The 72,089-nt window shown below is 40.8% G+C and overlaps 1 protein-coding gene across 4 annotated transcripts; it reads right to left on the bottom strand.

The window, feature by feature from the left end:
- Positions 1 to 11,522: 11,522 nt before the first annotated feature.
- Positions 11,523 to 45,772, bottom strand: AZIN1 (antizyme inhibitor 1). Of its 4 annotated transcripts, none has more exons than XM_046641933.1 (13): positions 45,431 to 45,772; positions 41,072 to 41,209; positions 32,802 to 32,959; positions 26,503 to 26,700; positions 23,728 to 23,901; positions 23,092 to 23,264; positions 20,989 to 21,123; positions 19,208 to 19,289; positions 18,721 to 18,795; positions 18,042 to 18,204; positions 15,034 to 15,149; positions 14,066 to 14,280; positions 11,523 to 13,832 (listed from the first exon to the last, which is right to left on the bottom strand). In XM_046641933.1, the coding sequence occupies exons 4-13, from the start codon at positions 26,602 to 26,604 to the stop codon at positions 13,721 to 13,723; spliced, it is 1,347 nt and encodes a 448-aa protein (XP_046497889.1). In that variant the 5' UTR covers positions 26,605 to 26,700; positions 32,802 to 32,959; positions 41,072 to 41,209; positions 45,431 to 45,772; the 3' UTR covers positions 11,523 to 13,720. The 4 variants fall into 4 exon arrangements, with proteins under 4 accessions (XP_046497889.1, XP_046497888.1, XP_046497887.1 ...); XM_046641932.1 differs by having other exon boundaries at positions 32,814 to 32,959; XM_046641931.1 differs by lacking the exon at positions 32,802 to 32,959.
- Positions 45,773 to 72,089: the final 26,317 nt, after the last annotated feature.

Here is a 72,089-nt window from a genome sequence, read left to right as displayed (position 1 = left end):
GGGCCACCGCCCCTGCCGGCGCTCCGCGGGCGCGGGGCGGGCCGAGGGGAGGCTGGCTGGGGAAGCCGCGAGGCCGCGCCTCCCGAGAGGCGCGCGGGCCGGTGTTGCTGGGGAGAAAAGCGCCCCCGCGGCCCCGCCTGGAGGCCCTCTTCTCCAGGGCGCAGCGCACTCTGCTGGGGCGACCTCGGAACTGCAGGGAGACCCCACCCGCACCTACAGCGACGACCCGACGCCCCGACGCCCCGACGCCGGAGGCCGAGAGCTCGGGTCTGGGCCGTAGAAATTCCTGGTTAATTAAAGATCATTATTCCCCCCTTTTTTTTAATTAATTCAAAAATGAGTCCTGAGCATAGCAGGGAAATTTGGGAATGTGGAGAACCAAAAAAAAAAAAAAAACCACTCATAATGCCTGTATCCAGAAAGCAACGCTTAGAATTTTAGTGCCTGCCCTTTCAGCGCTTCGTATCTGCAAATCTATCTGTGTATGCATTCTTTGTAGAATAAAAAATACGATAGTGTCGGCCCTGTGAATGCAGAGGCCTTGTTTTGTCACTGCTCTATGCTCAGTGTCTAGGACACTGTCAGGCAGTGTTCTAGGTGCTCAAAACCATTTGTTGTTTGTACCCACAAGGGATCATGCTTTACACCATGAGGATCAAGGTTTTTAGCACGCTTAACTTTTCTTTTATGATCCCCGACCCCACAGACATATGTAAGAGGTTGATGGCAAAATGGTCCACTAGCCCTCTAAGCTAGAATCTGAAGCCCAGATTTTGGAATTCAGAATTATTCACAGTACACATATAAGGTAACAGCCCGCCCCTCACACACACACACTGGGGTCTGGACAGCACCCTGTAATCAAACACACCACATTCCTCCAGCAAAATGCATGACCATTCACACCAACTAGGATAAATAAACACTACAAGCAGCTTCACCTAAGTTCAGTCAGGTTTTGAGGTCCAATGAGTTTTCACCAAACAAAAAAGACTCTGGGTTTCCAGAGTGTTTTGAATTTTGAATTTGAAGAGACTGTGGACCTGCACTAACTTCTGGGCACACCCAAGGGTTCCATGATGTGAGGGAGTCCCAGCTGTGAACTCAGGCTTTCCCGTTTGCCCCAGTCTCCTACACACTCCGGTGCATGATAACTCCAGGAACCTGAAGAGCTGACTGATTACATGTGATCAAATGTGGGGCATTGGGGTGTGAAGGGGTAGGATTTGGTTGGGTTAGACTTTGGGATGTGCTCATACCTCCTTCTCTACTCCCAGCCACCACCTGCAAACCAATAGACTCCAGCACTTGTGTGGTTGCCCCTGTTTCTTCCTGGATTCACTTCCAGGGCTACACTTGTCCCAGTGGTCCCCACCGGGGAATTTTGAAAGAGTGCAACGAAACTTCTCCAAAACACCCCACCACCCAGGGTGCTACTGTGACCAAAAGGGCACTACTGTCACTTCTGAAGAAGGGTCTTGGAACTAAGACAGTCATTCAACTAAGAGTCCTGAGTTGTGCTGTTACCATTCGCAGCCTCTGTGCTGGGCCTCTCTCAGAGCTTCAGACTGAATATCCAGCCTCCTACTGACATCCCCACTTGATTCCCACCCCAAATTCACCTCAAGTGCAACAAGTCCAAGAACACAGTCACGAACCTTCTCTCAAAACCTGGTCCTATGTATGACCCATGGCAGTGCTCGAGGCTGTCATCTACCCAGTTACACAAGCTAGAAACTCAGAGGCATCTTCTGCCTCCTTCTCCTCCATCCTTCTACTCCTCACAAGGCTTGCCCATTTACCTCAGAAACAGCCCTCCAGCCCTTCCCTGCTCTCCACCTCCACTGCCACCATCTGGTCCCAGTGCAAGAGCCTAACCAGCCCCCTCTTCAACTCTGCCTACTCAGGTCGTTTCTCCACAATGAAGCCACACAAATCTCTTTGAAACACAAACTCAATTATGTCATACAAACCGCAGGGCCACCAGGAGCAGCTGCCCAGGTTTATGGCCTCACCTAGGATTCTGCAGCTCATGACCTACAAAATTGTTTGACAGCTCTGAAACACACCCCACCCCCAGCTATAAAAAGAATAATGCCTCCCCCATCTGTCTCAGGATAAAAATGACAATCCATTAAAAGGCTTGCAGAGCCCTGCCTGGTCTGGCTCTGTCCTGCACACTTGTGTTATGAGTCTCTATGCTCCAGGCACACTAGCCTCTTTCTCAGGTCCTTGAATTTCCATCCCATGGCCGTTGCACATGCTGTGCCCCTTGCATGGAACATTCTCCCTCCATCTCTTCACCTGGTTAACTCTGGCTCTTCATTCACATCTCACTGCAACTATCATTTTACCAGGAAGCTTCCTGATCAAACCCAATGCCCCATCATATGCACCACATGCTACTCCTTCAGAGCTGTGACTCTTCCTTAGTCTTACAGATATTTGTTGATTCCATCCCTGCCTGTCTCCCTCAGGACACTATCGTGTCTGGCTTGCCCATCATGGTGTTCCCAGAACCTGGCCCAGTGCCAGACATGAAGTCGGTGCTTGAAAAATATATGTTCAGTGAATGTGTGAATGAACGAATGATGAGTACTCTGCCCCGTTTGCTTGCCTCTGAGGTCTTGTGTGGAACTCTGCTTACCCACTCAGGACAAGCCCTGGAGGAGAACCAGAATCATAGAAAGGAGGGGGTGTTTGTGAGCTCATTTATCCATCCAACAAAGAGCATCTGTTATGTGCCAGGCTCTGGGGATGTGAAAAAGATGCAGCTCTTATCCTCAGAAGTTACTGAAAAACAGCAGGCAGAGAAACCAGTTGACTGCCTTCAAGACCTTAATTTCCTTTTTTTTCTTCTCCCCAAAGCCCCCCAGTACATAGTTGTATATTCTAGTTGTAGTTCCTACTAGTTGCGGCATGTGGGATGCCACCTCAGCGTGGCTTGATGAGCGGTGCCGTGTCCGTGCCCAGGATCCGAACCAGTGAAACCCTGGGCCGCGAAAGCAGAGTGCGTGAACTTAACCACTCGGCCACCGGGCTGGCCCCAAGAACTTAACTTTTAAACCACAAAAACAACTGCATGGATTTAACAAAGCCACAGCCACACAGGGAACTTTCCCCCACAGATAAAAAGGTCGCTTCTTTGAGCCTGAATCAATCAGCAAAAGTCCCCTTTCCCCCAATCACCTGGTCCTAACTAGTCCCTGCTTTGCTAGTAGCCTCAACCATCTGACCCTTCCAAAAGCCCGGCCTAACCATCTCAGATTGAGATGTCCTGAAGGCTTGCCTCGTATGTTGGTTCCTCGGACACATCGAGCTAAGTAAACTTGGCTTTGTGTGGTCATAGGCATGTCCTTGGTGGGCCTGACACTTCAACTTCAAGAAGTTCAAAACCCACCTGGAAAAAGCCACACTCAAAGTTTATGGGCCCAGCACGCTTCCGCTGCGCTACTCTGCTATCTCAAGACTCAAAGTTTAACAGCCACATCCCTTCAGCATCCAGGTCTTCTAGCCTTTGGTTACATTGTCTCACACCCAGGAACACTAGTTCCTCTTGGACTCAGAGCTACGGAAGTTGTCATGGTAACTGGAAACCTGTACTTTGGCATTTGCAGAGGCAAAGGCTGTTGCTAATAGGGATGGGTGTATGGTGGAGGGGATGGAAAACGAGGCAGGAATCCCCTCTTCCTCCTGGCTCCTCCCCGCCTCGAAACTCACTGTAGCAATGCAAAGGACTGAGAGGCGGGGCACTTGTGATGTTCAGAACCATGATAGAAAATAAGAATTTATTACATGAAATCAGCTGAGTACACCAGGAAACAGCTGCTGCAACTTTCAAGGCACTATGAGCAAAGGTAATCCACGCCTGCCATCTAGTGGGCAGATCTGCCATTGCCGCCCCACCCCTGAGCTCTGAGCTGCAGGCTTGGAGAGATGTCTGAGATTGTCCACCAACAGCGAGGCCAGCCAACCGCGTCTGGGCCCTTGTCAGAGAAAGCATTTTGAGCTTAATTGTCCCTGGCGCTGTGCTTTTGCACTATAGAAAGAAAGCCTCACTCATATTCTATGGATGCTTTGAATTTTGTTTAAAAACTTTTAGTTTGGGGGCCAGCCTGGTGGCATAGTGTTTACGTTCCTGCACTCTGCTTCCGCAGCCTGGGGCTTGCCAGTTTGGATCCCAGGCACAGACATATGCACCTCTTGTTAAGCTATGCTGTGGCAGGCGTCCCACATATAAATTAGAGGAAGATGGGCACCGATGTTAGCTCAGGGCCAGTCTTCCTCAGCAAAAAGAGGAGGATTGGCAGCAGTTAGCTCAGGGCTAATCTTCCTCAAAAAACAAAACATTTTTTTAATTTGAATCAAATGTGTTTCACTTTAACCACGGCTGCTAGGAACCTCAGAGCTAAAATGAAGTCAAGGTTTTTCAGGACCTTATCATGATCACTTTTGTACTAACCTCACCTCTGTTTTATCTCATTTTTAAAGTTTTTCCACTTTGCTATTTTTCTTATCTAGTTTCTATCTTATGTGAGATATTTCAAAGAATTTTTGAAAGAAGGTAGAATCATCAGGAATTCCACACAGTCTCCATAACCTTCCACAACATCTTATTCAGGAGTCTCAGGAGCGAGAGGGTTCAGAGCCCCAGGAGGCATCAAGCTAAGATTCTGTGAGCAGGAACCCGGGAGACACCATGGCTAACACATAGTGAATCTTTACTATACGCCGGGCACTTTTCTAAGCACTTGAAAGGCAAAAACTCATTGAATTCTTACAATCCTAATTTTTTATAGGTGAGGAAATAAAACTCAGAGTTTGGGGGCAATTTGTCACACAGTAATAACTAATACGCACTGTTTGTGGAAGAGGTGATTGCGGCTCAGAGAAGTTAAATAATTTGTCCAAGGTCACACAGCTAGTAAATGGTAGAACTGGAGTCAGGATGCCTCAAGTCCATATTCTTAACCACTAGGTTCTACTGCTGCTGTGTGAGCTATGAGTCAGGCATCAGCTGAGGACAGAGCAGGGAAAAGAAACTCTGTTTTCAGGGTCACAGGCTGGAAGAGGAGCCAGGGTTCTGTGTGGCACAGAATCACCCATGGTTGCTTAGTATGTGATTGGGTTTGTGTGGATATTATACAGTTGCTGACTCCAGCCCAGCCCAGCGTCCTGGATAAGGGATATAGGGGACCTAAAGGGTCAGAGGACTGACTATGCTAGCCCTAAAGCTCGAGTCGGGGCTGGTCTGTCTCTCAGATGGAATCTAGAAGTCAGTGGAAAGGCTCTAGCTGGCCCCCTGGAATGGAAGTGCCACGTGGGCAGGGATTTGGGGCTGTTCTGTTTACTGCTGTCCCAGTGCTAGAATAGTGCCTGGCCTCTAAACATCAAAGAGTACTTGTTAAAGAGTAAACAATGAAATGAACCGGTGACTGATACACTGCACTCTCCCTCGAGCTTTGCTGTGCAGGAGTTAAGCTGTCTGAGAGGTGCTGAGGGATCTCAGGGGATAACCAGCAAGTCGGGGCCTTCTGTGTGAGGGCTGAGAAGGGCCTAGAAAGCACAGATCCCAGGCAGGACCGTGAAGGGAGATTTTCAAGCAGAATAGTGATTCAAGCAGACTGGCTTCAGCAGCTCACTGCAGCCGTAAGGATGGTGGCCCGAGGGGAGACCCTGGCAGCAGAGAGACCAGTTAGAAACCATTAAAACGATCCAGGTGAGAGACAGGAGGGGGTCAAATTGGCAAGGTTCTAGAACCAGGCATGGTCCCTGGCCTGCCTCTTGCCCCACTGGGGCTTGAGTCAGTTTGGTGCCGCAGATCTTCTGGATCATGCAGTGTGGGCGGTCAGCAGGCTGGAGCTGGGAGAGATGAGTCGGGTGCAAAGAAATGGATGATGGCCTTCTGAGCTGCACGTCTCGGGGCTGAGTTATGGGAAGAGAGATTAAAATGTTGAGAACCAAAAGGGGACACTCAGGCTGAAGAACCTAGTTCTTGGACATGTTCTCATGCCCTCAGTTGCCCTCTGGGCCAGGCCTTAGGGGACTGAACCCAGGGTTCCCTCTCCCCTAGAGAACCATCTGGAAGGTTGCAGAGTAGTCACATCCCTTTGGGAGGTACATTTGAATCTAGCATTTCCAGGCATTGTAGGTGTACCTGAGGGCTCGTCCGAGGGGTGAACTGACTTCAGATGGTCTCCCTGGATTTTCTCTTCCAGTGTCACGGTGCACCTGCAATACCTGAAGGCCGTTCACTGCACTATTGGAGAAAAATGGTTTAAAATTATTGGAAGCGGCAGAAGCAAAATGCTGGGCAGTCAGCGTTAATGGTGAAGTCAAACTTTCCCCATAGGGAGAAAGAGGATTGTAATGTTAGAATGAAAAGAGGTGTCTAGAAGGCAGTGCCACAGAATTTTAAAAGCAGTTGTCCCTGTTGGAGAACTTTCAGACGATTTTTAAAAAACTGGCTTCTTTATACTTTTCTGTATTAATGGAATTTTTATAATTTCAAAGAATTTTATAATAACAGTAAAAAAACAAAGATTCCTTAACTTTGTAGAAAAAGGAAAGATAAACAAAAGCAAGCAGGAAAGCTTGAAAATGTGAAATGGAAGAAAGGGAGGGAACAGAAGGAGCAACCACTGAGAAGGGGAGGAAGGGGACAGGCAGGGGCCTAGGCAGTCAGGTCAGGGGTCAAATGTCAAGATAGTGCCCTGTTCTGAATGGTCACAAAGATACATGTTGTTATGGGTTGTGTCCCCCAAAATTCACATGTTCAAGTCCTAACCCCTAGTACCGCAGAACATGACCTTATTTGGAGATAGGATCATCGCAGATGTAATTAAAGTTAACATGAGGTCATTAGGGTGGGCCCTAATCCAATATGACTGGTGTCCTTATAGAGAGAGGAGACACATACATTCTCCCGAATGCCATGTAATCATGAAGATGGCCCTTTCCAAACCAAGGAGAGAGGAATGGGACAGATCCTTCCCTCACAGCCCTCAGAAGGAACTAACTCTTACAATGCCTTATCTTGGACTTCTGGCGTCCAGAACTGGGAAACAACACACTTCTGTTATTTAAGCCCCTCAGTTGGTGGCACATTGTTACAGCAGCCCTAGCAAACTAGCACACGTCTTAGCAGGAACTGTGGTTCTGACCTTCTTAAATAGACGCTAAACATGATATACAGTCTTTTTCTTTTAGTGACTGAATACTGTGGTGCTCCACCAAGATTCTCTGTAGGGCTCATGGACCCAGCCCCCAGCACCAGGAATAGCAGCTGCTGAAGGCTCACAACTTAAGGCTGGGCTTTTAGTTCCAATGTGTGTGTCCGTAGTTTTTGCTTTCCTTTGCTCAACTGCCATCAGATTGCTGTCATTTGAGAGTGGGGATGCTGATAGTGAAGGCTTGAATGTAATCTTTCATTACTGATACACTTTTCAACTTTGGTCTGGACAGGGTGATAGAAGTCAGTTCCATCACAATGTTTTGAAACTGCTTTGTTACAAGGCGATTTTTTTAGGTATCAATGATAACATACTGTGAACTTCATGATTCCTAATATATGATTTTCAACTTCTAGAAATGCTAGTGAAAACAGAAAGCTGCACTCAATTGAATCAAACTGCTTAGGAATACACAAAACACACATTGCCCAAATATCTACCAGCTAACCTCAGTTCACCAAGTGTGTTATGAGCCACATCCATTCACAACCAGTGTTACAACTTTGCAATTTCAGATAACCTTCCCTCCCACCACTTCACAATAACTCACAAGCTGCAACCCTTCTACTTTCACAAACTGTCAGTCTTTTTCAAGGTAAAGTGCTACAGTGATTGTAGTATCTACGTATTTCTTAACTATTTAACATTGTGTAAAACTGTACTGCCATTTTAAATCAGTTATTATCAATACTGTAATGTTGCACTGACAAAGTTCGACTGTACTGTTCCTCACTCCATTTTTCCCATCAGCCTTGTGCAATTTCACGGTGTAAAGATTTCTAGGAAAGCATTTGCCAAGTTACAGCAAAACTGACTGCATAAGTAAAGGGAGGGGACGGTAGCATCATGCCACTTGGGAAGTAGTTTTTTCCTCCTTGACATGAACTTCTCACATGTTCAGCTCTACACTCATGACCTTCCCTGACCTTTTCATCAGTCTAAAATACTCTAACTCCAGTGCTTATTGGGGCAACATGCAGGTAAGAATAGCTGAATCCATTTTTAACAAATATTTTTAAGTGACGCCTTTCTTTTGAGAAGCACCGAAGTTCTCCTCCCTCTCACAGCAAGCTCTCTGAGTGTGGTGTTTACAGTCTTGGAGAACTAGAAAAGGAGGAAACCAAACTTTGAAAATGCTCTCAGTTCCTTTATTTCTGTTGCGAATTTAACAGTAAAGGAGAATATTTTAAGAGGGTAGGTTTAAGTCATAGACAAGTAAAGCAGAGGGGCATTACTGAGCAGTAAAACATATAAGGAAATTGCCTTAGATGCATTAAGACTGGTTTCTAGCAACAAAAGCTAAGAGTATGTGTGACTAAGTATTGCATAAGTTACAACTTAAAAGCATCCCAATAAGCTTAAAAAGAACAATTTTAGATAAATGCAGAAATTAACATCCAATTCCTGTATGTCTCTATGGTAAACGATTGCTGGCATAGGTGTACTAACAATCCACAAAAGTATAAAACTTTAGAGTGGATTCAAGTCAAATGTTAAAATGCTCTCATGAGCTATTCTTGTAGCCTTGTACAGGACCTTTACCTTTTTGTATTTTAGATACCAGAATACCTTGAAAATACCTCTCAAATTTAGTCCCATGAAGCAGATCAGAATAGTTCAAATGGCTTCTCCAAATCTAAAAGGCCTGTTAATTTTACACCTATGTTTATGCATGTGATATATACTGAGAGGCACATTAACAATGGTGGACTGCAAATGCATCTATTCTTGTTGCTCCCTGAACTAAAAGGACATTTATAAAGGGAAAAACAAGGATGGAGAGAATTAGAAGAGAACATGAAAAAGCAGAAGCTGGAAAGTAGGCAGGTTAGTAAATTACTTAGCAGCTGAGGGAAATGGAATTCCAATTAGTGGGGAAAACAAAAAACTCAAATTCTAAAAGGTGCGGGAATTGGCAGCAGTCACAACCTCTGGAGGTAGGGGCAAAATAAATACTGTCTGCAAGTCTAAATTCAAACCCCAGATCCTTTTTCATATGCCAAACAGCTGGGTGAGAGCCCTCTCTCATTCCACAAGACTGGAGATTTGTTCTCTGGAGAGGGTAAATGGGCCTCTGGAATGGTTGACACTCGGCACCACTGAGGGCAGGGGTGCTCTACTGTACACTGAATACAGGAGCCCAACATTTGACCCGACTGACTTGGCTTCCAGAATGCTGGCAGATGGCCCATCACCCCTCAGGCAGGAGACATGAAGAGCATTCACTAAGAATCAGGAGACTTCAAAATAACAACATTCAGAGGTTCCCCAATGAACCCACCACAACAGATCACGTTGTTTCAGTTGATAAACTGCACTCACACACACAAGAGCTTAGGTCTTTTGTCCTCCACTCAGACACAAAGTTACTAGGTATCTGAGGAATGCCTCTAATCATGAAATATACAGACTAATTCAAAAACAGAAGACGACAACTTAGAGAAAACAGGCTATCTAAAATTGGGGAGAGAATGTGGAAGTGGGAACTTCCAAAAAAACTACCATTTTCAGAGATAAAAGAAATTGTACCCTTAGCTTGGAAAGTAAAACTTGCAGAAATAGAAAATAGAAGACTTGCAATATGGAGCTGAGAAAATCTCCCAGAAAGGACAGCAATTTGACAAACAGAAAATATATGGGTTAATCAAGGAAATCCAGAGAATTAAAATTCCTTCCTCTGCATACTCCTGGCTAACATTGAGTGGTGACAAGGTGGTGTGCACAGGCACACTCCAGATGAAGTCTGGCACCATTATTTAGGAAAAGCTTTAACTGGAATTTGGGACTTATCCCCCTAGGAGTTTACCATAAGATCTTTCTGCACTCTTACGCAACCCCTTTTTTCAACACCAATGCACAACCATTCATTGATTAGTCAACTGCAGATTCCTAACTTCTCAATTTCCCATAATTGATCCAGTGCTAATCTTCTCACTAGGCCATCAACTGCAAAGGGTTTTGACAAGCATAAACAGCATTACGGTAGAATCAGAGCTTGAAAGACCAGCTGAAGTCCATACTATAGGTCAAAGAATTCAGGAATAACACAACACTCAAAAGGAGCAGGTTGGGTAGAACGAGCCTTCTTTTCACTGCCATTAAAAAAGTTTGCCCAGTCCCAGTTTCCAACAGATAAAACCCAAATCTTTCAACTGTGTAATACTCAAGTCAGAGTGCCTTGAGCCTGGGGTGGTTTTGTGTTCCCCTATCTATACTCCTTTCTGGGTGAAGATATGTACTATGATTAAGATGACACGTGGCACCCACAATCTGTATTAAGGAAAAACAAAATTCTTCAGTACATTTAAGAGTAGGAACTGCTACTTTTTAGAAAACTTGTCAGGTTAGCTTTAACTTGCCCAAGTAGATGGCTGCACAATACTAGAATTTCTACAAACTTAAACCCTTTTCCTATTTCTATACTTTCCCCTCCTCCGAAACAGCAACAGAAAGAGCTGGGGGTAAAAAACCCAATGCAAACCATCTCTGGCTCAAACCTGATTCCAGTCCCAAGAGAAGGAAAAAGCTCCAGAAATCACAGAAGTAACTTACTTTTGCTCTCAAAATGCGGCCACCTTAAAGCTGGTAGCTCATCACTTTAAGTAGGTAGAGATCAGCCTCCAGCAAATGCCAGTCTAGACCAGAACTAGTTTCTATGTCTAGCTTCTAGGCCAGGTTTATTCCCATTAGAAAAGGCTGCATCTGCAAAATACTCACACCATACTTCTATTCTGTCTTCAGCATGCATGCGACAGGAATTAGAGAATTTGTAGGATTTTTCACAACTTGAATGTGGAAGACTACTAGGTAACTTTTTTCCTGATTTCGTACTTTGAAGCCAATTAATTCTTTACTACATTGTTGGTCAAGCTGCTAATAACTACAGTGAGGAAATAGAGAGTAACTCCCTGAGACAAGGGACAAAAACAGAGATTGAACAATGTGGCTTTTTTAAACCAATATCTGTAGTGAATGGTATCAGTACCCATGTTTACTTGGAATATGTAGCTTAATTTATATAGATTTCATCTGGTCTAAGTTTAAAGTTGTTAGGGGGCTGGCGAATTAATGTATCTAGAAAATGTGGTCCTAAAAATATCTCAGTGTTCATATATATAGTATTGAACTTCATCAAAACCTTCATTGTCCCATATGCAATACCCAGCATTTTACCAGATTCAATGTTATTTTGTAATAAAGCAAAATTCTGAAAGAATGCTTCAAAGTTAACATACACAAGGGTGATACGTAAAATTTCAACTCTTTCACAATTGAAGCCAAGGTAAAACGTAAGGAGGAATAAAAACATTTTATCTGTGTATTCAGAACCACACACACGTTACCTTTACAGTTCAATTTACTATATAGAAATCATTTGGGTTTTATATTTTCAGTTAAATTCTGAACTGAGATAACATCGTAAAAAAAAAAAGATCATTACATTAATTCAGTACTTTTTTAGCATACCAAATTGAAATACATTAAGTTCAAACTTCAGATTTATGGCAAACAGTCTTCAAATACAATACAGACGTTTCTTAAAGTTACCATATCATTCACATGTGGTATTTGCAACTCTGAGCTGTTATACATGGAATAGCTCTCCTATGAATACGGCAAAATTGACATGCCATGAAGCTCCAAGTTGTATAGTCAAGCCAAGGACTCAAAGTCATACTATCTTTTAAAAAGTCTGGCATTTCTGTACCACAAAGCACAACATATAAAGAAGGTTGGGAACGATTCCTCCTCCTTATTACAGTTAAAAAAAGTTGCATGGTAGCTTGAAATTTTGCATAAAACCCCATATTATACCTTGGAAAAGTCCAAGGGTAATTAGATGACAACGGATTTAGGGGTCCTAAATTTTTTTTTTAAGTAGAACCCACGAAATTCAAATGGGCATTAATCAAATCAAAAAATATTAAGCACCTACTGGTTTAAGATTGAAATTTATTAGAGATTCATGATCAATTTCTTTCCACCTTGAAATCAAGGTGTAAAAACCAGCTATTAAGTGCATTCCAAACTCATCCTATGTAGCACAGGTAGAATTTTCTGTCCATTGGCACCAAAGTGAAGTCACATTTCCTCTTAGGAGACAGAAATTCCACATCTGAACATAGAATAAGTTAGGAAAAATGACCCCTGTTATTTTATTACTTGTGATTCTGAGATCTAGGATTACTAATATACTAGCAGTGAACAATGCAAATTCCTGGCAACAACTGTCAGGTGAGTGATGCTAACTCCCTTCCCTCAATCACCATAAAATTTTAGTATTAAAAGTAATTTACTAAGCTGAACAAATGAGAAATAACAAGAAACTAGTAGCTAAAACAAAACAAACTCCTAAAGTTTGAAATCATTGCAATTGAGAAACTGAAAATAGGTGTGCTTCACCTCAACTCCTCACAACTCTGAATTTAAATAACATCCGTGCAAAAGAGCATCAGGTTTCTGGATACAGATGTAGCCCTTCTTTAAGTTTTAGTGTGCTGCAGAGTTTTCTGCAATTTTATTTCCCTCTCTCCAATTTTATTCCAAGTATTTAATAGAATCTTCCATTTCAGCCAAAAGATTTGTGATTCAAAAATTTACTAAGGTACTCTATGCATTCTATCTATACAGAAACATCTACTAATGATTACAATTGGTTTATGCAGGATTACCATTTTTGGTGTTAAACATCATACTTACTGCACATCAACTCTCCATAATGAATCTGAACTTCACAATGATTTACCAAACATTTTACTTAAATTACTAATTAAATAACTGAAAAATGTACTGAGCCAAACTAAATGTAAATGAGCAATAAAGGAAAATAACCTTCAAACAGTCCATATACACATCTATTTCAAAACTACCTTTGCTAGCTAGCCCCTTTCCCAAAGTTTTAGCCTGAAAAAACAGTAAAATCTACACAAAATTTTATTGCAATCATACAAGGGTTACATTAGGTCAAATACAACAAATACTATGATGCAATTTTACATTTATTAAACTACAGTTCAAAGCACAAATTTACACATTCTAAATACACTAAACGTATCTAAGGAAGTCACACTGGTCTTTCACTGACATCTGATATATCTGGGTGAAAGACATTAACTTTACAAGACTTTTTAACACGAATCCTTAGTATAAAAACTGTGTACTTGTATGTAAACGGTTTAATGGGGAACCCAATTAATGGGCTTCCATCTCCACTAAGTCATCCATTTTGTTGCATATTTTATTTTAAACGCTTAAGGGGATAGGACAAACTGGTAAGTTTAAATCTGGATACATTATCTAAATCTCCCAATTTCACCCAGTAAATTATAGATAAAAGCTGATTTCGTCTGGTCCCAAATAGCTATTACTAATAGTTTTGTTTCCAAGAGAATTAACAGAATAAGATTGTTCGAATTTTTTCCACATTGGAATGTAGACCAGACAAGCTTAACCTGCAACTTCAGATCTAAAGAAGCGTTAATGCCTGTTTAAGCTTCAGTGGAAAAGCTGTCTTCTTGGCTCAGCTGAATGCAAGAAGGCACAAAGAAATAGTTCTTCATCATTGTGTCTGAAGTAATCCCAGCATCTTGCATCTCATACCTACATAAAAAGAAAAAAATAAGCATAATTCTAAATTTAAGCAAAAAGACCACACAACAAAAATAACCAATGGACAATGAAACAGGACTATGAAATCTAGTTTTTTAGGAATGCTTAAAAGATCATTTTATTATTACTTCTAAGTGATGCATTCATCACAGAATTAAAATTAGCAAACATTTCATGTCACCTCAAATACCCAGTCTGCTTTAAAAACACCAACACCACCTTACCAATCACTAAATGACATCATGTAATAAACAGCTGGCCTCTGAAAATCATTAAAAGCAGATGGTTCATGGAAAGAATCCGCTCCCATGTTATCAAAGATAAGCCAATCTCCCACATTCAGCTCAGGAAGAAGACAGTTTTCCACAATTTGATCAAGCTCATCACAGGATGGACCCCAAAGGCTGCTTGTAAACAGAGGCTCATCTTCCTTGTATTTCTGTAGGAAAGGAAAGGTGTTTTTTTAAACTTAAGTTTTTACTCATGCAGGTACTGAATTTCAGGGTGGATAAGAGCCTTTTTCAGTATCTCAGATCCAACGTGCCCATGGAAGAAAGGCCTAGAGCTAGGGGTAATGGTGCTCTTCATCTAAGGCAACAGCAGACTACAGGGACTCAGCCAGAGGAATGGAAATCCTCCAAAAAGGGCAATATTCAGAAACCTAAAATATGTCTCCAAAACTTGGGATGCACCTTGGGGCCAGTCCAGTGGCGTAGGGGTTAAGATGGCATGCTGTGCTTTGGCAGCCCAGGTTTCTTGGTTTCAGAGCCTGGGTGCAGACCCACACACCTCTCATCAAGCTATGCTGTGGCAGCAACCCACATACACAAAATAGAGAAGACTAGCACAGATGTTAGCTCAGCGCCAATCTTCCTCACCAAAAAACATAAATAAAAAATTAAAAAATTGGGATGGATCTTAAAAATAACAGCTCAGTTTAGGGGCCGGCCTGGTGGTGCAGCAGTTAAGTTTGCACGTTCTGCTTTGGCAGCCTGGGGTTCAACAAGTTGGGATCCCAGGTGCAGACCTACAGACCACTTGTCAAGCCATATTGTGGCAGGCGCCCCACACATAAAGTAGAGGAAGATGGGCACGGATATTAGGCTCAAGGCTAATGTGGCTCAAAAAAAAAACAGTTCAGTTTATAAAATGCCAAATAAGCAGTTTTGACATTATTTGTAATAAAACTTGCCTTGTGAACCTCTGGAAAGGTATTTAAGTCCTCAGACAGTTTACTTGCAAAAGAACCATAAACACCATCGTTCATGTAATACATGAAGGCTGGCTCATCACTTCCGGTTTTTTCTACTGAAATAGGAAAAGTGAAGATGAATTTATTGTAAAATGTCTAAAGGGCATATCAAATAGGTTGAATATCTATAGAACTGACTTGTAATTTTCACATTTCTCAAAATACTTAACTTTAAAAAACGCTGATATATGACATCCCTTAAAACAAATCTGTTAGCCTAAAAAACTGAACACATACTTCACAAAGAAAGATAACCAAGGACTACATGAAAAAAGCGTTCTGGGGCCAGCCTGGTGGCGCAGTGGTTAGGTTCACCGGTTTGGATCTGGGGTGCGGACCTGTGCACCACTTACCAAGCCATGCTGTGGCAAGCATCCCATGTATAAAATGGAGGAAGATGGGCATAGATGTTAGTTCAGGGTAAATCTTCCTCAAATAAGAAAAAAAACATGTTCTACATCATTTGTCACCAGATAAATGCAAATTAAAACTACAATGAGTTACCACCACCACACACCTACAGAGTGGATAAACTTTAAAAGACAATACAAAAAAAATCAGTGAAGGTACGGAGCAACCAGAACTTGCACGTATATATTGCCAGTGGAAGGGTAAAATGGTAATGCCACTTTGAAAACACCTCTCTACGATCCAGCAATTCTGTTCTTAGTTATTTACTCAAAAGAAATTTAAAAATAGTCCACAAGACTTGTATAAGAAGGTTCCTAATAGTTATACTTATAATAGCCCAAAACTGGAAACCAAATTTTCAGCAGCAAGAGAATGGATAACTGCACATTCATTCAGAGTGGAATATTAAGCAATAAACATGAAACAAAATAGTTCAATCAGACACTGTAGTGAGCCATCTTAAAAGAATATATGCTTTACGATTCCATTTATATGAAGTTCAAGGGCAGCCCAGACTAATCTAAAGTGGAGAAATAATCAGAAGAGTGACGGGCAAGGGAACAAAATTGGGAAAAAAACTCTAAGATACAAAAATTTTTTATATTTTGATAACGGATGTTGGTGTATACCTTCATTAACTCATCAAATCATATACTTAAGATTGTGCTCACTGTATATAAATTTATGTTAAAAAAAAAATCCTGAAAAGACACTGAACTCTAGTTAAATGCTTTGCTTTTCTGCAGTGGCATAGGTTAGCTATTGTGGAAACACCTTCTGTGTATTCTAGGTTTAAGCAAATTGTGTGTTTGTGTATGGATCCATACACACTTATATTAAGGATGAAGTGAGTCAGGTTTCTCACTGCTAGGAAAGGGAGAAAAACAGAACACACCCTGTGGTATACCACACTCATGGCTTTTGATGTATAGATATGTGAGTGTATCTATACACACACACATTTCCTAGTTCTCTTCAGTGAGAAAACCTGGAGGCAATGACACATTAGTAGTGAGCACAACCCAATGCTCATTTTTTGGCTTTTAAAATACCACTCTCCATTAATACAAACTAGAGCTGCTTGCAATGCCTGATTCCAGGAAAGGAAGGAAAAGGATAACATGAGCTTGGAACATCTTGATGCACCAGAAAGTAAAGAAGTGCCCAGGTAATAACGTGGGCATGTCAAAAGAACCTAAATTTGGGACAGTAAATAATGAAAATAGTTTATATAACCTACTGAATAAGTACCTAGGAGTCTAAATTTACATAAAAAATAAGAGGGAAGGGAAAACCATTCTTCAGACTGAATAATGGAGTCAGAAATTCATTAACAGATGCTAAAACTAACAGGGTGAAAATACGATAAGAGAGGTTATTTACATGGTCTCAAATTATCTTTCCACTTCATAATGGAGAAAGCTATCTGACACCACGTTAACCAAGTGATCAAAATATTAGAACAGACTGCCTCCTAATATGATGCATAGAATATCATTTCATGCCAACAATGCATAACCTGAGGCAGTATCAGACAAACACAAACTGAAACACATTCTACAAAACCTCTACTCTTCAAAAATGTCAAAGTAAAGAAATACAAAGCAATACTGAGGAACTTTCTGTAGTTTAAAAGAGACATGACAATTAAATGAAATGTGCAGCACTGGAATGGATTCTAACTAAGGAAAAACAAAAAGCTTTTATAAAGCACAATACTGGGAAAAACGACAATTTTCTTATGAACTGTGGATGACAGTATTGTACCAAGTCATCTTTTATAACATTGTTACATCCTTGTTTTAGGGAAATATAATTTAGGGTACAGTACCTCAACCTGCTCTCACAAGGTTAAAAAAAATATGCCTATGCATAAATAGACTACTAAGCAATTGGGGCAAAATGAAAAGAGTGAATCTGGGTAACGAGTATATGGAGGTTCCTTAGATTCTTCTTGCAGCTCTTCAAGTTTAAGAAATTAAACTTGGAAGAAAAAAAAAAACTCTTGTTACTCTTGCTTATTTAAGGAAAAAGACTATAGGAAGAAATAAGTCTCCTTAATGTAGAACAGTACTTCCCACACATTTTTAAAGTGTTATTTGTTGGCAAGACAGACCATCTAGCGCCTTTTTGTTGGTGTGACTCAAGATGCATTAAAAGGACTGTTGGCCCTTGTTATATAATCAAGTATAGCACAGATTCTCCCTGTGACCCACCTGACTAAAAGGAACACGACAGAGACATCACAATAAAACACTGGCTCCCAACAAGGGAAGAGAATCACTCGGAGGTAGTTTATCTAAGATACGCCTATATAAATCAGCACCAAGAGAGCTGGATTCAGAAAGTCATAGAGTGAGACCTTGACTATGGCATTTAGCAAAGCTGCCTAAAGGTGACTGAAGACCATCCACAACTTTATAATCCATAAAATGTCCTACAGTATATTTGCACTTCAATAATAGCTGATAAATTCATCTTCAAACTAATTAGAATTATCTACTAACAGAAACAAAACCATAAACTTCGTAACTTACCTCCAGAGCATAATTTATCATTTTCAACAACTTTCTTTGCAATGATATTAACTGCAAGTGTAAATGCAGAAGACACATAGTAGCTTCCAGGTTCTGAAATTATCTTAATGCCAGATTCTTCAGGAAAGTAGATATCCAACAAAGGGCTGATAACATGATTAACCTATGGATTTAAAATCCCACATTATGGTTTCAATATTGGATTAGATAACTCAGTATTAAGAGACCAATATAGCTTTTAAGTTTTCTAGGAAAATTAAGTAGTTCCAATTATAGATCACGAAGCTTAGCTATTTAGCAATTTAGCAGGCTTTCAAATCATCAAAGTTTATTTTGTAACTAGCAGAATGGCACTAATTAAAAAAATGTGCATCTGGATAAAACAGCTTAAGCTGATGAATTCATCTGTGCCATGCAGTACTCCATAAGAGCAGAAACACAACTGAAATATAAGGTTTTTTGTGATAAAAGTTATGCTATAAAGTTCAAAGAATTTTATCAAACTTTTCAAAGTCAGTTAGGTCTTCTCATTGCCTATTCATTTCTTAGAATTAAATTTTAAACATGTTACAGGGCTTTAGTTTCTGTTGTTGTAAAAACCCTAGTCTACACATCAACCATTTCGGGAGCAAAGAATGAGAGATTATTGCAGTATGTCCATCCACTGAACAAAGCTTACCTCTTCCAATTGAAATTCAGTTCCTGTGAAGCCTCCTCCAATGTCTAACATGTTCATTGTGAAGCCAAATTCTCCCTAGAGATGAAAAAAATATTTTAAATGCTTTTTGCAAACTGTAATTGATATAATTATAGACATTTCAAAAATCCCCTCCCAGGGAGGTAAATAATATCTGTTCTAACAACCGTTAGTACAATTAAGTTTTTTGGTTCCTACTAACAAAAGGCAAATTAATTCAATTTTACGTATACAGTCTTCCTGATGCTGTCTGTACTGTCTTTAGAGATGCAAGTAAACTATTTCATTCTTTCATTTGCTGCCACTTAAAAAAATCTAACTGTATAAAACTCTGCTTATATTATAAAAAGTGAGGTGTGTGTTAATACTAAGTATAATGGCAGTACTTCAGAGGTAGAATAACAATGAATCTTAGTCTTAAATAACAACCTGGCTTAAAATATCAAAATAATTTAAGGAAAAAACTTACAGCCATGTCAAACACACATCGAGCATCAGACAGAGCATGTACATATGCTTGAGATTCTTTGCAAGCACTTGAAACATGAAATCTGAAACAAACAGAGTAATAAAATTTAAAGCAACAAGCTTTAGAGGCTCTTCCCACAATGCCTTTTAATTCTCATTCATCATCAATAAGTATTCACATTAACCTTACCAAGTATTTAAAGTATTAGAAACACTAGCCTCTCATTATCCCAGTTACAATATCAGCCTTTTAGAAAAGGCAATGTTTGGAAAATACTGTTAATTTTATAAACAATTTTTTTAATAATTTACTTTTTTTGAGGAAGATTAGCCCTGAGCTAACATCCGTGCCTATCCTGCTCTATTTTATATGTGGGACGCCTGCCGCAGCATGGCTGGATAACAAGCAGTGTGTAGGTCCACACCCAGCATGCAAACCAGTGAACCCTGGGCTGCCAAAGGAGAGCGCACAAACTTAACCACAACACCACTGGGCCAGCCCTTAATTTTATAAACAATTTTTAACAATGAGTTACCAGTCATGTTTCATAGCTATCAGATAGGGGCATGCTTTTATATATATATGAGGTAAAGTAGCAAGGGTCATAAACTCTCTAATTTGAATGTACAATTTTATCTGACCAAATATAAAAACGTGTCTATTGTGATGAACATTAATTCAGCTGAGGAGCATTGACACTTGTTGCTTTTTTACTTATTAGTGATACTTAAAGTTTCAGAATAGAATACTTAAATTTTATCGAAATATTACATTTTCTGTACCCTGACTGTAGCTGTGGCTATACAAATCTTTCAAAATTCATAGAAGTATACACATAAAATTTTCCTGTATGTTAACTTAAAAATTTAGTTGAAATATAAAAACTCTCAAAAATATGTCAATATTGTCAACTAAGGAAGAATTAAATTTAACAGCAGTGATCCTTTATCCATCTTTATGAACAATTTAAAAAGCAAGATCCTGCACTGTAGTGAAACCAGCAATGGACTGGCCACTCAAATTTTTTTTTTTTTTTTTTTTAAGATTTTATTTTTTCCTTTTTCTCCCCAATGCCCCCCGGTACATAGTTGTGTATTCTTCATTGTGGGTTCTTCTAGTTGTGGCATGTAGGACGCTGCCTCAGCGTGGTCTGATGAGCAGTGCCATGTCCGCGCCCAGGATTCGAACCAACGAAACACTGGGCCGCCTGCAGCGGAGCGCGCGAACTTAACCACTCGGCCACGGGGCCAGCCCCAGTGGCCACTCAAAATTTGCAGCTTTTGTGCTCCAGATTTGACTCAGATCACAACTCTGAGGCCATGACCAAATCATTTAATTTCCCAGGTCTCTGTTTCCTCACACATAAAATCAAGAGGGTAAAACAAAGTCTACTGATGTATTGAAGTAGCCTTGAGAGATTAAGTAGAAGATGAAAAAGTGTTAGGATGGGAAAAAGAAAAAATGAAACGGCACCTATAACAGCTCAGAAGTTGAATGCCATTTTGGTTTTCATTAGAAATCTAGTAAATCCCCTCCACTCAATGGGAGATAAATTACTACCAATAATTATTATTTACTATTTTCTCTCCTTTTTGGTGGAGGGGGAAGGTATAGGTACAAAATAGTATGAAGAAGGATAAAACCATAGTTAGTTCTTTTTCCCAAAGAAGAAAAATTGAAAATTGAACCTAATAAGAGTCTATGTAAATGAAATCTTAAATCGATAATCAGAAAAAAAAAAAGACCATCACCATAAAATGAAATTTAAAACAGATACTCACTTAACCCCAATAATTTGGACATCAAGTTCCTTAGCACATTCCAAGAGATGCCTACAGTTCTTCAGGGTAGTGCCAAACTTCATGTTACCCTCTTCACCTCCAATATTATCTTCTGTTGCAATATGTAGTAAGACCCTAAGAGAAGGGGAAGATGATTGGGGCAGAGTTGGTTTACATCATCATCAGCACATGTGAAGCCTGAAGATTGTAGGAAGTGTGTTGATTATGTTGCCAGTGCTCCCAAATCCAACGACGGATGAATCAAGTGAACCTAATGAAAAACCATCCTGCATAGAGAAAAAACTAGCAATTAGGGCCTAAAGCATGAAGCTTACAAGGATGGGAATTTGGAAAATGCAGAAAGTTAAGACTGTTGTAGCAGCAAGAGTCGGTTGGGCTCTGTAATGAAAGACGACATTACTTTCAAATGAAGTCCATCAATCCATAAATCCACCTTAAAAGACTAAATTGAATAGCAATGCCATCATTGTCTTTCAATAAAAAATATCAGGGCTTTAAATGTTTCAAATTCCTAAATTGTTCTAGCTAAATAACATTCCACCACTTATTCTGAAAATTTCTATTAATTTCGTACTTCTAACAGAAAAACTTGGGAAGCTTTGCATTATTTTTTGTCTAAATAGCAGCCTTTTAGACTACCGATTCAAATCTATTTGGTGATTCCTTCCAAACCACAATAACCAAGACAAACGAACAAGACCTTTGTCAGGAGATCTTTAAGTAATCATAAACCACTAAGAACTGCAAATATACAAATGCTGTTTGTAAAACCATTTCCCCAAGAAGTCCCAATAAATGACTGATGATCAGGGGGGCAAACCTGATAAAAGCAAAATTATTCTATGTATGGGTAGAATCAGCTCTATCAAGAGTGTACTCTTCAGTTTAAAATTTAATACAATAAACACTCCAAATCAGGGCTTGTTTTCAGAAGGTCATAGAAGATTTTTTAGAGAGACAAGTGGTTCCTTAGAATTCCCCCAAGAATGCCTTTATCCAAACAAAGGTTGTCAGGGTAATCAATCCTGTCAGGATATCTTTCTAAGAATACCATTAAAGTCATTAAGAAAATTATACATATACAAGGAAAATATGGCTATGATACATATTTTCAGGAACACAATAATTCATTAAAAGCAAGCAAACAAGTACTAATTTAGTACTTGTTTAGTACTAAACAAGTACAAGTACTAAAGTACTAATACAATATACTTTTAGTATACTCCGAAGTCCTCTTGACATACCAGTTCACGACATTAATTCTGCCCTAAAATGTTTTGCTTTTAAAAAGTAAACTTCAGGGGCTGGCCCCGTGGCCGAGTGGTTAAGTTCGTGCGCTCCGCTTCAGGTAGCCCAGTGTTTCGTTGGTTCGAATCCTGGGCGCGGACATGGCACTGCTCATCAAACCACGCCGAGGCAGCATCCGACATGCCACAACTAGAAGGACCCACAATGAAGAATATACAACTATGTACCACGGGGCTTTGGGGAGAAAAAGGAAAAATCAAAATCTTAAAAAAAACAAAAAAAAGCAAACTTTAAAAAAAAAAATCTTGGGATGCACGCAGGTGCAAGTGACAAAAACATTAAACTTTCTGTTCCAAGTGCGGGCCTTAAAAAAGAAAACCCTCAAATCTACAGACTAGGCTCCTAAGACACTGTCAGTAAGGAGGAGCGTTTCTAGAACTATCGCCAAGGGCAGATTAAAACTTCAGCTAACTAGGGAAAAAAGATGACCAAAACATATCCTGTTTCCAACATGACAAATAGCCAGTAGGCTTAATGTAATTATAATATGCCTGTGGCCCTAATTTGATTAGCCCACTAACCAAATTTTATTCCTTGAATCAAAGATTATAAATTCATATCCCCAACAGCCCTATCTCATCCCAACTTCACATGAAGGATTAGAAGTAGGCAGCCAATAAAATGCTGTTAGCATTTTTCCTATAGGAACTTAAGTTAAAATAATTACAAGACACATCACTGCTCTACATAAATGCTCCTTTTTCCCAGGCTAAAGACAAACCCAGACCCTAAGCAGTAAGATGATAATCCCATGTACTTAAGTTTTATACTTACTTGGCATTTGGGTGATTACGTGCAATTTTCTTCAATTCAACTTCATTGTCACATGTCATGATATTCACTCCAACTTTTGCTGCATACTTTATTTGAGACACTTGTTTGCAAGGACTTATGTAAATGATGTTTTCTGGAGATACACCCAATTCTTGCACTAAAGCCATTTCACTCTATAAAAAGAGATTTTAAACAGTGTCATCTAAAAGGCAAAATTTCTATTACTTTTCAATTACTACCCTTATACTTTCATTTTTTTTGGTTAAATTCAAATTATATGTTAAATTAGGATTACACAATGTCACAGTTCATCTTCTGGCAATGCTTAACTACACTAGTCTGTTAAAAACCTTTAAAAATATATAATTACCATTAGAGAAATCTGTTTATTATTTTGCTGTCATCAGAAGTAACTTGGTCTAGCTAGCCCTAGCCTAAGAAACTTTCCTTTCACTGGTACACTTGAAAAATTCATAAATTTCCAATATTAGACTGCAAATTTAAACAGGAATTTAAAAACCCATCCAAAACCCAAGCTTCCTTGCAATTTTTTTTGCCTACTGCTGTAGATAATCAAAAGTTAAAATGAATTTTAAAATGTTGCAGTTTAGTGACAAAATAATGAAAAATACTTACCTTAGTGGAACAAGCAAATCCAGTTCCAAGAGCTGCCAAAATCTCAAGTACAGCTGGAGCGGAGTTGCACTTTACCGTGTAGAATGGCTTTATCTGAGCCACTATATTCTGCCACTGACTGTGTTTCTTCACAATCTTTCCAAGATCTCCCACAAAAAATGCATTTTTCCCTGTCTATTACGGTTATGAAAGAGAGAAACATGAGCTATTGAAAAGAGTATCATAAGTAGAAAACAACTCCCTTTTCCTCCACAAATGAGCCAAGATATACATTTATATACACTTCTACATTTAAGGCTTCTTAAGGTAACTAAGCTAGACTGAGCAAACAACAAAGAAGAATCTAAACACATTTGTTCTTTCTTTTTAAATATGACTTTTTGCTGTATTACGCTGGCATGTAAAATATCCTCTACTTTGATTTTTTTTTAAATAACATCAATTACAATGACTTTCTATCTCAGAACTGCCTGAGAGTTTTACTTTTTTGGCAGTTGAGAGGAAGAAGACCACTTATTTCCTCCATGCTTTCCCCCACTATTTAAAACAGGCCTACTCTGGAAGTCCAGGATCTAATTTTCTAACATAGTGAGTAGAATTAGGAATGCTGAACAAAACAAGTTGCATATCTTCATTATAAATTAGACCTCAAGACAAGATGATAAAACAAGAAAGCAACTACACTGGCAAGTTTTTTTTTTTTTTTTTTGAGGAAGATTAGCCCTGAGCTTCTGCTGCCAATCCTCCTCTTTTTGCTGAGGAAGACTGGCCCTGAGCTAACATCCATGCCCATCCTCCTCTACTTTATATGTGGGATGCCTACCACAGCATGGCTTGCCAAGCGGTACCATGTCTGCACCTGGGATCTGAACTGGTGAACCCCGGGCCACCGAAGTGGAACGTGCGCACTTAACCACTGTGCCACCAGGCCAGCCCCGGCAACCCATTTTTAATGAGACAAAGTTGGTGGTTTGTGTGCAGAGATGGCAAAATCAAAATAAAAAATACAGAAGCCTAGTAGATAAACCCTAGTAAGGCTGTGCTGCCTTCCAAGGTCAGAAAACTAATTTTGATTAGAGATCTGGGAAAGATCTGCAATGATTTTAAAGTTGTGGCTACTCTAGGGGTAGAGCGATGATATGTCAGCCAGACCATAAATTACTCCACATTAGAACACAGACAAATAATCTTATTTAAAGTATACAGCATCCAAATATTGTTTAAAAAGCCATGAAGACACTACTATTGTTTTCTACTCTTTAGTCCACATTATTTGAAAATGCACATTATTGGGACTGGCCCAAGTTTGCGTGCTCTGCTTTGGTGGCCCAGGGTTTCACTGGTTCGGATCCCAGGCGTGGACATGGCACCGCTCGTCAGGCCATGCTGAGGCGGTGTCCCACACGCCACAAATACAAGGACCCAGAATTTAAAAATATACAACTATGTACTGGGGGGATTTGGGGAGAAAAGCAGAAAAAAAAAACACGGGCAACAGTTGTTTGCTCAGGTGCCAATCTTAAACTAAAAAAAAAGAAAAGAAAAGAAAATGTACATTGTTGGAACACACTGACCAGGAAACAGACATGATTGGAAATTATAGGTTATGTGTGATAGATATAAGACATTGTACTGAAGTTATTCCATCCTTACAAGACATGCCATCCCTAATGTTCTGGAGAAATTTTATCTTTAAAGTGAAAAAAAGTAAGGCAATTATGGGTACCAGCCAGAGAACCGGGATTAAAAGATAAAAAAGGTATTCAAGTTGTAATCACCCTTGAGCCATACAATTAGATAAGACTGCTAGGAAAGAACAGGATTGAGGGCTAACCCTCACTAAATGTTACTAAACTTGGGATAAGTTAGATTGTGGGTGAAAAATGGATGAAAGGAATATTTCAAAGATCATATCTGACCCAGAAAGAGTGCTGCGAAAGTGACTAAGAGAAAGGTCACCATACTTTCAGTAGGAGTTCCTAGTGACATGAGTCGAGTCTAGAATGGCTTGGCTGTAAAATAGACTGAATAGTATGATAAGTATTACTTTTTCCCCCCCAAGAATTTTGATGGCAGAAGACGACGGAAATAAACGGATTTTGCTGGGGTGAGGAGAGACACCTGTAAAGATCAAGAGAAAAGAAGTTTTTCTGGTATCCTGTTACTGAACATCAGTAACATGAAAATAATTCTTCAATAAATCTGGGGAATATGGGAAATTAGCTCCAAAAAAGAAACGAATTCTGTCAGTGAGGCAATAAACAAAAATAATTTTATCACTAAGTACAAAACAAAAATACATGATCTTAAACTAACAGTGAATATGATTCTATATGAGTTGATACTTGTCGGTGGACAGTAAAGCATTCAGTATAAATTAACAAATTCTTAGTCGACATACACAGATTATTTGAAATACAGATTAAATTCCATCAAAACATATAGGTGAGAAAAATGAGTAAGCAGCCATGTGCTGAAAGGAGGATAGCTGGTAATGTATCAAGAAAACAGAATATACAAGAACCAGGTAGCTACAAGGTACAGCAGAGAAAGGGCTATCAGGAAGTTTTTGTTTGTTTGTTTTAAATGTGGGCTAGAAAGAAAATGTCATCACTATACAAGAGAAATGGGGCTTGTCGAGTTAACCTGAAAAGTAAACATCTGAACAAAGTATTTTTATCAGATTAACATCTTGAAGATAAACAAAGCACTGATGTTTTAGAATTCAGAAATTTATAAGTACTGTATTTGAGAAATGTGACATGGCACACTTACCAGGGTATGTTCACAAACATAGTTATCAATAACATTTCCAAGGTTTGTTCCTTCATCCAACAGGCCAACGGAGTAGTTTGCATCGTCAATAAATCCTTTCATCTCAGCCGTATTCCACAAAGCCGAAAGTCATAAACCAGGAAAAACAAGAGACGGGCCACCAAGCCTTATGTCTGGGTCCTTAGAATATGCAACAAACTGTCAAATAGAAGTTATTTTAAAGGCTGTATTATTATTTCAACTGATAATGTATGAGTTGTCAATGACAGTGTGCTAAGTGCCTAATTTAGTGAGGAATCTAACACACTTTCAGAAACACTGGATCACTAATATCCTTTAGTGCCCATTTTAAAGTGAATAAATGTATATTTTATACATTTATAAAACAAGCTCAATAGGACAATTTCTTGAGAAGGTAACCGACATATGTGCATAATTTACTACAAGTCAATATGGTCACCTTATGTACAGAGTTGCAGACCCAGTCGGTATTATTCATCTTGTTTTGTGCTTCTTCCATAACATATACAGTTTTACTCATTGCAATTAAGAAAGCTAATGAAATAATTTTCTGCAGCCAGGAAATTAAAATAGTAGTGTGACTTTCAACACATTGCCAGCCACATTAATACAGCAGTCTACCAGGTAACTGCAGATAAAGATCTTCTAAATAAAATTCTAGAATAGGTGAAACCTAAGTAATAGAAATGGGTGGGGATGGAGGGTGACTTTAGGGGACAACCTGTAGCTTTGATACAGACTGCTTAGGTCTCACCCTCAAGCTAAAATGGTACTAGTTACATTAAGTTAGCAATGCAAGTCTCCTATGAGGTGAGTTGATTTTGTGAAAACGTTATCCGACTAGAAATCAGAAGACCTGGTCCTGGCTATGTCATTTAATTCCTGTTCGATCCTAGGTCAACTTCAGTTGACTATCTTGACTACTTCCTTAAAAAGATGTTGTAAAAAAATACATATGTATATATAGCAAATGAACAAAAACACTTGTTTAAGTGTTGGCTCAGAAGAGAGGTAAAATTAAGTTGCCCATTGCTAGAAACACAAAAATGCCATCATAATTTGGAACTAGGTATAAGCTAGGTACCTATACACCCTAAACCATTTACTAAGAATTCTGATTTTTAAAAAGGCATCAGACTAAATACAACCTCTCCCTAATCAACGAAATAAACCTTTCCTCTACTCATTTTACCCACTCTCCTCTGGGGCAGCACATACTGACTTAAAGGTTATCTTCTTTGCTGAATTCATTGGTCCTTAGGTTACTTCAGGCAAGGATTTCTTTTAACACAAACAAAAAAAAGTCCTCCAGACAGGATACTACTCATTGTCTGGTACTGATTTCTGGCTGTCACATTAATGACAAGCAAAGACCAGCTCTTGGCAACCTATTTTAAAACCTGCACAGCCTTCTCTGCGTCCTTGATTTCCCCCTTTCCCCTCTCCCTCCCCCTGCTCTATGCTAGAGTTCATCTTGGGTGATGGCCCTCTCCCAAAAAGTATACTCCATTTCAATGGTTCCCAACGTATCAGCTTTTTGGTTGCACCAAAACAAACTCATCAATAAGCTGCAATATTAGTCAAATATCATGAAATACAAACAATACTTAGTTTACTTTTAAAACACTACCGGCTTCATTTCCAAGAAGTCAACTACATTCAGCTCAGCTCAAATCTCTTTCATGCAATGGTAGAAACTGAAATGTTGAGGATATTTTTATTTTACCAAAAGAGTTAACTTAGGCATATCTGCATGAGACCTAATACTTATGCAGTAAACTCAAGTAGACATTTTAGGCCTGAGGATATATATTTATTTTAAGCAATATAACCCCAGCTGGAACATTAATTTTAGGGGGATATTCAACTACACGTTAAGGTAAATAGAAAAGATAAAGACTCATTCAAAAAGATCAATGCAAAAGTAAGTCTAAGAAAGTTCGGTAGGAACTTTCTGTTAAGTTTAGCATCACAAATCTTTTTGGCAATACAGTTTTCATTTATTCTATTAATGATAAAAAATATTTAATCAAGGGGGCAGCCCAGTTGCACAGTGGTTAAGTTCGTCAAACTCCGCTTCAGTGGCCTAGGTTTGGATCCCGGGTGCAGACATACACTGCTCATCAAGCCAAGATGTGGCAGCAATCCACATACAAAAAATAGAGGAAGATGGGCACAGATGTTAGCTCAGGGCCAAAAAAAAAAAACAGGGGGGATGGGGAGATTGGCAACAGGTGTTAGCTAAGGGCCAATCTTCCTCATCACCTCCCCCCCAAAAACTTAATCAAGACTTTTAGCCTAGTATTTCAGCTCATGAGACTCCTAAAGTATATCCTACTATGTACACAGTATTTACTTGGAATCTTGGGTTATCCACTATGGAACACCACAGGCAACTGATACCAAATGCAAAAACTCTAGATTTTAAATCAGGACAAAATAAATCTCAATTTCCTACAGCTATAGTGCTTACAGCAAGGGTAATTTTCCTCTAATATCATGGATCCTCTGTACTTATAAAACATCAGGCCCATTCGATCCAGTCTTACCTGCTGAATGCCCACATTCTTCAGAGCTTTCTATAGAGTAGTTAGGTTATACGGATAAGGCTATTTTTTCCAACTATTTTCAAACTACATAATCTATAGGTTCAACTCTCACTGGCTGCTAAACTAGCTCAAATCCAAAAGCAAACATTTTTTTATAGCACTGTGCCGGGCACTGCTCTAAGTACCTCATCTATCTAATATTAACTTCTAATCCCTAAAAGCACAATAGTGGTATTATTCCCATTTTACAGCTGAAGACAGTGAGGCACAGAACAACTAATTAGGCTAGCTCTACAGATGCTGATGATCAAATTACGTTTAACACGAAAAGGAAAAACCTGTCCCCCCAGCACCCCATTCCTATAAAACAAAGGATTCCTTTTTTGGAAATCCAACACAACTCTCAGTCTCTTTGACAGAGCTCTATCGAATCCCAATAATCAGCCAACCATTTCTCAGACTACAAATTCCCATCAGTTGTTAATAAACTCAAGTTTATTCACATGTTAAAAAAATCATGCCTTTTAACCTTTCTTCATATGACTATTTTCTACATCCCAATCTTGCGGTTCTTTCTGTATCTTTTGTCTAATTCACGTAAACCCCAAACTCGAAATTTTTCCTTTTTTCATCCACTTTATTAACAGTTTACATATGATACAGTCACGTGCTGCATAATGACTTTTCAGTCAATGAAAGACCGCATATACAACGGTGGTCCCATAAGCCTATACCATCTAGGTTTAAGTACTGTAGGAGAGGAAATTTTCCTTTACCTTTCCAAATTCTTCCAGTTGGTCTAAGAACTAAATTGACGTGAGACAGATTAACAGGAAAAAACCAAGAGTTTAATAACCTGTATACATGGGAGAAACCCAGGAAAACCAGAGTAACATTCCAAAACGGCCAAAGCCCTCAGCCTAAATACCATCCTTGCTAAAGACAAAAGATGTTGGGGGTGGGGAGAGTCAGGGACTTCAAATGGAAGGAAGCTAATTCACAGGGAAAAGGAGCAAACATTTGGAAAACTGTTTGTCCACAGAGAAACAGAAGAACAAAGAGGGGAGCGCAACAAACAGGCTTTTCTAGGTTCCTCCCTGTCTACCATCTACTTCATGTTATGCTAAGGTGCTAGCTCACTTCCTGAGACAGGTTTTCTTAATCTGAATTCTTTTAAGCAGTTAAGGGGGAGGTAACAAAAAAAACTTTTGAGGTTTGTTTCCTAAAAATAATCAGCCTAAGATAATCCTCATGTTAAAGAGATACATTTTGAGATGGCAAATTGTGTTCCCCTTTAGTACACTCTTATCACGTTCACACAATGACACAATCCCCTGACAAATTTCTCAGAACTTCTCCCCACCATTCAGTGGCAAATGACTGTAAAGTCCACTCATTTTGACACATGTATAGACCTGTATAACCACCACTACCATAGTTAAATTCCCTTATGTCCTTTTTACAGTAAATCCCCAACTCCACCTCAAGCAACCACTGATCTACTTTCTGTCATGATAGATTAGACTTTTGCAGTAGTGAAATAATTTTAAATGTTAACTGAGGGCCAAACTAAAACAGCTGACAAATAACGATACTACCAACATGAATAAAAATACTCAACAGCATGCCCTCCTCTAAAAGAAAGAAACAATGCCTGTGGAGTGGCTATATTATCATCACTGAAATGGAACGGTCACTTCAGAAGTAACCATAGGGTTAGTTTACCAATCCCTAGCTGACTCACAAGAAGACTGACAGAGGGGGCCAGCCCCATGGCAGAGTGGTTAAGTTCACACGCTCCAGTTCAGGAGCCCAGGGTTTCACCGGTTTGGATCCTGGGCACAGATCTAGCACCACTCATCAAGCCATATTGAGGTGGCATCCCACATAGATGAACCAGAAGAACCTGCAACTACAATATACAACTATGTACTACCGGAGGGGAGAAAGAAAAAAAAACTGGCAACAGATGGTAGCTCAAGGCCAATCTTAAAAAAAGCCCAAAAAACTGACAAAAATAAAATTCATTTGCTCAACTGGCAGTACTTGACAAAAAACATTAAGGGACTAACACAATCAACATCACTAAATCAGATGTAATATTATTTGATTTCCTTAATTATACTGAGCACTGCAACAAAACAGTTGATTGAAACCAATACTAATAAAGTCCATACATAAAAGATGCTGAACGTGGAGATACCTGAGCTTGATCTCAGTTTATCATCTTAGATGCTCCCTGAAGGTTTGAGATTCCCATACTTCTTAGCCCAGAGTAGGTACCCAGAAACAGATGGACAAGGGCTTCACAACTCGAAGAATGGACAATTCTTAAACTTAGGGGTGGTGGTGACAGTAATGAACTCCTTGGAATTGTGTTGGAAAAAGATGGTCCATCTTTCACGTTCCGAAAACCTTGATACAAAAGTGACCCAAATGTAAACCTAAGGCTCAGCTTACAGTTTAAGAGTAAAAGCTATGCCTGGGAAAAAGTAATTCCTCAAAACGATCTGCAAAACACAAAGATCTTCAGGAGAGAAGTTTCCTAACACATCTCGAGCCAACAAACCTTTTGTTCAAATGAAATGTCACTTGGAAGCTCAATATTTCTAACAATTGAAAAGACTTAAGTAAGTGGACATGGGTAGGCTGATCCTGATTGAGTCCTTTCCTACCTTCAGTATTCCAAAATACCCCAATCTCACTAAAGGAGTCCTAAAAAGCAGTTCATAATCATACCTCCAGTAGTCTGCTCGAAATTTTCTTAACATGTTAGCAAAAGTACTTTAAAGGTTCCACTGTCACAAAAGGAAAAGTTTATGTTCTACATTTCTGCTTTACTTACAACACTAAAGTAAAGAAATATTTGCTTCAAATGTTTTCAAGAGGCATTTAAAGTTACTTGGTGACAACATGTGAAACCAAAAATCTACGACACACAGCATGTTCTAGGGAGACAGAATGAAAATGAGTGTGTGTGTGTTGGAGGTGAGTTTTATACTGTATTCCAGATCTGCCAACTTAATCCATCTCACTTTTAAACACCATAAGAAATTTCCAGGAATCTCTCCATTAAGAATGCCGACTCAAACCCAGGCAACGCCAAACTTCCCCCAATGCTCCGATCCTGGGTATAATTCCCAACAGATACTGGACCATTTTTTAACGGCTCATACATCAGAAACAGGACTGATTTACTGGCTCCAACACATCATGGACCACTATATACTATAGTCTGGTGCTGCTGAACATTGAATTATTTACAGTAAACTTAAAACCCACCCTATGTAAATCTTTGATTCTCTTCAAAATGCTTTAAAACTTAAGAGTAAATTTATTTTTAACAAAAGCTCTGAAGTTTACTTTTATCAATAGATACTAGGAAGTATTCTCTACTCACAAGAGCCTTTAGCTATTTTCACAAACACAGACCTTAATATATCATGAAAGAAAGCTCAACTTATTTTACACTAATAAAATGTTGTAATCAATACTACATTTATAGTAATTTCCTCTTGCACATCAAAGCTGGTAAGAAACAAAAGTTTAACATTCCTTATTTACACCTCCATATTGGTGTTTTGGATAATACATTTTTCATGAAGAGCTGCCAAAGGAACAAAAGGCTCCAAAGAACTGCTCCCTGGAGCCTTTCATGAGGCTGCTGAGTCCTCATGTTCATCAACAGGGTAGCTCCAACAGTAGTGGCTGCAGCAGCTGGGCACTTGCCTTGTTACACACCTGCTACAAAGGCTTCTACAGTTGATTGTACTTCAGAAGAAACTGATACATCTTTCAAATAATCACAAGATAATTCTGGCAGCAACAGCCCACTTGACACCAAGCTGGATGAATATGAGTCTTGGATTTCTGAAGTGAAGACCTCCCTGGAAGTAGAACAGGGAGAGCTGAAAGGTTGAGAGTACTGTTCCAGAGACATCTAAGCAGGAAACCCAACCTTAATACATCAACCACTTTTCTAAAAGGACTTCTACTCATTAAAAATGAGAACTTGAGATATTTTGAAATTTACACTACTACTATTACTCTGAAGAAGCCTAAGGGCATTTCTACCTTCATTTTTTTTTTTTTTTTACATAGACATTTTATGCCTTAGCATTTGGCTCACAGCTTTAAAAATAGAAACAATGCTGGTAACGTCACCTCTGCCTTCTACCTCTGACAGAAAAATATTACTTACCATATAGAAAACCTTTAGAAACAACTGGCCAGAAGAGCATTAGAAGAGGTTTCCAAAGGATGACTTTGACACTATACATGTGAGGTCTGGAGCAGGTGTGAACCACTAAACAAAAGTACTTCCAGGAAACTACATACTGGAACTGAAAGGAAGTTGCAATAAACTGTACGATGACCATAAGAGCACATAAACTTTTGCCATACTGTACCAAAAATAAGTGACAGATAATAACAATAACCTACAGTGAGTATTAGGTTAATCAGGAGAGGGGTTGCTTCAACTGACAGTAAGAGGAAAGCCAGTAATGGCTGCAAACACCCTTAAACTCATTTTTCAGGTAATAAGGTTTGAAGAAAAACTGAGTAACCCTATACGAAGAACACTCAAGGTGACTCCTGAAGAACTATTTTAAAAGACAGACAAGAACAAGAATACACAGGATATACACTAAAGGGAAGGGGGAAAAAAAAACTCCTAAAGGAAATGAGCCCAACAGGCTAAGTTTACAGTGCTTATATAAAAGTTGCCCAATATGAAATGGCATAATAAATTCTAAAATATTAATGAGAAAATGGAAATACAGGATTTTCACATCAATATACTTTTGCATGTGGAATTGACAAGATTGGGCTCTCAAAAAAAGTCTCGACTATCTGATGTGAAGACTAAATTTTTTCTGGGTTAAGTGTGTGTACACCTGCACACAAGTAAAATACTGAAATTCCTTTTGGTAATTAAGATGTGTTAACGTTACAGTTAACTAGTGTAATGCAACATGAACAACAGGAAATACATAACCATATTAATTTCAAGGTTTCTATCATCCTTAGTGCAGCACAGGGAATAACCCTTCAAACAAATTCACTTAATTACTATTTAGATTACCTGAGCACAGATCTCATTGCTATGTCTCCAAGAGGAAAACTCATTTTTAATATATATAAAACATGTGTGCATTACAATTGCTGCAGCCAACAACAGGTTTGAAAAACAGCCTGAACACCTTAGAAACCTGTACACCTCTTTCCCAGGTGGCAGTGGCTGCATCTCCACTAGAATACACATGTTCAGACTCATCCAATCATCATTCCATTGCTATTTAACAGTTTTATTCTTCATGCCCTAAAACATTGGCTTTATTGGTTTTGAACTATAAATGGAATCACTGTTGTTTTTCTACCATGACTTCTTTTGCTCAACTTTACAGTTTCATATCCTCCATGCAGATAGATGTGACTGGAGTCCATTAATTTTCATTGCTGTGTAGTATTCTACTGTGTAGATATACCACCTTTATTGATCCAAATGGGACCTAAGGGTTATTTCCCATTTTTTGCTATATTATTTATAAACAGTCATTATTTAAGATATAAAATTTCTTGCTACTACTTCCGTACCGAAGGGCAGTGCTACTCAAGCTGTGGTCTGTAAATTAGCTGATCCACAAGATAAAGAACTAAGCAGCAGCTACTCTACATTCTGGTACAAGAGTTATCTTCCTGACTGGCAGTGTAAGCAGCATTGCCCTAGGCTCTGGAGTCAAGAGCCACATACCTGGGAGTGGAACTGCCAGGCTGTTAGTGAAAAATAGTTTTCAACTCTTTTGCTCATTTTTCTATTGTATTTTTTGCTTTTTCTTATTGACTTGTAGCAGCTCTTCATGAATTTAGGGTAGCAAATTTCTCTTACCTCAAGGTTTATTTATTTAGGGATCATTTTGCTACAGTGTCCTGTTGAACATACTAAGACATCCCATCCTACTTCTGGTCATGCCAAATATACCTAATATGTTGATCACATTGAACCTAGATGATGAGCTAAGATACCATACTTAATTTAGAGTAAGTGGGCATCAGAGGATCCTTGCAGTAAAAAACAAGAAACAGAGGCTGGCCTGGCCGCACAGTGGTTAAGTTTGCATGTTCCGCTTCAGTGGCCTGGGGTTCGCCAGTTTGGATCACAGGTGCAGACCTATGCACTGCTTGTCAAGCCACACTGTGGCAGAGTCCCACATATAAAGTAGAGGAAGATGGGCACAGATGTTAGCTCAGGGCCAGTCTTCCTCAGGGCAAAAAAAAACAAAGGCAGCTTGGCAGCAGATGTTAGCTCAGGGCCAACCTCCCCCGCCCCGCCCAAAAAACAAGAAACAGATCAAAAATAATGTAAAGTCATATATTCAACACAAACCTACTATTAAATTCAGTCTGCATGAGCACATGAAGTCATAGCAGGGAGTTGCAGCCTAAGAACATGCTAGGCAACTAGAGAATTCAGTTAGAATACGAAACTGAAAAGCCCCTACAGTTAAGGAACAGTTTCTTATTAGACAAATCTAAGAACAAAGAGAATGTGTAATTCTTATGATTCTTAACATTAACAGATGTTTTAAGATCATTACAGCTAATACCACCCAAATTCACAGTAACAATTACCTTAGAGTGATGCTGTATAACAGAACTTTCTGTGATGATTGAAATGTTCTTTATCACTGTCTAAAACAATAGCCATTACCCACATACAGCTCCCAAGCACTCAAAATGTGGCTCAAGCAACTGAGGAATGGAATTAATTTTACTGAGTTTTAACTTTTTAAATTCTACAGCCATCTGGCTAGTGTCTACTGTACTGAACAGGGAAGTTCTAGAGGATGCCGTTGTCACAAGAAAATTTTAAACTTCTGAGGATCAAGTCCACACATTACAGATCAAAAAAACCCAAACCACCACACCCCCGCAAACCCCAAATAACTTTGCTCAAGATAACAAAGATCAATCCACAAGTTCACAATGCTAGACGGCAAAGGAACAAAAGGTAAGAAAACTCCTCAGCAAGTAAATCCTAAAGAGAGAACTGAAATGTGTGCTTACATAAGATAACGAAGAAAAGGCAAAAAGTTTACAGCAGAGCATTCCAAAAATTTAGTATCTCAGCTCCTGCTGCAAATCAGTTAGTGTTAGGCACTTAAGACCTCATTGTGGCTAGTTATGGCCTTGACAGGCTGAACTTCATCAGCCTAATCCTTGTAACCCAGTGGGATGTACAAATATTTTTGTTCATGCCATAATGTTCTTCACATTATTCACTGGGTTAGAGAAAAGGATGGCTAGATCTCTGCCTGCTTCAGCTACCTCGTGACAAATTGCCTGATTAAGCGTGCAGGGACAACCCTGGAATGGAGGTGAAGGACACAAACATCACAAAGTACGTGAGAGTACTTCACCTGCAACAGCCTTAGGGTTATCTGAACAGCCAGCCTACAATGGCAACTTACCACTTACCTAGATTTTATAGTTTACAAGCTACAGTTTACAAAGTATCTCATTTACTCTAATGGGAACTGTCTCAAAATGGTTTTGGGGGGTGGTGAGAGGGGCAAACTCAAAAACTCTGAAATAAAACCGGGCAAAGGAGTGCAACGGAACATACAGATTGGTAGTCACTATCCTCTCAGCTCAACTACCTTCTGTAATAAACCAAGAACCATTTTATCCCCTTTAAAAATTGATCTACACTGCTTCCCAATCTTTTTGCCCCTCCCAGAAAAGATTCTAAATTTGCTCAAATAAAGAATACCATGTCCCCCAAAGCCTGTTTTATCTATTAATATGCTATTATTATTCACGTCGTGCTTGTACAGGATACCTTTTTGCTACTTTACACAAGCAGTGAGGCACCATAAATACTACACTCTGCATGCCAAGGGGATACACACACTTTAAGAACTGGTCCCTAATCTGTGTATTTCAATGATAGTCGTTCTATTTATCTTTTTGGCCAAAGAGCACCAATAACCATTAATGAACATTATGTTGAATTTGCTTGCATCACAGAATCTTTAAATTACCAAAACTAAAATTTCTTTTCTCTGTAATGAGTCAAAAAGCTGCCTTTTCTACCAAGAACAGTGAAAAATGAAGGAATAGCACTAGTAAATTCATGAAGAACAATCAGGAGACAGAACATGAATATTTAAACACTGATATTCCTATGAAGTTCCTACATGAACATATAGAGTCAACTAATGAAACCAGGTTGAAAAAAAATTTTTAAAGACAATTTTTAAGAGTCCATTTAAACAAATCAATTAATTCAATCTCTTTTCCATTCTTAGATACAACACAACATTAAAAGGGATATGCTAATTATTAATTCAACCTGACCTCATCACCAGATCTGCTAATACAAGCAATTGGTTAGAAGAGAATTTCATTTTCTGGAATGGAGTCTTCAAAATTTTCCCATTAGGTTAATTTATTATAATTAGAGCTATAGCTAAATAACTTGAAAATCTAGCCCACTGAAAAAAAACTACTGCAGCATAAAGCCCTAAGGAATTTTTAAAAAGGCATGCAAAACTTTTCCACAATTAGAGGCCCTTCATTAATCTGAGATATGACCGGCATATATTTGATATTTTGATATTAAATATCTTGACTTTCTTTTCTTACAGTGCTCACACTTTACATCATAAGCATACTCTAAGGAAAAGTTTGGAAATAAAAAATTTTATTATCTAAGCAACTTCCAAACTTTCTAGATGCTTAATGAAATGAACCATGTCAAATTCAGATGCTTACCTGATTTAAAAACCTAACTCTGAAGCCAAATCCTAGAGCTTAGACAACCTACACAGAAATCCTGTTGGAGTATAACATGGTTCAAATAAAATTCATTAGCTGTATGATTTGCAATGCTACGTGCCAAGTATTTTTCACAGGAAAGCCAGTGAGTTAAGTCCTTCTAATGACTTTCAGTTTTGCAAATAGTATTATTGTTTCACAGAAAATTAATCTCAGGATTTCAATGTCCAGTAAACTGCTATTGATGTTTAAGGACATTCCTGCAAAGGAGAATTTTCTTTTGCCATTTTTACTAATTCTGGTCAAGAAACCTTTGACTAGGTGGGGCCAGATACCCTTCTGAATTCAAAATTTCTCAGATTTTAGAATGGTAGTAAGTACATACACTTTACATATGTTATGTAACCCTCTCCAGGAGGCTATGAGTCAGTATCTTGTAACCGTAGTATTTCTGCCTCAAAATTTAGGAATATTAACACTAAATGGGGTAAGTAAAGATAAAAGCCTCAAATCAGCTCAGATTCAGATCAAGTTTTTTGTTCTGAGATCAGTTCAGGTCACATCAAGAAAGCTATAAAAAAATTTTTTTAAAATAACTTCTGATTTGGGCCTGGCCCTGTGGCCGAGTGGTTAAGTTAGCGCGCTCCACTGCAGGCGGCCCAGTGTTTCGTTGGTTCGAATCCTGGGCGCGGACATGGCACTGCTCGTCGGACCACGCTGAGGCGGCGTCCCCCATGCCACAACTAAAAAAAAGGACCCACAACGAAGAATACACAACTATGTACTGGGGGGCTTTGGGGAGAAAAAAGGAAAAAAAATAAAATCTTAAAAAAAAAAAAAAAAGCCAATATTTAAAAAAAAAAAAAAAACTTCTGATTTCAGAACTATATGAATGTGGGATTGTGAACCTGAAGCTTTATAGCAAAGCACCAAGTAGTAAAGTTTCATTTAACATAATATACATTGTACCTGGGCATAATAAACAAGAATAAGTCACTCTGGCTGCCAGAATCTGCAGAATAAAAAATATGTTTAGCATATTCTATCTGTGCCCATTCACCTCACCCCAAGAAGGAGGGGAAAACCATGGACTTTCCAAGTTCTATAATATTTAATGAATCTAAATAAAGACTACTTTTTCCTGGGGCCAGCCCCGTGGTTGAGTGGTTAAGTTCGTGTGCTCCACTTCGCTGGCCCAGGGTTCACCAGTTCAGATCTTGGGCATGGACCTCCACAACACTCATCAAGCCATGCTGTGGCAGCATCCCACATAGAAGAAGTAAAATGACTTACAACCAAGATATACAATTATGTACTGGGCTTTGGGAAGAAAAAAGGGAGGGAGGGGGAAAAAAAAGAGGAAGATTGGCCAATAGATGTTAGCTCAGGGTCAATCTTCCTCACCAAAAAGCATAAAAAAAAAAAAAAAAAAAAGACTACCCTTCCCTGATTTGGCAATTTTGTATTAACGTATCACTAGTTAATACTAACGTATCAGCTCACTGACATTAGTTTCTCAAGTTTAAGAGGAAATATCATGAGAAACATTAAATATAAGGCAAAGTTAAGTTTCTGTTAAAGCAAGAGACTTGACCTAAAAGAAGCCTTATCTTTTAAAATGGTCTTGCTTAAAACGTGAAGCTTGTTCTTAAATTTCCATCTTAGAATCTACCCGTGACTACGATGTCAACTAGACCCCACTCCAGAAGAGTTTTAAAACTCCAAGCCAACTTGGGGGAAAACATCAGATATGTTGGAAGTAAAACTGATGACTAACAAAAATTAAAAGATAACTGACTTGATACTGAGATGGTGGCAACAACACTTCTCCTTAATATGCAAAGAAGCCACTAGGTTAAAATGCAGATTCTGATTCAGGTTTGGGTGGGACTGAGAGTCTATATTTCTGTGCTGAGTGATGATAAAGCTCATGTTCCAAACACCACATGCATTAACAAAGGGTGATACAAACTATCACTTTAGGGTTAATTGTCCTAGTTAAACTTTATTTTATAGGTGTGATTTAAAAAATTAGCAATTCGCTCAAATTCACACAGCTAGAACAAAGGCAGTATGGGAAACTCTACAGGCAGGGTTCTAAGTAGAACTTTCAAGAAATCCTATTATCTAAGAGGTAACAATACCCCCACCCCTTTAGCTTAAAAGAGAAAGTCTAAAATTGCAATTTGAGGTTAATATAAAATGTGTTGGAAAAGTTTGCTTTAACAAACTCTAATTAGATAGAGCAATATTTCTATTTGATAAAACCTGTGTAACAAGATCACACTAAAGAAACTAAATTGATACCCTCAGAGCTTTCCTGCAAATTTCAAATGTTATTACCTCCAAGTCTCTGGCCAACTTAAAAACATATAAACCTCAACACCAAAACTCAAATTTCAACAGGAAGTAATCTATAAATAATAAATTTTAAAAATGAACCACACAAATCTGGCAGCACATATTCAAATTAATCAACAGTTTACTGTAGAATTACGTTTTGCACAGAGGTTTAACTCAAAGTCAAACCCATACATAGAAAATCAAATAAGTATAGTCAAACTATCCTTGGAAATCTCTTAGTAAGGCAGCATGCTGGGAGACATACATATATCATCTCTTAGTAAGTCCTCTAAAAACAACCAGTTTTTCTCCACCACCTGAGTATTATATAAATCTGGCCAGAAGCTCAAAACTAGAAAAACAAGAACTAAGATTCACCTCTCATGTCCCATGCTCTGGGTACAGCTTCGGTGAGTAGAATGGACAGCAGAATTCTTTGCTCTATTTAAAAATGTCTGATATTTTTTTCTTGGTTAAGACCAAATAATTGAATCCACCAAGTTCAATGGTTGAATGTGATACTGCTTAGATTTTAAGTTAAGAGGAAAAAAAACCCACTCTCTCCAACTTATCTCAACATCCGGACAAATAAGATTACCTAAAACTTAGTCTGCAGTATTGTATTTAAGTATAGTAATACTTACGTATTTAAAATAAATTTTAAGTGATCCACTCACTGGTAAACAATACAAAGAATCAGTATACCTGTTAATTGTCAACCCTCTAAACTATTTCAGAACTTTTAAAAAGAGCTTTAAGGGTCACTGCACTTTAAGTGGTAAATACAGTTCCAAGTTTTGAAAAAGACTGAGCAACAAGAACGCGCCTCTACTTCAATTTTACAAGACTCCCCCCACCAACGTGAAAATACTTACATGGACAAGTTAGGAGATGGAACCCCCCTATCATCAGCTAGGTTCCCAAGGTGGCTCGGCGTTGAAGTCAAACTGCTCTCTATACAGCACTTCTCCTAGGCCCTCTGGGTAGTTGTATACTTGGTCAGAAAGTTCGCCCTGAAGAAAGAAATAAAATTAATAGTATACAGTCCTATGTTAAAAAATGTTAGGCTGTGTGTCAAGTAGGTTAAATTGACTTAAAGATTAACTGTGGGAATAAGTTTTAGTTTTTATAGTGTTTCATTAAAGTCACATTACACAAAATGATGTTTTCAAAGCACCAAGTACGTTGTTATGTAGTAAGCATTTCCAAGCTGCTATGGCACAAAATTCACAGAACTTGACAGCCTGGTCATCTTACCAAGTTGCTTTATCTACCTATTTGGTTTCCAGGCTTCATCTAATTTCATCTTTGCTTTTATTTGTCCTCCAAAACCCAAATTCCTAAGTGGCCTAAAATTTAAATATTTCCAGGTACTCTCACCAACCAACACAAAAAACCACCAACACAAGATTTTATATGTATAATAATCTAGCAGTCTATAACTATCCAGAACACTTCGTTTACTCTCCAAATTCCAAGCTCTTCTTTGCTTAAAATGTAAAATCCGACTACATACCAAAAACAAAAGATAAAGATTTTATGACTTGTTTAATACATCTTGTATGTATGTGAAATGATGTGTGAGAACTGCCTTATATATTGGGCACTATCTTAGGGTTTACCACCTCCTCATACCTAACCTATTCCAGATCTAAGTCACTCTACTATCACTAGGAACAACATATGAATATGAAACTGATTGGCATACCACAAAATGATAAGTTTTAGAAATGGTCATTACTCATTACGATTTGATTGGGTGGACTTATCACCTCTAGGCTAAACCACTGTACCTCTGCTTCTATTCTTAATTCAGTGGTCGCTGCTTTAAAGCAATGTGACCTGACAATATCTGCTACAAGAGTGCTAAAAAGGAAACCAGAAAAATGATGAAACTAGAAACTAAAAGGCCAAGAATCTGAGAGATTTCAGAAGCACTCTAGGCATATCTAAAGCATATCTCATCTCAACCAGGATGCATGCAACCTTTCAGGGAAGTAAAATGTTCTTTCAATCAGTTAGGGGAATCTGTTCACACACTCAATGACACTTATGCATGATGAGGCAAGAACCCATACCAACATGCAAAGGTGATTATAACCTTACATTAGATCCCAGATAATGTACCCCAAAACAAAGGTTCCCATTCTTCCCACACCAAGATAATTTTAAAAATTAAAAGCCTACTTATACTGGAGACAGAAACAAAGTTTATTCTCAATTTTCCTAAGAAATAGGGTAATTATCCTAGGTGAGACATTTTCATCTTTTCCCCACTACATATTCACAGCCATTTTGTTGCTTAATTCAACCCAAGAGCAGTGATGTGAAAATCAAGGATGTTAAACTTTAGACATTTAAGAATTTTTTTAGCACCATCTCTAAAATATTTCCATCTAATAAAAAAGATAGTAGTAGGAAATAAAGGCCCTAAAATTTGAAAGGCATATTTTAAAAGAGGAGGGGTCCATAGGGTAAGAGGACTATTTACATACAAGATAAACAGAACTGTTTATACAGTTAAGAGAAACCACAAGAGAAGGTTAAATGAAAATATGGAGACAAAGAGGTATAGGTAAAGACAAGTTATTCTCATTTAAAATGGTGTGTGTCTATCAGCTGGATCATGTACTACATTGCAATCAAGTTCCTTAACAATTGTTTGAAGAGAATGCCTCTTGCTGCAACATCTTGGCATATAGCACAGGGAGAACTAGACTTGACTGAGTCAGCAGTTGGCCAGTAACTCACAAAAAACCTTCTCCCATCACTATGACAGTAACCTCCCAAAAAACAGTATCCCCAAATTGTCAGTACTTCTCTGAACAACTCACGTTGCCTTTACCAATGACTTTTAAAGTTGCTGTGATATTCTTTTCAAAAACCCAAACTCCAGGCCAGTCAGGAGAAAAATACCAGACAAACCCAATTGGGGGACATTCTACTGGACATCTGGCCAATACGTCTCTAGACTGTCAAAGACACGAAAAACAAAGAGACAGAAATTGTTACAGATCAGAGACTGGGGAAGACATGACAACTAAATGCAACATGGTACTTTGGATTAGACCCTGGAACAGAAACATGACATTAAAACTGGTGAAATCCAGAGGAAATCTAGAGTTCAGCTAATAGTAATCTATCAAGTCAGTTTCTTGATTTCCACAAATGTACCACAGTAATGTAATAAGTTAATAATATGGTAAATTGGGTGAGAGGTATGCAGTGACTCTGTACTATCCTTGAAGCTTTTCCGTAAATCTAAAACTATTCTAAAAGTTTAAAAAATCAGGCAAGGTATTCATATAACAGACTACTACTCAGCAATAAAAAGGAACAACCTACTGATAAATGTACCATGGATAAATATCAAAAACATGCTGAGTTAAAGCCTTTTACACAAAACAGTGCATACGGTATAATTCCATTTATATGGAAGTTCTGGAATAGGCAAAACTAATCTGTGGTTAAAAAAAATCAGAATTGTGGTTGCCTCTGGATAGCGGGAGTTCAAAGGGGCAAAAGAGAACTTTCTGGGGTAATAGTAATGTTCTGCAACTTGACAGAGGTTTGGATTACACAGCTGTATTTTGTCAAAACTCATCAAATAGTATACTTAAGATTTGTGCATTTTACTGTTATGTGAATTTTGCCCCAATATTTTTTAAAGAGTAATAAACAGTATTTAACTATTTAATGATACGTGCATACTTAAATTGGAGAAGTGAAGTATGCTGGTGTCTCCAGCTTACTCTGAAATTCATGGATTGATGTATGGATAGCTGGATGGCAAATAAAGCCAAAGTAAGTGAGGGTACAACTCTTCGGCCTTCTCAGTGTGTTTGAAAATTTGTAAGTTAAACCTGAGTGGCAAGAGGGAAGGAACTGATTACTTATTACTGCCCCTACCATATCACCTGTAGTCATTAGGGGCCCATCTTTCCTACCAAATGTAAACTCTCCAAGGCTTATTTGTCTTCATGACCAACAATGCACTCTTACATTTGTAAAATAAATGAAGGATTATTAGGGCCTTGCCTGACAATCATCAGCCCTATTTGTGCCAGGTTCCTCCGCATCAACCTTTCCCGATTACACAGCAATTCCCTCTCCCTTGAGAGTCCTCAGGTTTCCATCCAAGCCGGGGGCTCAAGGATGGAAACACGACAGGACACAAGACATGTAAATGTATCCAAGATGCCACCACAGAATCCGGTTAAATCTGCTGAAACATCATGGGGCTGTAAACTGTGTCACCGACTGTTTTAGGTTGCCTAACCAGCAGCTTAGCCCAAGAAACATACGTGTTCAGGATGTACACTGAGTAAGGGTTAAAACACGTCACCACCATTAACGGCTGGCCATCAAACAGCACTTGATAAGCCACCCAAGCCTACCCTTCTCCCTCTCTGGGCCCACGAATCGTGGCGCGGACGGGAAAACGCAGCCATGGTGACTAATCCTCAGGCTCCAGGGGGGAACCGGGGTGAGTGAAGGCGACTTGGCCCAATCAGGAGCGCCGCAGGGGGCGGAGCAACAGCCCCGAGGCTTCCAGAAGGGGCCAAAGGCCTCTCGCTCGCTACCTGACACCGGGGCTTCCCCGCCGCCGGGCCCCGAGTGGCGTCAACTTTCCTCCACCGGGGGGGGGGGCCGGACTCCCCGCACCCTCGAGAACCCGTCCCCCTCCGGCAGCTGTCACAGGAGGCCGGCGCAGGCCCGCCCCGCTCCATTCATAACCTAAGGCCCGGCCGCCGCAGCCCGCCGCGCCGCCCGCCGGGCTCCCGAGGCGAAGGCGCAGTCCGGTGGGGCCGGGGCTGCGGGACCATAGCCCCTCAGGGCTGCGGCCCGGCCCCCTCCCCGGAAACAGCAATGCACCACGGGAGCGGGGCGGGGGCTGCACGCCGCCGGCAGGCAACGCCGACCCCCGGCGAGACCCCCGCGCGCGCCCCACACGCACACGCCCCCTCGCCCCAACAGCGGCCGCGTGGGCTTGGCCGAGCGTCCGGCGGCCGCCCAAGGGCCCGAGGCGCGCCAGGCGGCCCAGCCCGCCGCCACCGCGGAGGCACCGAAGCCGCCACACACACGCCGTCCGCCATGTTCGAGGCGGCCGGCCGCGGGGCGCTGCGGGGACGCCGGGCAGGCGGCGGGGCCCAGCCCCGAGGGCCCCGGCCGCTCCCCGAGCAAGGCCAGCCCCACGCCCCGGCCCCGCCCGCGCCCCTCGGGTCGGTACTCACGTGAGATAACGGCCCAAAGAGTCGGGTAAAGCGTCTTCTCTTTTTCGGCGGAATTTTTAAAGAGGGATGTGGTTACCTTGAGCAGAAATACCCAAGGCGGCCTGGGCCATAGGCTGCGGGGACGACGTGGGGGGAAAAGCGCGGCACCGACACCAGCTGTGCAGCAGTGGCGGCGGCGGCCGAAGGGGAGAAATAGAGCAACAGCGCGGGGACAAGAAAGGCGAGGGCTGAGTAGGGAGACGATTAGGCCTCGTCACACCGCAGAGCAGGAGAGCGAGAAAGGATGAGAAGAGGAAGAGAAAGCGAAAAAGGCAGAGACCGCAACCCAGCGAAGAGCCAGAGTGTGGGAAGGCGGTACTGGCGACACCAGTATTTATAGTAAGGGGGCGGGGCCTGGTGACGTCACAGCCGGCCGTGCCGCCGCGGGAGCGGGGCGGAGCCGGGCTGCGGCCGGGAAAGAAAGAAGGGAGGGGGCGGAAAAGAAAGGGGGACAGCGCGGAGGAAGAGAAAGGGGGTGGGGCGCGGCGACCCTGCGGGGCAGGTGCATCCAGCCCCGTTGCCGGCTGCTCGAGGGCAGGCGGAGGGCCCGCTGGGCGGGCGTGGGCGGGCGCGGGAGACGGCAGAAGGCTCGGCTGCAGCGCAGCATGTCCCTGCACCCCCTCCCCTCCGGCGCCCACGCTCGCGCCCGCGGCTGGCACCGCCGCTTTGGGAGCTGGGCCGGGCTCCCCGGCGGTCGTGGCGCCGAGCGCTGTCTTGGGCCAAGGGTGATGGGACGCGTGCACTGCCTGGAGAGGGTGTGAGGGGAGGCCTCAGGGCCCCTCCCCGGATCTGCCCGCCTCGAGACCACTCCGCTTTGTGATAGCTCTGCAGGCTGCGCCTGGGGACTGCCCTGCCGGGGTGAGGCTCCAGCCCCCGCGGAATTCGGCGCTCCTTTATGGAAGCGAGTTCCTGATGCCAGGGCGGGTCTGCGCAGGGTTCCGGTGGCTGCAAAGGCTCGTGACCGCGTTAAAATGTCCCCAGTGCTCGTGCGTTACAATATGGTGCAGTAGGATTTTGTTTTAAAGGAGTGTAGCTTTTATGACTTAATTTTTAAAAGAGTAGGTGCACTCAGGCCCAGTGTTTATTGATGAAGGACTAGTGTTGGAGAGGGAGTTAGTGATGTTACAAGAGCACAGTAGTACTTTAATCCCCCGCGTCTCGTTTTCGCTGTCGTTTTAGTTTTACTACTCCATAACGAACTTTTTTTGCTAGCGGACCTAGGACGACCTACATAGCTTTTACTTTATTCTCATTTAAAAAAATGTCTTCGTACTAGTGATCAGAAACCTTGAGCCCTCCCGTGCTAATGCCTTGCAACTCGGACTCAGTGGCGCAAATGGAATATGTATTGACACACCCCTCCTAAATTAAGATCTTTGAGATTAAGACGCTGACTTTTTTACTGTAATGCTTCCCCACTGTCTGTTTACTGTGTGAGCAGCACTGTGGTTGATTAATAAATCATCAAATGAAAAGGAAGAGAGAGAGCCTTCCTGAGTGGAAAGGTAGCAACGCTGAACTGTGGGCTCTTGGATGAAAGTATTAGGTAGAATCGGGAGCTGGGGACTCTATTTCTGATGCTTTTCCATATTTCTCTCTGCTGTCTCTTGGCTTTCTCTTTCATTCCTTAAAAATTCCTTTTGATTCAGAATATTTATAAGCACAGCACTTGACTAGACCCCCTGGGGAAGAGAGGAAAGCTAGAAATGAGTACACCGCTTGAAATCTTGCTTACAATCTAGCAGGGGAAATAAAACGACTATACAAAATAAATTGTTGACAGATAAATAGATACAATGCAGCATGGAAACCAGTGGAAGGAGAAAATGATTGCACCTAAGTGAGAGAAAGGCTGCTGGGGAAAGGTAGAAATAGATTTTGATAGCAGACCTTCCACACATGGGAAATGAGTGATTTTTTAAAAAAATTTTACTGAGGTAACACTGGCTTATAACATTATATAAATTTCAGGTGTACATTGTTAAATTTCCGCTTCTGTATAGACTGCATCTTGTTCACCACGAGAAATCTAATTGCCATTTGTCACCATACAAATGTCCCCCATTACCCATTTTGCCCTCCCCCTACTCCTCTTCCCCTTTGGTAGCAACATTATCTTCCACATATGAGTGAAATCATATGGTATGGCTTATTTCACTCAAGGTCCATCCATGTTATTGCAAATGGCAAGATTTCATCTTTTTTAATGGCTGAGTAGTATTCGATTATATATACGTACCACATCTTCTTTGCCCTTAGGTTGAGGAAACAAGTGATTATGAGAGCAGATAGGGCAGGGAAAACAGGCAGCAAAATGGGCCAGTTCAGAGAACTGTGAGTGGACTTTCTGGCTCCACCAGAGGGACCTGGTTGCAAATGAAAAGGGCATGGTTGAAAAGGTAGGTTAGGTGACATCAAGAAGGGATCAGAGCTAGGACTTTATTCTGGAACCATTTCAGCAGGGACATGATATACTCAAAGATGTTTTTAAAAGATTACTCTGGCATCAGTGGGATTGAAAATAGGTAGAAAGTTTGGAAGAGAGAAACAGTGAAGGAGTCTTAAAGCAGTTAAGACGAGAACTAAGGTGGGGCTGGCCCGGTGGCGCAGCGGTTAAGTTCACACGTTCTGCTTCGGCGGCCCGGGGTTCGCTGGCCCGGATCCCGGGTGTGGACATGGCACCACTTGGCAAGCCATGCTGTGGCAGGCGTCCCACATATAAAATAGAGGAAGACGGGCATGGATGTTATCTCAGGGCCAGTATTCTTCAGCAAAAAGAGGAGGATTGGCGGCAGATGTTAGCTCAGGGCTAATCTTCCTCAAAAAAAAAAAAAGGTTAAAAAAAATTAAGATGCACTTTAAAAAAAATGATACTTAAAGAGAGAACTAAAGGATTCAGAATGGATGGGAGGAGAAGACATACAAAGAGTATAGGTAATCTTGAATGTCAAGGGAGATGAGAAGGTGTCAAATGGTTTGGGAATATCAAGCTAGTCAACAGAGAGAATTCTGGAAAAATGAACAGAGGTAGAATAGAAGAAACTAGTTAGGAGGGAAAAAGATGAGCCTGCTTTGAGCATAGTTTGAGCAGTTAATGAAATATCCATGTGAAGATGGTCCAAAGGCCCCTGGAAATAGGGAGATCTGGAGCCCTTTCGGCTGCGAATTTGGGTGCCTCTCTTAGAGAGATGATAATTAAGGAAATGTTAAATTAAGGAGGTCTACAGGAAGATGGATAGAAGCACAGGACCTGGAGAAATGTCAGAGAGAAGAGAGCCCAGCAGAGAAGACCAGCCAGAGAAGTAGGAGAATTACAGTATGACAATGGCGAGCCATTCAAGGAGGAGGGTGTTCCAGGATGGAATGAGTGACCAGGATGGCATATCCCTCAAACAGGACAAAAAGGAGGGTCTGATTTTGGCAAATGGCAAATCATTAGTAAACTCCAATCTTAAGAAGTTTGGATTTTTATCCCTAGAAAGTTTCAATCATGGGAGTGATTTGAATTTTAGAAAAGAGGAGAACGCGGGGCTGGGAAGAGAAAAGGCTGTACGTGTGTGGCAGGGAGAACACTTGGAAAGCTGTGGTTTCACATCTTCAATAGTTGAAGCTCGTACAGTAAAGCCTAGGAAACCAATGGATAGTAGCGATCCACTAAGGAGAATGATAAGGGCCTGAAAAGAAGGTCATCTGTGACCTTTAACTGAACAATTTCGGTGGACTGGAAGGCACAGACAAGTTGCAGAGGTTTGAGTGAGGAGCAGCAGAAGTGAAGTCAATGAATGTTGACCACTCTTTCAAGTGGAAGTTACTGGACTGGAGCCTAATCCAACATCATTTATACCATAAAGCAATTCAACAACTTATTGTTCAAACTGTGTGCCCTCACGATTAGTATTTGTGTATTCAAATTTAAAGAATAATGCTAGCATTTAATGAATACAATAGAACCTTAAAAACTGTACTGCAATGGACTAGACAACATAGTATGTAACTTTAAGAGAATGATAGCTTCCTAATGAGAACAGCATATTTAATTGTGTTTGGGGTTTGAGGTTTTGTTTTTTTTGCCAAGTCAAGTTACTCATACACCAAAACACAGGTAGTGCCAGAGAAAGTATTAGCGTTAAATAGAGAGCCCTAAGATAAGATGATATAATACCATTCACACTTAGATCATCCTGGTCTGTGGATTCAAACTTATTTGCTTTTGTGCCAATAAATATAAAAGATTAAATGAATTAGATTGTTGATAAAGACAAGTCACTAAAAAACAATAGATAAACCTAAAATCACCAGTCTAAACAGAAATATTTTATAGTCACATATATAAATGTGACAAATGTAGAGTCCAATGGTCATTGAGAGTAAAAATCTCAGTTTAATGGGAATATTTAAAGAGAGCTTAAAAAGAATTTTTATTGCTAAGGCACATTCTTAGAGTGTTCCTTATTACATAGAAAACCAAAATAGATAGCTTTTGAATAGTTAAAACATTCACGTTTTAAAATGTTATATTTCAATTGTCTGCCACATCTTTTTGTGCACTGATAACCTTGTAAAAAGCTGACTTGCTTATCAAGAATCTGGTGCTACGGCTTTTTTGGACTAGTAAAAATGGGTAAAAGTGTTTCCAAATTACTCTGCTGAGTACAGAGTTCAGTTTATATACCATTCTCTCTTTGAACAGAATAGATAAAAGGTGCTGTCTTTTATTTGCTAAGTATCTGTTCTTAAAATCCTTTAAAGTTGTAATTCCTTTACCTAGGTTGATTTTCACCTCTGATGAGAAATCACTTAATTTGGACAGGGATTTTTTATTATCATGTTTAATTTTTTCTCACAAAATTTAGGGACTGGGTCAGTAGGGTTATGTGGCATTCCAGTCCAGATGCCCTGCATCCCAGCTCTGACTTGAAGTCACTCATGTCCATCACCCAAATTTTTGTCCACAGGATAATTTAACCTATAGAATGGTATGTCTGGGGGTCAGCCCAGTGGCACAGCAGTTATGTTCCCACATTTGCAGCCTGGGCTTCACTGGTTTGGATCGTGGGTGCAGACCTACACACTGCCTATCAAACCATGCTGTGGCAGGTGTCCCACATATACAGTAGAGGAAGACAGGCACAGATGTTAGCTCAGGGCCAGTCTTCCTCAGTAAAAAGAGGAGGATTGGCAGCAGATGTTAGCTCAGGGCTAATCTCCCCCACCCCCCAAAAAATTAAAAATTAGAATGGTATGTCTGGCAAGCAGAGGGTGATAGAGCTCATCTTCAAACCTGGGTGTAAGGGACAAGAATTTTTGTCTATTTTCATTTCAGTAGCTGTGTATGTCGTTAGGTATGGATCAGTATTTTACCTCTCCTGAGTGACTTGGATGGTTTCTACGATAAGCAAGTCATAAACAATACACTGACGTCTTTTATTACTTGGAGAAATAACAAATTACTCTTTGTTAATTTAAAAGGACTGCTTAAGAAACCTACATGAGACCAAAGCAATAATCCAATTTACAAATTAAATGTAACATACATGACTAGAACAATCAATGGACATGACCCATGAGTTTGTTCCCTGATATTTTCATCTAATCCTTGAAAGTTAGGAAATCCTTGGAAAATTAATTTCATTTTCATTTTGCTGCCAGGCATTATCTGATGACTAGTGTTTTGTTCGTTCAGTAATATATAGCAAGATAGGCTTGTATCTTTCTATCTCAAAACAGCTGCCTGGCGGATAACCTTAACTTTTTGGCTAAGGGTATAGAAAATAGGAGCTCTGAAATCTAGTCTTGTCCAGTTTATATGGTTTGCCGTATATTCTTTAATAAATAACCTAGTCTAGGTGCTGTCACATGAACACCTAAATGATTGTTAATAACAGTAACTGCAAGCCACATTTTATTTAATGAAAATTTTTAAATTACTTTGTCATTTAATTTGAAGTTTTGCAAATTCTCTTGTAAACATATCAATCTAAATTTGCTTTATCTAATTTTAACTGGAAGAAGAAAAGTCCATGCAAAATAAAGACAATGAAAGATTAGATCTTTCTTTACCAAAATAGGGAGAAGAAATTAGTTACTTGCTTTCCCAAAAATAATTAATCGTTTTGTGTCATTTAACCATCTATATTATAACAGTAGTTTAAAAACCTTCATTTAGTCTTCACTCTACTTGTTTAAGTCACTTAATTCTAAACCACCTCCCTTTGTTTTAGAAAATGTATTCCTCATTCCTTTGGAAGAACTTTCCCCTGCCTTACCATGAGTTCTGCTGGGAACTGCCATCTTCTTAACCCTGGCCTCCCCGGCCACAGTAACTGGCCTAAGGGTTGACAGCTTCCTACCATTTCTTGGAGGCAGGGGCAGCTCAATAATGATTGGTACGTGTTTGATTCAGATCATTCTTTCTTCGATTGGAGGAAGGAGGACTAGACCAGGGAATCATTTCTTCTGTGGCTCAAGTTATGACAACATGAACCAGGAGCTGCCAGCAACCAGGGTCCCAGAAGAAATCTATGTGAGAAAATGAAGCCAACACTCATTATGAAGAAGGGAGTCAGCATTCCAGTTGTCTCATTTTTCTTGCTCTTCAGTTGTACCAGCAAAGAAATTTGTCTTTCTTATCTAAGTTAGTTCCAGCCAGCTTTCTGTCACTTGCAACCAAGAATCCAGGCCTACACAAGAGAGAGAAAGGAAAAGATCTTCATTTGGGCTCAGAAGTCAATTGCAGGAATACAAGACAGGAGAGACCTGATTGTTCACTACCTAGATAGTACCTAGAGAAGGTAGTTAACCACAAGCTTGCCATGAACCAACGAAGGCATGGAATTGCTAAAAAACAAAACAAAAAAACCCTTAAATGCAATAATTTTGGGCTGCCCTAATAAAAGTACAGGTCAGAAGGGAGGTGGCAGTTTGATTAGCTCTTCTGGTCAGACCCCAGCTGTAGCTTTTCCTCTTTGGAGGACAGTTTGTTGTTGTAAAGTTCTAGGTAGCACATTGTGCAGGAGAATGAAAACTAGACAGTTTGGAGGAGGATAGCCATAAAGGTGAGGAGGTCTAGAAAACAACGTATTAGTAGGAGTGATGAAAATGCTGGAGATAGACTGGGGAAAAAGATGTTGGGAAGAGGAAAAAAGTGAAAACAAAAGCTACCATTTTTTACACAGCAAGTGCCAGGCACTATGCTAAAGCCCTTTACATTATTATTTAATCCTTAAATAAGCTTTCCAGTGGGTCTTACTATGCCCATTTTACAAATGAGAAAACAGGAAGTACAGTAAGGTTATGTAACTTGGTCCAAGGTCACCCAGCTAAAAAGAGAAGGTCCAGATTCATGTCCAAAGATGTCTGTAGCCCAAGACCCAGCTTTAAGCCCCTCAGCTATATTGCCTCTTTGGACAACTTTCGTTAGTAGAATATGTCAAGCTCTATAGGTAATTGAGAGAAACTACAGTGTCAGTCTAGACAGCAGAGCTAGGACCAGTGGCTTCCCTAGGCTAGACATGCTACCTCGTCCTTCCCTGAGTTTCTGGGAGGTTTGGTTTGTGTCTTTCTATGGCCTTTTTAATTTATTTTCTTATCTTACTATAATTATCTGAACTTTGTGAACAACATATTAAGTGGCTTTAGGGCAAGAACTTAGATTCTTTTTTTTTTTCACTCTTACAAAACACTCAGTACAGTGCCTTGCACTAGACCTCTCATTACTTCCTAATACTGCAGTAACTGACAGTGCCTTGGGCTGGCTCATGGAGCAGAAAGCTATCTTGTCTCTGGATCTGCTCAGAGATACAGGGGAGATTTCTGCCCCAAGATGATCTTGGACCAGAGGGACCTCTTAAACATTTCCTTCCTTAACCACAACGTAGAGGTGAAACATAATCAGTGCTATTCGTTATATATTATTTTGTAAAAACCAGCAGAATTTAGCATTATTTTAACTTTAAATATGATGATTGCATATTAACATATAAAGAAGTTCTATTTATAATTCTTTACTTGTTCGTACTGAAATTAGAATGTTTTTTATCTGTGATTGGCCATTTTATTGATTCCTCCTCCTCCCCAGGGAAATCAATAGCCTACAATAGAAAAAAAAAAAGTGAAAATGCCTGTGTCTAATTTGAAAAGAATGAATAGTAGTATTTTTAAATTTTAAATGGTAGTCATGAAAGTGGGAATGAACTGTCAAACAAAAACCACCATGTTTTATGTTTGTGTTCCTAATTACCCAGAAGAGTAAGAGAAGAGTTTGCTATTCAAAGAAAGTGAGTGAATAAAAAAATGAGGGGCACTATAATAGTATAACATCAAGAATGCTTAAAAAAAACAGTCTCAGTCGTTGTTCTTTGTACACAAAACAATGGTGCTTAACAGCATATTGATTCCTAAGTCAAATTTCCAGCTGCCAGCAGCAGCTCTTGAGTGGGAGATGATTTAACGCAGAGGGTCTGTGTTGCGGCATGCCTCCTGCTCCCCAGGCACCGCACCCACTGGCAGCAGAGTTACATGACCATCAAGCCCTGGGATCCAACATTTGGTTGCTAATAGCACAGTAAAATGATGAACTAAACCTTTTAGTTGTTAGAGAACAATGGTCAGAAAAGCAAAATCAATAATTCTTCCAAATACCATGAGCTGGCATTGCTTAGGGCCTCCCATCGCTGCTCACTCTGCTGTCTGGTTGCTTAGAGCTGGGGGGGTCTGTTTGGATTGGGTGGAAGCCTGGGTGATCAGACAGCCCCAGAGGGTAATCCAGATTTGCAGGGAAGAATATGGGACAACCTGTTCTACAGTGACAGCCCTAGTCATGAGGAGAGAAGTACCTGGAAAACCTACTTAATGTTCTGTCGTTTTTGCCGCTTTGGGAAACTGCCAAACTGGCTTATTTGAAGTTCAGACATACTCTTAATCCTAAACATCCAGAAATCAAATCTATAGATGAAGAAAATAAGAAGGTACTAGAATGTGGGGCAACTATGGGGGCCTACAAAGCTCACAGAATTAGTACAATCAATGATGAAAAATAAAAGTAGACTTTCAGTTTTATCATAATAGAGTAATAGCCTTGAAAATGGGAGAATAGCCTGTATGTTTTTCTTAGGTACATTCTAACTGTAAGCTTAAACAAACTTCTCGACTATTTCATGTGAGTTTTTAGTTGATCAGTGCACTCAAAATATTTTTAGGAAACAGATGAAACTTAAGAGTGCTAATTTAGTTAAATGGATATCAAGATCTGGTAGATTGAGTTACACTATGGGGATTTCTAAAGATATATTTGAAATCAAATGATAAAACCCTATGAATCACTCAGTATTTCACATTTTAAGATTAAAGATGTTTCAAATTAGGAAATATTGTCTTCATGCCTGCCATATTTCCACTCAGCTGTAAAATCAGTATATAAGAACTCTACAATCCAAATTATAATCTTTAGATAAACTTTTAACTTGGTCATCTTGTCTCCTGATAAATTCCTGTTTATTCTTTAAGAAGCAAGCAAGCATAATTTTTCTCTCTGGAAATTTCTATGACTTCTCCCTCTAGGTAAAATTGTTTTTTGCTTTCCTTGTGCCCCAACTGTGCCTATGCCCAGCTCAGTGGATTCAGTATCGTTGAACTGCCCAATTTAGGTGAACTAGCTACAAAAAGAAAGAAATGAGTGTCTAAGAATGTAACTGTTAGCTATTGTGGCAGGCAACCTCTAAAATGGTCCCCAATAATCCTGCCTCCCGGTATTCGCACCCTTATATAATCCTTTCCTCTTGAGTGTGGGTATACTTACTGTTTCTAATGAACAGAATTTGGCAAAAGTGATGAGACATTACTTCTGAGATTAGGTTATGAGATGACTGAGGCTTCATCTTAAGCACCTTCTCTCACTGACTCACTTGCTCCAAGAGAAGCCAGCTGCCATGTTGTGAGTGCTCATATGGAGAGGCCCACGTGGCAAGGTACCGATGTCTCCATCCAACAGCCAGCAGGGACCAGAGGTCATGTGAGTGAGCTTGGAAGCAGATCTCCCCTCAAGCCTCGATATGACTACAAGCCTGAGACCCAGGGGAGGTCAGTAAATTGTCTAATTCATATAGTTAGCAAATTGCAAAGCCAAATTTTCTGCCTCTTGATTCAATTCTCCGCTGTCTCCTCCCATGTCTTTAGTCTTCTCTTCTCCCTCTGTTCCCCCTCTCTTGGACAGTTCTTACAAAGTTGTTTGATAAGACTATTCCTATGACTCCAAAATTGGCATTGCTGGTTTTGTTCTGTCATTTAGTGCAGCTATGAATGGTCAACTGCCTCTAGGACATCTCTACTAGAATGTTCTGGATCCTCTCAAACTCAAGATTTCTTCATCTATAAACTGTTAGTTAGATGTCCCACATGGCCAGATGCAAATTCTCGTTTAGCTGTGAGATTCAAATGAATCTAGGTCCCGAACTCAATTCACCACTGTGCACTCCTCCCCCTTAAACTGGTCTTCCTCATTTAGCTTCCCTGCCTGTGTTCTTGATACAAGTCTCCATCAGCGAGTTTCCAAATTTTGAAAAATGTTAATCCGTTCTTTTCTTCACTCCCCCATATATAAAACAAATTCTGTTTGTTTTTACTTTGAAATTATCTTTTTTTCTCCTCCCTAGTCCAATTCTACACCACATCATGTTTGGATAGTTGCAAAATCTGCAGCAAGTCCAATTTTTCCTGCTCTGATCCACTTGGCATGGATATTTTTCACACTAAGCTTCCTTAAATGCTATTTTCATCTGTCCCTCAACTGCGAAAGACCCATAATGAATCCCTGTTTCTTACAAATCATGTCTTGACTCCTCTGCTGGCTTATAAGGCTCTCCAGAACCCAGCCCCACCCTCGGGAACCAGCCTTCTAATCCCCAAAACAGACCTTCAACTTCAGTCTGTCTGGTTTGCTCATGGGCCCTTGAATTATCCATGCTAATGTCTGCCTCTGAGACTTTGTACTACTGTTGTTTTATTGTCTACTCAAATTTACCATCCATAGTGTCCCAGCTCAAGTCCAACATCCTGTTCAGATCCCAGGAGGCCTGTTCCACTGTCACTAAACTTGACGTCACAGGTCTCTCTGGGCACTTAAGGCCACTATTCCCCACCGCACCCCTCCATTCTCATACTATATAAGAGCCTAAAATGTAAGTGCCTCCAGTCCTCCATCTTATCCTGTACATTGGTCCCCAGACCACCCTGTGCCTTCCCCTGCTGCTCCTTTCCTTCTCACACCTTTCTGCTCTTGCCTCTGGAAGCTCCATTTCATGGTGAACAAATCCTTCTTACATCCCCAGCCTGTCTCCCACTCCTTGTCTTAACTGAAACTTGGCTCACCTTGCCTTAGTCTTGAATTGAGGGGTGTTGACTCTACCAAGGCTCATATACTTCAGGGTTGCGAGGCAGGGTTGGCCTTTTCCCAGCTCCACAATACTACTGCCAGACCATTACTCTGAAAATAAATAAGAGATTAAGCCAGCTGGCATGCCCACTCCCTATCCATGTCTGTATCATCTAACACCTTCCTGCTACTCCCACGATGATTAAAAAAAAAAAAAAAAGGCACCTAGTTCATTGTCTTCTTTTCCTAAAGTTCTTGTATTATAGCTTTAAAACAATTTTCATTATTCTTTCTCCTTAAAAAGATACTATAATAATAAAATTCCCCTATAATCCCATCTATCCCACACTACAGTGATGACTATCATTCCCAGCTGGGTGTGTATCCTTCTGAAACTGCAGTCTTGAATCTCCTTGTGAAATTACTGTCTTTGTAAATTACCTTTAGAGCACCTTAGCCTCCCAGTATTTTTACTGCTCATCGCCAGGGACATTGACCTACCCAAACTCTTTTGTATTAGAAGTTTTCAACCCCAACATTCCTCCCTCTGATCACAACCTCCTTTCCCTTCCAGCTGCCTCTTGCCCCACCCCCCCACCTGCTCTTCAGGTGTTACCACCCAATCTTTTTTTTAAAATTGAGCTGAAATTCACATAACACACATTAACCATTTTAAAGTGTATAATTCAGTGGCATTAGTGCATTCAAAATGCTGTGTAAATACTACCTAAAGCAATCTACAAATTCAAATGTAATTGCTATCAAAATCTCAATGGCTTGCAGAAATAGAAAAGCCCATCCTAAAATTCATAGGGAATCTGAAGGGAGCCCAAATAGCCAAAACAACCTTGAAAAAAGAATAAAGAAGTCGGAGGACTCATACTTCCTGATTTCAAAACTTACTAAAAAGCTATAGTAATCACAACAGTGTAGTACTGGCATAGGACAGGCATATAGACTACTGGAAGAGAATAGAGAGCCTAGAAATAAACCATTGAATATATGGCCAAATGATTTCCAACGAGGGTGCCAAGGCCATTCAATGAGGAAAGGATAGTCTTTTCAACAAATGGTGCTGGGAAAACTGTACATGCACGTGCAAAAGAATGAAGTTAGACCCTTACCTTATATCGTATGCAAAAATTAACTCAAATGGATCCAAGACCTGAACATAAGACCTAAAACTATAAAACTCTTGGGGAAAAAAATAGGGGAAAATCTTCATGGCATTGGATTTGGGAATGATTCCACCAAAGGCATAGGCATAAAAAGGAAAAAGACAAATTGTACTTTATGAAAATTAAAAACTTTTGTTCATCAAAGTATCAGGCCAGCCCTGGTGGCCTAGTGGTTAAGTTCAGCGGGCTCCACTTTGGTGGCCCAGGTTCGGTTCCTGAGCATGGATCTACACCATTCTGTTAGCAGCCATGCTGTACTGGTGTCCCACATACTAAAAAATAGAGGAAGATTGGTACAGATGTTAGCTCAGGATGAATCTTCCTCAGCAAAAAAAAAAAAAGAAAAAAGAAAAAGACAGTATCAACAGAGTGAAAAGGCAACTCACAGAACGGGAGAAAATATTTGCAAATCATGTATCCGATAAGGGACTAATATTCAGAATATGTAGATAATTTTTTAAAAGAAAAATGTTATCATACTACTTTTTTGAGCTAAAAGATAATTAAAATGTAAAAGTTTACTCTCTCATTTTATATATATACACACACATATGTGTGTGTGCGTATATATTATAAATATATATGTAGAGAAAGGCATATATAAGCTATGTGTTATATGCACACACACAAAGAGGAACTGTAAACTTCATGTGATTTGGGGCTGTGTCAGGCTTATATAACATGTTTTCCTACAGGCCTGGTACAAGGTCTTGGCCCATAGTAAGTTTTCAATATACATTTTTACTTGAGTGAATGAAGGAGAGAGAAAGGATACTCTATTTAATCCCCACATTACTACCATTATTTTTCTAAAATATAGATCTGATCCTGTGGTTCTTTGCTCAGGATTCTTGCATGACCTCCCTCCCAGTGCCTTCAGAAGCAAGTGTGGACTTGATTCTACATGGTGGGCATAGCTCCCTCCATCTGCTCTCTGCCACCCGCCCCCCCCATCTCACCCTCATCATGGTACAACGGAGGGAATGGCTTTGACCTTTGTGCGCTTGGCAAAAAGGGGCACTAGATGCCACCTCAAGGATTGCTGAAAGGATTAAATGAGGGGACATCTGAAAATATTTAGCATATAGTTGAGACCAGTCAGTTCATGCTGGTTTCTTTTTCTCCCTCTTGCATCCACCCCTCTCTTCAGTCACACTATAGTTTTTGCCGTCTTGGAGCACATGTAATTTCACTCCTCCAATTTTTTGCTCATGCTTTTCCCACCGTTTCATGTGTGTCCTCTACATCTCCCACCTCTCTCAAACAAAATTAAATGAATACTTGAAGACATATTTCAAATCGCATTTACTCGGTGAAACCTTTCTGACTCCCCCAAGAGATTTAATCCTTTTTTATGCTTCCGTGCAGTTTTGTTTACAGTTATTTGTGGACATATCTTGTAGATGTACATTTCTGTCCTCAGAGCCCAACACAATATTTATTAAATTGATTTTTTTACCAGGAAATTTGGGTCTTAAATTTCGTAACTGAAGTACATCATAAAATCATTGCAAGTACACTCTCCCTAAAAATAATTCCTCTCTTTATGTGATAACATCCAGCCTGGCAATTTAGCACCCTTGCCACCCACAGCTCTCTGGAAGATATAGCTGCACAAGATAATGTGAGGTAAGGTGACTTCTAGGGTTGGGGAGTGGGGGTGGGGGTGGGGGTGGGGAAGCCCATAGCTGATGGGAACAGGGGTGAGCACATGCCCGACTCAGCAGGAACCAGTCACTTGCTCAGCAATGGCTTGTGTGGCCCAGGTTCTCTCAGAGGAGCCAGGCTAGTTCCTTCCTCCCTGAAGAATTTCAGTGTGTCGACCATTGAGGGTAGGTGCTAGAGTTTAGAGGTCACGGTGTAGGTCCAGGATGAGCAGCCATGTTGTGCCTCACACAGGATGAATGAGCAGAGGAAGGCAGGCAAAATGGAGGAAAGGCTGAAGCTGGCTCAGAAGCAGAGACAGAGACACAGGGAAGAACCACCCTGTTCTTGAGGGCTCCCCAGTTCTCTGACCAATTTGAATGAAGCCCAGCAACACTTTTCTGTCCTCGGATCCTGTGAGATATCTGTAGATGCTCAGTAAGTACCCCTCTTTACCTCAGTGGCCTAATGTTTCTTACAGTCACGTGCATCCTGACTGCAAAAAAGAAATTGTTTTGCTGAATCAACTCCAGCCTGTAATGTGTCGAGTCCCCTGAACTTCTATCGCATGTTTGGCCCTCCCTTTCTAGCTAATTATGACTTTGGGCAAATTTTTTGTTCGCTTCATGTCTCGGTTTAATAGGTGAAATGCAATATTTTCATATGATACTTTACCACTTACCAGTCACTTTCCATATATTATCTCATGTGATTTTTTAAACAGTTCTTAGAATACAGTCAAAGAATTTTTATTCACATTTTATGAACTCTCCCAAGATCTCACAATTAAGTACTAGTGAAAATGGGACTCAAACACCAGTCTTCTGACTTCTGTCTCCTCAGGTCACCAGCAACCCTCCCTCAGAGAATGTGAGTAATTTTTTTAAAGGATGATAGATTGCAGATTGATTGAATGAATGAATAAACTCTAAGATCTCTTTCATGAGAATTTTTGGTGAAAGACTTTCAAGTCTTTAGAAGTAACAGTGACTTCATATTATGTTTATATGAGTCCTGTTTCAAAATGTATTGATACTGAGTTCACTAGTAGGAAAACTAGATTAAAGACCTGTGGTTGTGATAAATGGCTGTATTTCTAAAAAATATATGTAATACTCCTGCCTGTGGCATGTGCTTCATGAAGTTTTCCAGCTACCATCTGGAAGTTTAATTTCAACACTGTGGGCTCAAGACCTTTCCTAGACCCATGGGCAATACCTGGTACTTGCCCACTTATTAAAATATGCTAGCTCAGGTCACAAATAACTTTCAGTCCTAGGATGATACCACATGGTCGAGTTCCCTAGAACTTCTTCACAGTGTTTCCCAAGGCTACTGTCATAGCCTGGCCAGGTCCCACCACTGGCAGCTTTCTTCCTGTCAGCCAGGGCTGGCTGTCTGCTCACAGCGTGCAGCTTCCTCATGGCCAGGGCGAGGCTCATCTTTGCTGCTCCTCCGAGCTGCCCTGCGCTGTTGCATGCAGAGCCCTGCTGAGTCACCACTCTCCTCTCAGCTGCTGCCACCAGACCACAGAGCTTCTTTCTTAGTTCAGCCTGAAAGAAAAGAGCACGTTATGCAAACTAGCTCTTAGGTGCGAGCACAAGAACACAACCTCTTTCCTCCCTCACACCAAAAAGCACACTGGGGGCTCCTTACGTAATTTAGGGATTAACCAACACAGCATGTTATAATTGCACCTATATGAAAAAGAGATGCAAAGAGAAACCAGGTTTGTGGCTGGTTCACTGCTGAAAGGGCTGACCCTCACTTTGACCTGTTCAGTACAGCTCAGAGAGAATCACCGAATGTGTGGGTTGGAAGAGATCATGAAGTTAAGATCTTCTGCTGTAATGATGATAGTTACCATTATGGTGACATAGTAATGTTAGTAATACTGATGTCTTTCCTATATGCCATACCTTGTGTTAATTCCTTTATGTACATTGTGTATATAATATAATACATGTAAAGCCTTTAACATAGTGCCTGGCATAAGGTAAGTGCTCAGTGAATGATAGTATTATTATCTTATTTATTCTTACAACCACTCCAAAATCTTTGCTAAGCCTTTGCTTTTTCATCAGTCATTCCTTCAGGAAACATCCACTGAGCTGTACTATGTACCAAGCACTATGTTAGGCCCTGGGGACACACAGGAGAACAGGCCTGAGCTCTTTCAGACGTGGATTTCAATCTAGCTTAACCACTATCTTTCCGGTTGATGTTGGGCATGCTCCTTAAGCTTTCTGAGCTTAAAGTTACTCAACTGTTAAATGAGTACAATAATTTCTATGTCATAGGATTGTTGATAGGATTATAGACAGATGCAAAGGGCTTAGCCCAGTGTGTTACTCATACAGGAGAAGCTCCTGATATAATCTTAGCATCATTTAATATGGACTTTTTATATGTCATACTTGAAAAAGAATGTGACGAGAGAATCCCTTTCCAGGCTCATGCAGTGATTAGTGGTGGAACCTGGGATTCAAATCCTAGTCTTGCTGGAGGCCACATGATGGGCCAATGAGATTCAAAGTTTGAAATCAGGATTTCTCTGGGACCTACTGGTATATCTAGGTTCCACATCTCTCCCAGACAGATGAAACTCGAGATACAGGGAAGGGAGATTTTTTAAAACTAACGACTCTAACTCAAGCATGAATTTGAATCCTTTAGAAATCTTCAGGCACTTGGCATGAAATGAAGTTAAATACAACATCTCTGTTAGTTGCATGATGTTTCTAATGAAAAAGTAAGAACTGTGAAGCTGTAGACACAAAAAAATCTCCTAAAAATTTTTTCGTTGTTGATTACCATCCAGAGATAACATTTTTAGAAACTTTGAACAGAATCAATTTGCAAGGATGAAACCCCTCATTCCTCCCCACCCGCGGAACTTTCCGTATCTTGTACTCTGAGAACGTTAAAGTCTTCAAATCTGAATGGTTTGCAGTCCTAAGAAAGAAACTAAAATCAAAACTGATTTGGTGAAAACCAGTAACTTTCTGACCTCTTTGTACTCTTCAAAGAATTTTTATATGCTTGTTTATTTTCTTAATATCTTTTGGTTATGTTTTTTTCTTGTTTTGGTTTCAAATATGAAATGTTCCATCTGTGTATTCATTTTCTGGATTTATTCCCTAGAATTTGGAGTAAGAAACAGTTCAGAGCAATGTTTCTTAAACTTTTCCTTTTTTGCTCCAATTCACCATAAGAAATATATTTTACATTTTAACCTAAATACACTTATATTTACCTATATATTGATAGCAAAAGTTTCATGAAATAATACCCATACTATGAGGTATATGCTATGATTTTTATTTATTTATTTATTTTTTTAGTGAGGAAGATTGGCCCTGAGCTAATATCTGTTTCCAGTCTTCCTCTTTTTGCTTGAGGAAGATTGTCTATGAGCTAAGACCTGTGCCAGTCTTCCTCTATTTTTTTGTATGTGGGATGCTGCCACAGTGTGACTTGATGAGCAGTGAGTAGGTCTGTGCCTGGGATCTAAACCCATGAACCCTGGGCCACTGAAGCAGAGCATGCAAACTTAACCACTACAGTACTGGGCCAGCCCTGATTTTTTTATTCTGTTCTATCTTATATATAAAAAATTGAACCAGACATCTGGAGGAGTCGGGGAGGGATGACTAGGTGGAGCACAGGGCACTTTAAGGTCAGTGAGACCATTCTGTGTTATACGGTATTGATGGACACATGACATGCATTTGTCAAAACCCGTAGAATATACAACACAAACAGGGAACCTTAACATAAACTGTGGACTGTTGTTAATAATCATGTATCAATATTTGTTCATCAAGTGTGACAAATGTGCCTCCTGTGCAATTTTTGTGTTAACTTAAAACTGCTCTAAAAAATAAAGTCTGTTGGGGGCTGGCCTGGTGGCGTGGTAGTTAAGTTTGTGTGCTCCTCTTTGGTGGCCCAGGGTTCACAGGTTCAGATCCCAGGTGTGGACCCAGCACCACTGGTCAAGCCACGCTGTGGCAGCCTCCCACATAAAATAGAGGAAGATTGGCACAGATGTTAGCTCAGGGCCAATCCTCCTCACACACACACACAAAAAATCTGTTAAAAAATATTTTTAAAAAGCAAAATAAAAATAAAAGTTGGCCATAACTTATAACATTTATTTTACTACCCACTAATGGCTCACTCTCCACAACTTGAAAACTTCTGGCCTAAAGGGACTGCCCTGGCCTTCCAACTAGTTCTGTTGCCACATGATATTGTGTCTCAGCTTTCTCATCCGAAAAATGGGGTGTTTGATGGGATAAATGCCAAGATCTTTTCCAGCTCAAGAATATTGTAAATATAAATTTTAAATTTTAAATATTTTAGGATGAAAGAAAAGTCATTAAGTATGAATTGTAAATTATATATATGTTATTTAGGCCGACTATTTTTATAGGCATCTCATGGGCAATCTTATTTTATGTCTCCTATTTAAAATAAATAAATAAAATGAAAAGTAATGGTTCCCAAGCAAACCATATAATTACATTTCTCTCTGGGTTCCTGATTCAAGGTTCTTGTGGAAGAAGAGAATAAAGAGCATCTAGGAATGAGGCAAATGATACTTCCAGTTTGGGTATTTATTTGCTCTGCAGCCGTGGCCTGAGCTTACCTGAACTCAGTTCTCATTGGCTCCATTCAGTGTTTGGGGGAAGCCTACCGTGGCCAGGCCCTGTGCTGACGCAGCCCTCAGTGCCATCCTGCCTCTTGTAGCTCAGATCATGACATGAAGATCAGGCTTCCTCATCCCAAATTTCTTGCTTTCGCTGCCCTGGGACTACTATAGGGAAAGCAGCAAGTTGGGAAGAATGCATGCAAGCTGTGGCTTAGGCAGACCTGGCGTGGATCCCAGTGCTCAGCACTGCCTCTCAACAGCTGTTGACCCCTAGGTATCCAACCACCCGCTTCAGTGTTCTCAAGTGAAAATGGGGTAATAAGATTGCATCTCATAGGACTTTCTGAGGATGAAATAGGCAATGGAGCTGCCATCTTGGTCCTGCACAATACTGCAGAGCAGATGAAGGTGCCCTTGGAACACCCTTCCAATTTTTGGTGTCTGCTCTTCCTCTCTCCACCTTACCCTCATTTTCTGCAGCCAACAATGTTGTAGACCCTTCTCAAACACCTAGTGCTTCCCCCCACCCATTTGATTTATTTGCCTTATTTTCTAAGAACAGATGACCCTAAGCCAGTTGTGGAACAAATCACCTTGTGTGTTTCCCCTCCCATGCCAAGAAGTCCCTGTAGGGGAACCTAATTGACATTGAACTTTAGAGGCAGCCAAGAGAAGGACAAGTACTTCACAATAAAATGGCAACACTCTGAGAGGTAAAGTTCTAGTCTTCCAGCTTGGTTTTAGTGGGACTGCTTTTAGGTTCACTGCGCATGACTAATAATAACATAGCATCTAAGTTATTATTTAATGAAAGTCTATAATTTGCTGGGCATGTGCTAAACAGTTTAGATAAATATCTCTGAGCATTGTAACCACCTCGAAGGGCTAGGTTTTCCCTTTTACATTTGAAGAGATTGAGTCTCAGATTCATTTATTCATTCACTCAGGGAAAAATTTTAATGAGTGCTTACTATGTGACAAACATGGGATTAGACACTGGGGATAAAAAGCTGAATAACGTGTAGTCCTTGTCTTTAGAAATTTATGGTCTGGTGGAGAATCTGGCAGATCAACAGACAATTGCCATCCTGGAATGAACCCAGGGAAGGTAAGAAAACACAGATGGTGGCACCTGACCAGACCTGGGGTGGCAGGGGAGGTGAGAATAGAAGCCTTAGGTCTTTTCTTAAGCCCAGTTGGTCTGAAGTCCCTCTCTCCTTCACCCCCTTACCCCCTGCCCTCCCCACCCCCACCAAATGAACAAACCTAGAGCAATTCCTCCAAGTACCTATAAGTGATTTTCTGTACCTTGGGCTAGCCAATACAAGTTCCTAGGGACCGTGTGCATCTGAAGAGTTTTCCAGACAGAAAATGTACTAAAACTAGGAGGACCAGATTGTTTATGTTCAAACCAAGACACTTTTGAGAATGAAAGAGATGCAGTTAACAATTACGCCAGAATAACAGGTGTAAACTAGGTGTCTCCTGGCAACAGGAAACACAGGTTTAGACTAAATATAACCTGAAGGAATGCCTGTAATGAAGAGAATCTTAGGCTAGAAGGTTGATCACTGGGGAAGACATTTGGGGCAGTAGTTCTTGGCGTCCCTCAAGCCTCTCCACTAAGCAGCAACACGGGCTTGAATTCTGGGTCCATGTCCCTGAGCTTAGAGAGGCACTGCCCGACAGTGCGGTGTGGGGGTGGAGCATGATTGCTTTAGCAACAATCGCAGAAATCCCTTAGGAATAGTTACCAGGGGGAGGGTACCAGCCAGAGTAGGGGGGTACAGCCAGGAGGGGGGCCACCCTACTGGTGATTGGAGTCCAGCAATTCCACTGATTGGACGTGGTGAGCCAAGCCCATGTCGTGCCTCGCTGATGCATGGCTGGGCTGAAGAAAGAGCTCATTGAATTGTTCACGGAAAAGAGTGGTGCCCGAGACGCCAGGGCTGGAGAATGAGGCTGCCTCAAGCACAGTGCTTGGCAGGACACCAGGGCTGAAAGGTACAGCAAAGGCCTCCCAGAATCCGTTCTCGAAGCAGAGTTTTGCGTCACAAACTGGCCACTTCAGGGACAGATGGGAACTTGCAGGTTTTGTCTGTCTGTTTATAGTTCACTGCTGATGGCCATGTTAGAGGGTGTCTGAGCCTTCCTGTGAAAGGGAAAACCAGACCTGAGTGAGCAGGAGGCACCTGAAGCTGCAGAAGCATGGCCATGCCCCCAGGGCCTTGTCAGCAGCTCCTTGCTTCTTGTTTCCTAGAATCTACCTGCATAACTAGCGGCCTTGGGGGCCAGACGACCTGGGTCTAATCCTGGCTCCATGGCTTCCCCCCTGGGTGAACAAGTTCACAGTGATAAAACTGTGATAATTTACTATGTGCACAGCATTACCCTAAGCACTTAGTGTCTCTTATCTCAGTCTCTTCACAGCAATCATAGGTACCATTATTTTCCCCAATTCACAGAAGAAACTGAGACATGGGATAGTTAAGTAGTTTGCTGAAGATCACATGGCCAGATAGTGATGGAGTCAAGATTTGAACCTGGGCGTGTGACTCTAGGACTGGGCATTGGGCCCCTCTCCTACACTGCCTCCGATCATGAATTATAAAATGGAAATAAACGTATTGTGTCCTTCCCGGTGTGTTGTGATGTTCCAGTGGGATAATCGCTTGACAGCAATGGGCACAGTGGCTGCATGCAAAACAGTGTGAGCTACTGTGGGTGTGATTTATCATGGCCTCTCTCTGGCCTTGCTACCCTTTCTGTTTCTCCTCAGCCTCCTTTAGATGATTCTCTGAACTTCACAAGACTTTCAGCTTCTTAGTTTAAGGACATGATGTCTATTTGGCATGTGTGGAGGGGGCAGGTAGCAAAGATCAAAAACCCTGTTGGGGGCTGGCCCAATGGCATAGTGGTTAAGTTTGCACACTCCTCTTCTGTGGCCTGGGGTTCACCAGTTCAGATCCCAGATGCGGACATACACACCCCTCATCAAGCCACACTCTGGCAGCATCCCACATACAAAATAGAGGAAGATTGGCAACAGATGATAGCTCAGGGCCTATCTTCCTCCCCAAAAACAAACAAAAAACCCCCAAAAATCCTGTGGGACAAGTGGGGATTCTCTGCTCACCTAAACAGTATTCTAGGAATCCTTCAAGGATTAAAATTCAAGTTCAGTCCTCTGAGCAAAACGTTTAAAGAATTCGTCTATGCCTTTGTTTAACTGTTAAAAATAAAAAAAATTTCTCCATAGTAATAACAACAAAAGTGAACCCTCTTGATGTTGCTTTTTTGTGGCTCCCATGCACACTCAGAAAAATAAAGAAAACAGACGAAATAAAACCACCATGTCTAAGGTTCCTGTATATGAGAGGGAAAGCTTTTTCCTTCTTGGGCAGGGGGAGGTATGTGGAGGTGGGAGAGGGGTTTCCCACCATCCTGGTGCCTCGCCTCCAAATCCAAAGCAAAGCTGGGACGGAGTGACCCAAGAGAAGCCCCAGGGAAATTCCGCTCTTGTTTCCCCATGTACCAATGGGATTCTTAAGTCTCCCTTCAAGGTAGGGAGCCCTTGGATGCAGCCCAGCCCTTATGTGGGAAGCCCACAGAATGATGTGAGCCCTTCCCCTTCTGTGGGAAGAAGTTCCTACTTGCCCACCTCACAAGGGGCTTAGGGATGGGGAGACTCCAGGGTTCCTTGCTTGATTCCTTTTTAAGTCCTACTGGCTCAGATGCATGTTGCCTGGTCATTAGGGAGCTGCAGGCCCAGTGACCTTAATGTACTTATGTACTTATCCACTTACCCGTGGTGTTTTAACCTCTCCAGTCCTGGTGTGAACACTCCAGGACACTCTAGGCACTCCTGGACACTGTGAGAGGGACAGAGCAGAGAGGGCTGGGTCAAGTGGGTCTGCTTCTGAGATCACCCCAAGAGACCTGCAGAGAGTTGGTGGGCTTGAGGATTAAAGACATGAAAAACTCCTCAAGCCAGAGGCTCAAAACTTCTTTTGCTGTTCTGGAAGAACTGTGTTCAGAGGCATCCGCTGTCAGGGAAGACTGCAAGATTTGAAGCCGTGGCACCATTTGTATGTCCAACCAACTTCCATATTCAAGCTCTGCAACTGACAGATAGAGCTGATTTACCTTCCTCCAGAAATGTCCATGGAGGCAAGCAAAGGAGAAGGAATTGGGAAAGATGAGGGAAAAGGGAAAGAAAGAGAGAAAAACCAATACTGAAGACTGGCTTAGGAGATTTTCAGGGAAGGTTAATCTGGACCAAAAAAAAAATCACAAGTTTTGTTCTTAGAACAGAGAATATATCCATGTGTGTATAATTATAGCCCCACTTAGAAATGCCACAAGGAATTCTTGGTTCCCCTATTTCCCTTTCTCTCTGCCCCCCTCTCATGCAGCAGAAGCTCCACTTTGGGTTCCACAATAGTCTATACAGCCACATTACATCAACTTTCATGAAGCTGGGAGGTTGGAACTCGATGCTTCCTGGCGGGAAGGACCTTTGGGGGCTTCAGGTCCCAAGGGCAGCAGCCCCAGGAACTCCAGGGAGATTGATCTGGTTCACCTAAAACTGGCAGAGAGTGGCCTGCTCTAAGAGCTTGCTTTCAGCACAGAAAGGCTGGATTTGGCTAAGAGGTAAACATGGGCACACTTGACCCTTTTGTGTCCTTTATTTGATATTAACATAGCTAGGCAAGAAGAGAGGAGGCTGACCTAAAGAGATAAAGACTATTTTCCCTTGAGCTGGAGGACCCCAGATCTCTTTGTTTTGTTTCTGCCTGGAAGACAAGTAGAGCTCATTCCAGTCCTGTGAAAGGTCACCAAATACGTGCACTCCTCATTGTAGTAACTGTTTCTGTGAACTCACTTCAGAGGACAACATTCTGCGTAATACTGGCCAAAGACACTGGGGTTTGTTGCTGCTGTGTTCCTTGTTTTGTTTTGTTTTGCAAGAGTGAGTATAACGATCAGTTTAGAGTCTGGTTTCCCTGGTGCAAAAACAAAGTGCCTCCTGCTTCTGGCTCAATTGTCCCCAACCCTCACAGGCAATCCAGTCGGAACATGGAGAACAGAGAGGGACTGACTTTCCCCTTCCTGGGGGTGGGTTCCATTAGAGTTCTTTCCCGTATCAGCACACATCCCCAATGCCAACAATAGAGCCTGGCATGTGGGACCTCACCACTGTGTCCCCACTCCTGCCCCCAACTCAAATTACTTGACAAAACAGCAACAATTAGTTGCCTGGGGCAAATGGTTCCCTACAATCTGCACAGCTGAAATCGTCTGTCACAGACTGGTTAGTAATTTTAAATATACCTGTGCCCCACCCAGATTTCAACACATTAGTAATTATCCTATTCCTAAAACCTGGTGACTGGCAGGAAGGAGGGAGTAGGGGTGTGGATTCAAAAAAGCAGCTGCAGGGCCTAAACATGCTATCCTGTGCGTGCTAATAATAGCTCCTATTTATCTAGCTCTCGCTCTGCCAGGTACGCTAAGCACTGCTCCTTCTCTCCTGCAATGCTCACAATGGCACTAGAAAGTGCGGGTGATTCCCATCTGGAACATCAGGAAACTGAGGCTCTGAGAGTTGGAGTAATTTGCCTAAACTCACACAGCCAGTAAGTGTGGAATGCCGGTTTGAACTCTTGTCTGATTCTGCACTTTTGAGCATCACGCTGAATTTAACAAGAGTGGGTGCCAGGAAATGCCACTTGAGCCAGGAAGGGAGCCATTGCCAAAATGCCAAACCTAAAGGGGTTTGAAACCTGAGAATTGGCACTTTCCAGCTAAGAAACCACTGGGTCAAGTGGAGGCGTTCCTGGGGCACTAAGTGGGGACACAAACAGCAGCCCCTGCAGACCTGTTTAGAAGAATAAAAAGGCAGCACACTGGGCTGTTGCCTAATACCAGCCCAGTTTGGAAGTTGCAGAAGCGTGGAGAGCCATGGAAGTGTTTTCGAATTTATTTTAATGGAATCTCCCGGCTAAAGGCTGGTGGAAAAAAATAATGAGGCTGATGTTGCTTAAGTCATATGCAAATACAAACTGGTTTTCTTCCAAGATATTTTGAAAGGAATGAATGCCCTGCCCCTGGGTACCTCCCAATACCTACCCCAGAAGAGCCCCGGTGAGGCTTCTTTATGCTTCCTCACTGCAGCTTCCTGCCTGGCTGGCTACAGGTGTCTCCATGTGATAGTGAAGGCCATCATTCCGGTTAAGTGCCAACACCAAAGTGTGGCACCAACTTATCTTCTCCCTCACCACACAGCCACACATGCTGCTTGGTGGATCCGGGGTCACCCTCTCCATCTGTCTCTCTTTGATAGTTACATTTCTCTTACATTACTGTGTGTTTAATGGTTGATGAATCCAGAGCATTACATACATTTTTAAGAGTGCTTACTATATGCCAGGTACTGTTCTAAGTCCTGTACGTGTACTATCTCTTTTTATCCTCATAAAACAGCATGAAGTGGGCAGTACTATTATCTCTATTTCACAGATGATAATAAATGGAGCCCAGAGAGGTTAAGTTTCCTGCTCATATTACACAGCTGATGAGTAGCAGAGCCAGGGTGGGAATCTAGACCACCTGTCTCCAGTACCCATGCTCTTAGCTGCTCTGCCATAGTGATTCTGGCCTGTCAGGGTGTTCATTCAAGCATCTCCTCCTAGGCATGCCAGACCTATCCATGGTTGGGTTGCTGCTACCAAAACTGGCTCTTGGCTGCAACACTGAAATTATATCAAATTCCCAGGTGAGAGCAATGGTGGTCAAGGAAAATATCACGTAGTGTTGTCGATGCTCTCTACAGGGTGGCTCTGAGTGATTCACCTTCCTCTGGGACACCGTCTTCTCTTGCTTTGTGTCTGGGCACTGTGACTCAGTTTCTAATGTTATCGAATATGAGCACTGGACACCTTTGGCGGCTATTTGTAGACCGTGCAGTCAGCATCCAGGACAGGAACAGAGTAGAAAGTCATAAGAGGAGCAATTTTGGGGTCATTCACAGGAACGTGCCAATTCCAGGGCTTAAGAGGAACCTTGAGGGGCTGGCCCTGTGGCCGAGTGGTTAAGTTCGTGTGCTCCGCTTCTGCGGCCCAGGGTTTCGCCGGTTCGGATCCTGGGCGCGGACAGGGAACTGCTCATCAAGCAATGCTGAGGCAGTGTCCCACATGCCACAACCAGAAGGACCCACAACTAGAATATACAACTATGTACTGGGGGGCTTTGGGGAGAAGAAGAAGAAGAAGAAGAAGAAGAAGAAAAGATCGGCAACAAATGTTAGCTCAGGTGCCAATCTTTAAAAAAAAAGAGGAACCTTGGATGGAGTGATGATAATAATAGCTAATGCTTATTAAGCCCTCACAATGTGCCATCCCTGGTCTAAGCACATTCCAGGAACTATCTCATTTAACCCTCACCTCAGCTATCTGATGTAGATCCTATTATTATCCCCCTTTAGCAGACAAAAAAAATGAGGCACAGAGAAGTGATTTCCCAAGCTCACAGGGCTCATAAACAGGGGACCCAGAATTCAAATGCAGCCAATGGCTTCAAAGACTGAGCTCAAATATGATGCCACAGCTGATGCCTGAGCCCATGTTCTCAACTGCAGCTCTGTTTTGGGGAGATGGAGACTTTCAGCCGTCTTATTACCAGCTCCATTGTCAGCCTTGGATGAATGAGGTCCTAGAAACAAAGTGAAAATAAAGCCTGGCTTAGAATAACTGTGTGACTCCCTCCTGACTGGGA

This window comes from Equus quagga, chromosome 16, assembly GCF_021613505.1.
Source record: "Equus quagga isolate Etosha38 chromosome 16, UCLA_HA_Equagga_1.0, whole genome shotgun sequence".
Lineage (NCBI taxonomy): Eukaryota > Metazoa > Chordata > Mammalia > Perissodactyla > Equidae > Equus > Equus quagga.
Note: the sequence above shows the minus strand (reverse complement) of the source record. Positions and strands in the feature narration are given on the sequence as shown.

What these genes read in the sequence shown, in the direction of transcription:
- AZIN1 (XM_046641933.1), bottom strand. Translation starts at nt 26,604, where the DNA reads ATGAAAGGATTTATTGACGATGCAAACTACTCCGTTGGCCTGTTGGAT. An exon ending in ATGTTTGTGAACATACCCTG is followed by an intron (nt 23,902 to 26,502) that starts GTAAGTGTGCCA and finishes TAACCGTAATAG; the next exon opens with ACAGGGAAAAATGCATTTTT. An exon ending in CTGAATTTCAATTGGAAGAG is followed by an intron (nt 18,205 to 18,720) that starts GTAAGCTTTGTT and finishes TTAAATCCATAG; the next exon opens with GTTAATCATGTTATCAGCCC.